The 72,089-nt window shown below is 43.0% G+C and overlaps 2 protein-coding genes across 2 annotated transcripts; one reads left to right on the forward strand and one right to left on the reverse strand.

Moving 5' to 3' along the window:
• Window positions 1–20,487: 20,487 nt before the first annotated feature.
• On the forward strand, window positions 20,488–28,827 carry LOC123099132 (uncharacterized). Its single transcript, XM_044521276.1, has 16 exons — window positions 20,488–20,817; window positions 20,915–20,998; window positions 21,540–21,613; window positions 22,290–22,323; window positions 22,398–22,456; window positions 22,691–22,805; window positions 22,899–22,936; window positions 23,059–23,156; window positions 23,276–23,331; window positions 25,125–25,413; window positions 25,636–25,751; window positions 26,270–26,326; window positions 27,685–27,750; window positions 28,045–28,119; window positions 28,327–28,398; window positions 28,523–28,827. The coding sequence occupies exons 1-15, from the start codon at window positions 20,671–20,673 to the stop codon at window positions 28,375–28,377; spliced, it is 1,359 nt and encodes a 452-aa protein (XP_044377211.1). The 5' UTR covers window positions 20,488–20,670; the 3' UTR covers window positions 28,378–28,398; window positions 28,523–28,827.
• A 1,814-nt stretch (window positions 28,828–30,641) lies between these two features.
• Window positions 30,642–49,387, reverse strand: LOC123099134 (CCR4-NOT transcription complex subunit 1). Its single transcript, XM_044521277.1, has 51 exons — window positions 49,192–49,387; window positions 47,978–48,281; window positions 47,646–47,874; window positions 47,206–47,545; window positions 47,006–47,119; window positions 46,800–46,928; window positions 46,542–46,718; window positions 46,265–46,456; window positions 45,822–45,959; window positions 45,191–45,313; window positions 44,860–45,104; window positions 44,245–44,348; window positions 43,544–43,638; window positions 43,221–43,457; window positions 42,822–43,019; window positions 42,540–42,630; window positions 42,333–42,430; window positions 42,093–42,238; window positions 41,892–42,000; window positions 41,664–41,810; window positions 41,361–41,408; window positions 41,162–41,290; window positions 40,844–41,074; window positions 40,590–40,748; window positions 40,417–40,502; window positions 40,229–40,334; window positions 40,056–40,151; window positions 39,780–39,932; window positions 39,295–39,471; window positions 38,975–39,198; window positions 38,770–38,887; window positions 38,569–38,685; window positions 37,590–37,634; window positions 37,134–37,211; window positions 36,936–37,052; window positions 36,229–36,355; window positions 35,996–36,096; window positions 35,637–35,741; window positions 35,319–35,399; window positions 34,786–34,932; window positions 34,565–34,693; window positions 33,849–33,896; window positions 33,555–33,701; window positions 33,382–33,443; window positions 32,505–32,658; window positions 32,222–32,413; window positions 32,041–32,145; window positions 31,818–31,949; window positions 31,277–31,522; window positions 31,088–31,189; window positions 30,642–30,992 (listed from the first exon to the last, which is right to left on the reverse strand). Exons 1-51 carry the CDS (start codon window positions 49,291–49,293, stop codon window positions 30,855–30,857), a joined length of 7,218 nt encoding a protein of 2,405 aa, XP_044377212.1. The 5' UTR covers window positions 49,294–49,387; the 3' UTR covers window positions 30,642–30,854.
• Window positions 49,388–72,089: the final 22,702 nt, after the last annotated feature.

A 72,089-nucleotide genomic window follows, 5' to 3' on the forward strand; every position in this document is an offset into this window, starting at 1 on the left:
TAGTAACAAATTTTTTTTATTTTATTTTTCCAAACATACTAATGGCACACCGGGGCTTAGTGCGCCATTGCTAGTTCTAACTAGTAATGGCGCACCGGGGCATAGTGCGCCATTGCTAGTTCTAACTAGTAATGGCGCACCAGCCACATAGTGCGCCACTACTATATTTTTTTTATTTTTTATTTTTTTGCAAAACTACTAATGGCGCACCGGAGAACAGTGCGCCATTACTGCGCCATTACTAGTTTAAACTAGTAATGGCGCACTGTTCCCTGCTGCGCCATTAGTGTCTTTTTTTTGCAAAACTACTAATGAATGCAACTAAAATTGCAAAAAAAAACAAATTTGATTATATTTTCAAATAATAAATTTGATGATTTTTTTCATATTCATAAATATTATTACTGTTGTTATAAAAAAAATATTACTGTTTCATATTCATATTCATTTTCTAAAAAATTATTAGATGCAACAAAAAAAATAAAAAAAATTACTAATGGCGCACCTCTGGCTGGTGCGCCATTGCTATGTAAAAAAAAACATTCTAATGGCGCACTGCTTCGTGGTGCGCCATTAGTAAGCTTCTCCCCACACTAAGCTGCCCCCGCCGCACCCGACCACCACCGCCCCCAACGCCCCCTCCCTGAGCCGAGCGCCGCCTCCCTCGCCGTCCCCCCTCCGCCCGCGCCCGCGCCCTCGACGTCCTCCCGCCCAACCGCCCCCTCCGCCCGCGCCCGCGCCCTCACCGTCCCCCTCCCCCCGCGGCCCCACCTGCGTCAACCTTGTGCTCGCCGTCCAACACCGCGCGGCCTGCCCAGGAGGACCGCCGCCATCTTCCTCTTCTTCACCCCCCCGGCGTGAGCTCGGCGGCGACAAGGAGTGGCGACCGCAACGACCCCGTCGCCTGCGTGATTCTCCCCCGCCGGACTCCACCCCGCCGCCCCCGCCCGCGCCCCCCACCACTGCAGCCGGCCGGCGCCGTGTACGCCCTCGACTGCAGGTGAGCCCCTCCCCTCCACTTCCTTCTTCTTCTTCTTCCTCTTGCCCTCAACCTCTGCTCTGAGTCTCGATCGCTGTGCAGGGCCCGTCCATCTCCGGCGAGCTCACCACACCGCGCGAGCTCAACGACCGTTGTGCAGGGCACCACCACGCAGGTGACCCTCCGAATGTCAAAATTTCAACATTTTGATAGAGTACAATTGTTACAGTACAGTCAGAATTGTGTATGATTGTGCCTAAAGTAGATAATAGTGGACTTTAGGCTTTTTTAGAGGCAATACTAGTGAATTTCAGTTAACTCCTTACAGTTCAGTTAGGTACAGAAAAATTCAGTTAGGTACAGTTACAGAAAAATCCAGTTAGGCTTTTTTAGAGGCAATACTAGTGGATTTTAGGTATCTATTTGCTTGTCCTTCAAATAGGGGCAAGACTGTTACAGAAAAATTACTAAATACAGTTAGCTACTGTCAAAAAATTCAGTTAGGTACAGTTAGCATCAGTTAGGTACAGTTAGGTACAGTTAGCTACTGTCAGGCTTGTTAGATTAATCTTCAGTTTACTTGACTTTTGAGCCGCTGTATCTGAAGGGAGGGAGACAGGGAGTGATGCAGTTGTGCAGCTGCTTGCTGCTAAACCCTAATTAGTTTGTTTGGCTTATGTATAAGACCATAGAGCACACCTCAATTGGAACCACAGCTGCACTAGAGCAATTATGTTTCAGAATGCCCAATCATGTTCTCCAAGTGCACCAAGTGCAAGTGCACTAGGATTTTAGAACCACAGCTGCACTAGGATTTGGTGGTGGTGACTGAATGCAAGTGCACCAAGTTATAAGGGTCCATAAGCAGTGTTGTCATCAGGTCCAGACATAAGCTCCTGTAGTAAGTAGCTTTTGGTTTTATCTTTGTAAGATAACTGGTTCTTGTAGTTTGCTGTTGGTTTCTCTTAATGGAAATCGGAGGGGTAAACCCTTCCTTGATAAAAATTAAAGTGTCTGGTTTGTCGATTGCAGAACTGAACTTCTCTTTGAGAATGTGTACTCTGTGCTCTTGACATTTGCGCTTAAAGTTCTGAGAAAATCCACATGGTCTTTCATTTCTGTTGCATGGTTTTATCTATATGGTCTTTCATTTCAGAGTTACACTTATATCATATTAATCATTGACAAATCCACATGCTTAATCAATCGAGTAGTAAGTTGTTTAGGCTTGGCCATTTCCACTCATTGTAGATAGATAGAGTTACACTTTTGTTACATTGCGTTATCTTTCTGTAGAGTAGTAATGCTCCACTTCCATTGGTACTCCTTGTGATGCTGACAGCAAGTCTGTAATACTGAAATTTTGTCAACTTGTGATGCTGCTGCTGTACCCCGAGAGGCCCTTGAGTTTGCTGGAATGTCGATTAACTTCCGTTCTGGCAAATTCGGGTACTCCATATGTCCTATTTTCAGCAAAGGTCATGCTGAAATTTTCCATGAATTTTAGCATGACTTTTCCATGAAATAGGACATATGGGGTACTTGTGACTAATGCATGGGCCGGGGTCTTAGTACTTAATTAAGTAGGAACCACTCATCCTAACCATTTGCTCTCAAAATTACCACTTCACTTCTTACTACTGAAAATCTTAGACCATCTCCATTCACCAATTGCTCAAACCAGTTCGAAGGGCATGTTTTCACCACACTGTGGATTATCTTATTGGACCCAACAGAGATGATGTAGTTTTGAATTATGAACATAGGAAATGTCGTCATCGGACGACGAAAGTCTCCCGGGGGAGTGCGACTGGTGCCACGACGGTCGAGGTCTGTGCAACAGGCCTCACCTGGACGATGATTGGAGCTTCAGCATTAAGCTCGAGGAGACCTTCGAAGTTGAAACGGTACGCAACGACGACAAGTGTGTTTTTCATAATTAAGCATGACTTCAACTATTTCAACGTGTAATTTCATCTTTTACAATTCGAGTATAGTTTATCCCATGCCATGCAAGACGCTATGTCTTGGAGAGGATGGATTTTGAAGATCATGAAAATTTTGAAACGAAGAAAATTCACCTAAGGACACATCATGGTGTGGATTTTGAAGTAAATCTGTATAATGCTGAGAGTGTAACCCATTTTGGTTGCAAAAATTGGGAAGCATTTTGCAAGATGTATGGTTTTGATGAGGGTATGCTTGTCACCATGGATCTTGGTGATCCTGACACCGACCATGACAATATGGACATTTGGGTCCTTGTTGATACGCCTCCAGTTCTACCGCTATGTGAGTTTCTCAAACATAGTTAATTATTAACTAATTTATATTGTTTATTTCAAAATAGTTGACAACTTATTTCCATTGACAGCTTATTTTGATTGTTCGAAAAATGTGCGGAACATGGTAGACAAAACCCACTACACCGATGGCTCCGAGTTAACTTATCAGGAGAAAAATCATCTGGTCGGATTTTGTACTGATCTTGAGAATTACAATATCTACAATCAAACTCCTCAACATTATGGTCAATACGTGCCACTAGTGCACGTGTTGAACTACGGTAACTACCATGGAGATACCCTGGTAAGATTTTTTTTACTATTACGACATCCGTGCATCTTTTGCATACTTCTAAAACTAGTACATCATTGCTAACTATGAAGTTATTACAATGTTTTTCAACAGAGAATCCCTGAGGATTGTGTGCCTCATTTGATGTATCAGAATGGCAGTCTTCGTGTTTTCAACTTATATCCAGGTCATCCTACGAATCTCAACTGTCCATACCGGATTTCTAGAAGAAGTGGAGACATGCTAATCAGAGAATGGAAAAAATGTATGGACAGTCGTAAGGAGGTTCTTGGAAGCAAAAGGAAGCGCCGCGCAAGAATTGGAGACAGGATGATCTCCATTCTCCATAATGGAGAGTCAGGGTCTATATTGTTTTATGCTATTTTACCTTAAATAGGGTATTTAGGTCCTGCCTGATATTGATGATCATGTGCTAAGAACAATTAAGTAGGGTTGGTTGGATGACTATCAGGATGATGATCGTATGACTTGTTATTAATAACGAGTAGAAGTTGTATGATGACGATTAGTAGGACTTGTTAGGATTAGTATTACTTTCGACAAACTCGCTACTCGCGGTCTCGAGACTTGTAATGTTCTATCTTTCTTTGGTCTTTTGAATTCGGAGACTAATATGATGAATTGTATTCGGAGACTAATCTTCTATTGTATTCGATGAATCTGCTGTTGCTATGTGGTGCTGCTTATATTCTGTCCAATAATATATTTTGTAATCTGTGCAAAAATTAGAAAAGAAAAAAAATAATCCCTAATATACATACTAATGGCGCATCACACCGCAGTGCGCCATTAGTATGCCAAAGGATATTAATGGCGCATCACCCCCGCAGTGCGCCATTAGTATGCCAAAGGATACTAATGGCGCATCACCACGCGGTGCGCCATTAGTATGGCTAGGCACATGGGTAAATATGGCCCCCTGGGAGGCATACTAATGGTGCACCGTGGCCTATACTAATGGCGCACTGCCTGGTGCGCCATTAGTATACCAGATACTAATGGCGCACTAGTGGTGCGCCATTAGTAAAAAATACTAGTGGCGTGGTGCTAGTGGCGCACCAGTAGTGCGCCATTAGTAGGCAAAACTGGTGCGCCACTAGTAAGCCTTTTTCTAGTAGTGGGAGATCTTGGGCATGGAGGATTGAGTGCGAAATTCTTCATGTACTTGGGAGTCACATACCTGTACTCCCTCCACTCTCTTGCCCATCTCCTCTCTATCTTCTGAATGCGCACCTTGCGCTGATTTTTATCTTCCTCAGGGGGTGTGCAGTACCCAGCATAGATGTCCTCAGGGATTTCAAATGCAGTGTTGACCTCAGGCCTCTTTCCTCCTTTCTGTGGCTTCTTTCCATTAGCCATTTTCTTCAGATGAGGAATTTGAACAATTGAATTCTCTGAAGAAGTATGCAACTTTTCTTCGAGGAACGCTGCAAATGAGTTAAGTTGATGAGAACCTAGAGATTCAGCAGCGGACATGAGTACCTATGAACAGAGTATAGTTGCGAGGAATTTGGAGAGGTCATATGCGTTCTCGGAAGAAAAGAACAAGTTTGAGGAATTTGACCAGATGAGTCTTGAAGAATTTCACTAAGCGTTCTTTGTCTTAGGTTCCAGAGTTGTATAGATCGAAGATCCACACAATTGAGGAATCTTGAAGAAAAAATTATTGCTTAGAGAAACGAATCAAGAACAGATGACATGTGAGGTGTTCAGTGTGTGAGGATTTGAAGAATAAACACCTTTGAGGATTTTGTAGAAATCATTTGAATCAAGGAGGGCAGTAAAAGTAACTTTTAATTACCCTGAACGAAGAACACGACGAACTGGAATGTGGAGATGTGAAGTTCGTCAGTGCAGATCTTCCACGCCCTAACTCGGCGGAGGAAGACAGCTACGGCGGCGGCGGAGAGAAGAAATCCGCGGCCGGCGCGAGTACGACAGCGACGAGGTCGAGGCAGTGAAGCTCTTCCTCACCGGCGACGATGAAGTAGCGGCGGCGCTAGGGTTTGAGAAGCTCGAGCTGGAGAGAGGTCGAGCGGAGTAAAGGAAGTGAGGAAGGGGAGGGGGTATTTATAGCCACGGTGAAAAACTGTTCGCCCGAAGAATTTGGACGAACGTGCCCCTGACCCTTCTCATTCGCTTGACATGTGTCACCCACGTACTGAGAAGTGGAGATCGTGTGCGATCGTGGGTGAATAGATAAGTATTTCGTGGGATGCGGAACGGTTTGAGCGGCAAAGCCAAAAATTTGGATAAGATAAGTTTTAACGTTCTGTTCGCAAATTCTTCAGCTGACAAGGACACAGTGAAGATTTTGAACGAGTTTCAAATAGAACGCACATGAAGAATTTGTGAATAGATTGGGTTGAGTTTAGCATAGAGGGGGAAGGGTCCGATCACATTCACTTAGCAGAAAAAGCAACTTGAAGAATTAGCCATAAATGAATGTTGTAGAGGACATAAACTCATATATATATATAGCCAATGAAGAAAAACGACGTAAGTGGTGAAGACAATGCAAAGTTGAAGAAAATGAACAACTGAGGAATTTCACTGAGGAAAAACTCAAATTGAAGATTTTCAACTTTTGGTGGTGGCGTGACCCACCGTATAAGAATGATGATTTCAGACACTGCGTACAATTGTCGTAGGGTTCTGAGAATCAAATTCTTCGTTAATCTCTTCACACTTAGAGTGTTATTCTTCATTGATTGAAGAAAAACGTTTCTTCATGTGTTGCACATCTAAGTCATCAATTTTGCATAAGTGTTAGGATGAGTGTCCTTTTCAAAGAACATTCGAAGATTCTAAGATATTTAGCTCACACAGCAACTTGCTAAATCTCTTCTCATCCAAGGGCTTTGTGAAGATATCGGCTAGCTGTTCTTCAGTCTTCACATGCTCAATAGAAATGTCGCCCTTCAACACATGATCACAAAGAAAATGATGACGAATCTGAATGTGCTTTGTCTTCGAGTGCTGAACTGGGTTGTGAGCAATCTTGATGGCACTCTCATTGTCACAGTAGAGAGGCACATTCTTCATGTTGACGCCGTAGTCCTTGAGAGTTTGCTTCATCCACAGCAATTGAGCACAGCAAGAACCAGCAGCAATGTACTCAGCTTCAGCAGTAGAAAGTGATACGCAGTTCTGTTTCTTCGAGGACCAACAGACCAAAGATCGTCCGAGGAAATGACATGTACCAGATGTTGACTTGCGGTCCACACGATCACCAGCATAGTCAGAGTCAGAATATCCAACGAGATCAAAAGCCGAGCCCTTGGGGTACCATAATCCAAGTGTTGGTGTGTGAGCTAGATATCGAAGAATATGCTTCACAGCCTTATGGTGTGATTCCTTCGGTGTAGCTTGAAATCGGGCACACATGCAAACACTAAGCATAATATCTGGCCTAGATGCACATAAATACAATAAGGAACCAATCATGGAGCGGTATACCTTTTGATCGAAGTCAATACCATTTTCATCAGTGCACAGATGGCCATTTGTGGGCATCGGAATTTTGACGCCTTTGCAATCTTGCATGCCGAATTTTCTCAGTACATCCTTAAGGTATTTCTCCTGAGATATGAATATGCTATTGCGCTGTTGACGAATTTGAAGACCTAAGAAGAATTTCAATTCTCCCATCATAGACATTTGATATTCTTCACTCATCATATAGGCAAATTCATCACTATAACGTTGGTCAGTACAGCCAAAGATAATATCATCAACATATATTTGGCACACAAACAATTCACCATCATAAGATTTAGTGAAAAGAGTAGGGTCGAGTGAACCGGGTTTGAAGCCTTTCTTCATGAGGAATTCCTTCAAAGTATCATACCATGCTCGAGGGGCCTGCTTGAGGCCATAGAGGGCCTTACTGAGTCTGAAGACTTTGTCATGATGCTTTGGATCTTCAAAACCTGGGGGTTGAGCAACATATACTTCTTCCTCAGGCTTACCATTGAGGAATGCACTTTTCACATCCATTTGATATAAAGTGATATCATGATGGTTAGGATAAGCAAGTAATATGCGAATAGCTTCAAGTCTAGCTACAGGTGCAAAAGTTTCATCGAAATCAATTCCTTCAACCTGTGTGTAGCCTTGAGCTACTAGTCGTGCCTTATTCCTCACCACAAGGCCATTTTCATCTTGCTTGTTGCGGTAGATCCACTTTGTGCCAATGATATTGTGCTTGCGAGGATCTGGACGTTTAACCAGTTCCCAGACGTTGTTGAGCTCGAATTGATGTAATTCTTCTTGCATGGCCTAAATCCACTCAGGCTCCAGAAATGCTTCATCTACCTTAGTGGGCTCTGTGATAGAGACAAAAGCATAGTGCCCACAAAAGTTAGATAAATGTGAAGCTTTTGAGCGTGTGAGAGGACCTTGTGCTTCAATGTCATCGATGATCTTTTCAACTTGCACTTCTTTTGCAACGCGAGGATGAGCTGGTTGTCGTCGAGGAATTTGATCAGCATTTTCTTCAGCACCATTTTCTTCAGGTGCATTAGCTCGACGTTCTTCACGTTCTGGAATGAATTCTTCAGCAGATTCTTCGGTAGGAATGGCATCCTCAGTAGCCTTGAACTTGATAGTTTCCTTAGGTGCTGGTTCATCTATCACAGAGGGTAGGTGCTCTCTTTGCGAGCCATTAGTTTCATTGAACCGCACATCTACAGTTTCAACAACATTGTGAAGAACGTTGTTGAAGACTCTGTAGGTGTGCGAGTCCTTTCCGTAACCAAGCATAAAACCTTCATGTGCTTTCGGTGCAAATTTAGCATTGTGATGAGGATCTCTAATCCAACATTTAGCACCGAAGACTTTGAAATAACTCACATTGGGCTTCTTGTCAGTGAGGAGTTCATAGGCAGTCTTCTTGAAGAATTTGTGAAGATATACCCTGTTGATGATGTGGCACGCAGTATAAATTGCCTCAATCCAGAAGTGACGAGGCGTCTTGTACTCATCAAGCATAGTGCGAGCCATCTCAACAAGAGTTCTGTTCTTGCGCTCCACGACGCCATTCTGCTGAGGAGTGTAAGGAGCAGATAACTCATGAGTAATGCCAAGTTCATCAAGATAGTCATCAAGACCAGAATTCTTGAACTCAGTTCCATTGTCACTTCTGATGTGCTTGATTTCACACCGAAGTTGGTTGAAGCCCTCGAGGAAAATCGTTTGAAGACTTCCTGCACTTCATGTTTGTAAGTGACAATATGTACCCAAGTGTAACGAGAGTAATCATCAACAATAACAAAGCCATAGAGAGATGCATCATTTGTGACTGCTGAGTAATGGTTAGGACCGAAGAGATCCATATGAAGTAATTCAAATGGTCGAGTAGTGGTCATGATAGTTTTTGTTGGATGCTTAGCCTTGGTCATCTTTCCAGCTTCATAGGCTCCGCATAAGTGATCCTTGAGGAATTTGACATTCTCAATGCCAATGACGTGCTTCTTCTTCGCAAGAGTGTGCAAATTCCTCATGCCTGCATGACCAAGTCGTCGATGCCATAGCCAGCCTTCTGAAGCTTTTGCAAGTGGGCACACGGCTGGTTGTGGTCCTGTAGAGAAATCAACAATATACAAGTCTCCTCTCCTAAAGCCTTCGAAGACTTTGGAATTGTCAGCTTCCATAACCACAACACAACGATACTTGCCAAAGACAACAACCATATCAAGATCACAAAGCATTGAGACAGACATGAGGTTGTATCCTAAGGACTCGACAAGCATGACTTTGTCCATGTGTCGATCCTTTGTGATTGCAACCTTACCTAGACCCAATACCTGACTTTTGCCTTTGTCAGCGAAGATGATATGCTTCAGATGCGATGGTGATAAGGGAGCATCCACCAATAGATTCTTGTCACCAGTCATGTGATTTGTACATCCACTATCGAGGACCCACTCAGTGGCTTTGGGTTGATCATCCTGCAGATGAATTAGTGCAGATTACGAACTTCATATACTTCATCAGTGAAGAATATGACATCACAATTCATCAGACCAATTTCATCAAGCAATGCAACAGTTAAAACAGTATGAGGACGTGAGAAATGAAAGTTCATTTCTTCATGATTAGCCTGCGTCCTTTCAGGCACTTTTCAGGTCTCCAGCAAATTCTTCAGACATTTGAGCATGTCTGGAGACCTGACCCTGCATAAGAGATTAGTCCTTTTTCTTCACCACCCACATCTGAAGGGGTGGCAAAGAGTTCATCACTCTGCGAGCTCCATACGAGAAAGGTGGCATAGAAGCCAATCCATTTCGTTTCACATAAGAGGAGTTAGGGTAAGCATATGAATAAGTAGAGAAATTCTTCGAGGACTTATGAACATAATGATTAGAAGAATAATGCTCATATTCATAGCCCTTAGCTCTTTCCTTGGCACCCTTTGCCATGAAGCAATAGGTGGGAGCGTAGTCATCATTGCCTTCATCAGCCTTGTTGGTGAAGCCATTTTCTTCAGAGTTGAAGATAGACTTGCTGACGAATGCAGTAGCGAGAGCTAGACTCGCTACTCCAGACTCGGACTCCTCAGATGCCTCCTCTTCCTCATGTTCCTCAAATTCGGCTTCAGAGTCCATTTCCTTGCCAATGAATGCCCGAGCCTTCTTGGAGCTGCTCTTCTTGTGAGATGAAGACTTTGAGGATTTTGATGATGAAGATTTTGAGGATTTCTTCTTTTTCTTCGCATCATCAGAACTGTAATCCTTGTATTTCTTCTTCTTTGATTCCTTTTCCCACTGAGGACAATCTTGAATGTAGTGTCCAGGTTTCTTGCATTTGTGACAAAGCCTCTTCTTGTAGTCACTGGATGAGGAATCATTGCTCCTTGAGGATCTACCAAAGCGACCATGTCTTGAGAACTTTTGGAATTTCTTCACGAGCAGTGCTAGCTCCTGGCTCAGTTCTTCAGGATCACCAAGGCTGCTGCCAGAGTCTTCATCTTCAGACTCAGAAACTGCCTTGGCCTTCAGTGCACGTGATCTGCCATAGCTCGAACCATAGAGGTCTCTCTTTTCAGCAAGCTGGAACTCATGAGTATTTAGCCTTTCGAGGATATCAGCGGGGTCAAGTGACTTGTAATCAGCACGTTCTTGTATCATCAATGCCAGAGTATCAAATGAGGAATCAAGCGATCTCAACAATTTCTTCACCACCTCATGGTCGGTGATGTCAGTGGCACCAAGCGCTTGAAGCTCATTTGAGATGTCAGTGAGGCGATCGAAGGTTTGTTGAACATTTTCATTGTCGAGTCTTTTGAAGCGGTTGAAGAGATTGCGAAGAACATCAACTCGAGAGTCACGCTGAGTTGAGACTCCTTCATTCACTTTGGACAGGCTATCCCAGATAAGCTTAGCAGTTTCCAAAGCACTCACTCTTCCATACTGTCCTTTGCTCAGATGGCCATATATGATATTCTTCGCTTGAGAATCGAGTTGCTTGAATCTCTTCACATCGGTAGCGTTCAGTGAGGGTGAGACAGAGGGAACACCATTTTCCACAACATACCAGAGATCGTTATCAATTGCCTCAAGATGCATTCGCATCTCATTCTTCCAGTAGGGGTAGTCCGTCCCATCAAAGGTAGGACACCCAGCAGAGACCTTGATCATACCTGCGGTCGACATAACTAAAACTCCAGGCGGTTAAACCAAAATCACACAGAACAAGGGAATACCTTGCTCTGATCCCAATTGAAAGTGCGTTATATCGACTAGAGGGGGGTGAATAGGCGATTTTTATGAATTCTTCACTGAGGAATTTGCGGGTGAGGAAATTCCTTAGCGAAGAACTACTTGCAGCGGAATAAGTACTCAAAAGTATGCATAGCAGAACACAAGCATGGTCATCATGATGAAATGAAGACAAGCACAGAGTACAGAAAGCGTAAACACAGGATAACACAGGATGAAGACAAACAGACTGAAGAAATTGAACTAAGGAAATTGAGAAAGTCTTCAGTCAAAGTCTTCAAACACAGATATGAACAAGTGCACAACACAGTTATGAGGAAATGAAAGAGTTGAGGAAATAGAACCAGTAGGCTTGGTGAAGACAATGATTTGGTAGACCAGTTCCAACTGCTGTCTCAGTTGTACATCTGGTTGGAGCGGCTAGGTATTCAAACCCGAGGACACACAGTCCCGGACACCCAGTCCTGAACACACAGTCCAGGACACTTAGTCCTCACCGTATTCTCCTTGAACTAAGGTCACACAGACCTCGTCCAATCACTCGTGGTAAGTCTTCAGGTGACTTCCGAACCTTCACAAACTCGGTCACTCGGCGATCCACAATTCCTCTTGGATGCTCTAGACCATGATGCCTAACCGTCTGGAAGAAGCACAGTCTTCAAAGGTAACAAGCATCGGATCCACGCAGGATCAATCTCTTCAGTGATGCTCAATCACTTTGGGTTTGTTTGGGTTTGGGTTTTCCTCACTTGATGATTTTCGCTCAGAGTCCTCGGAGGATGGGGTGCTCTCAAATGACAAATGTCAGTTTCTCTCGGAGCAGCCAACCAGCTAGTGGTTGTAGGGGGCGGCTATTTATAGCCTAGGGAGCAGCCCGACATGATAAGACATAAATGCCCTTCAATGATATGACCGTTAGGTGGATAAAATATTTTGGGACAACTGGCGCGTAGCACAGCAACGGTCAGAAATATGAGGCTCAAATTCCTCAGGGCTATCATGTTCCTCACTGTGTAGGCAATCCGCACTGGCGAATTCCTAACTCCTCAGTCAGAACAAATTCCTCAGAGACTAGAAGAGCTTCGTCTCTGTCACTGAAGAATATGACTGAACTGTATGAGATTTCCAATGGCTTCACTCGAAGGGATTGGTAGGTGTAGGATTTTGAGTTGAGCATCACATGGAAATTTTTCCTTAGTATTTCCTCGACCCCCTTTAACAGTACGGTGTTTCCTATGACTCAAGAAAGAGAAAATGAAACTACGAAAACAAAAGTCTTCACGCTTCATGTTCCTCAAATGAATACCAAGTCTTCAAGGTCACACCAATTTCTTCACTTTCAAAGTCTTCAGAAAGTCTTCAGAAATCCAAAGTCTTCAGTCGAAGAACTTCATTTTTAGGGGTCGACTTTCTCTGTAAATATCAAACTCCTCATAGACTTATAGACATGTGTACAGTCATAAACACATTAGTCCATTAACCTATAAGTCTTCAATACACCAAAATCACTAAGGGGCACTAGATGCACTTACAGGACCCCTACTACGAGATACGCCGGATATTGAACCGACAACCATTGCTGTAGTTGTTGCTGCCGCCACCATTGTGTTGGTTGAAGAAGCCGCTACCAAAGTGGCCGCCGCCTCCACCATAGTGGTCGCCGCTGCTGCCACCATAGTAGCCGCCACCACCTTGGTCGTGGCCACCATTGTAATGGCTACCACCATAGCTGTCATTGTTGCCGCCTCCATGTTGTCCGCCTCCTCCTCTGGAAGGGCCACGCGAAGCAGATCGGGAAGCACCACGGCGCCCTCGAGAGGCTGCCATGGCGGTGGATTTGAAGGACTCAGCGTCGGTACCATGGAACATCTCCATGCGCTGATCGAAGTTGGAGACCATACTGAAGAGGTCGTCGGTGGTGAGGGGATCGGAGCGAACATCTAAGGCAGAAACTATGGGTTGATATTCCATGTTTAGTCCTCCAATAATGAAGGAGATGAGCTCATCCTCATCGATGGGTTTTCCTGCAGCGGCAAGTTCATCGGCCAAGGATCGCATATAGCCAAAATATGTGCCGACCGATTGAGTGCCTTTCTGGGCATTGGTGAGATTGGTTCTGATGTTGTTGATGTTAGAGTTATAATATAAGTCACGTATACCCCTTTGTATTTATCCCGTTGTATAAGGGGTTTCCTGCATATGTACCACACCTGTACATGTATATATATATCGGCCTATGGCCTCATGGGAATACAAGTTGCTTATTCCTAACATGGTATTAGAGCTTTAGGTCTTTTTTTCGCATGCGCAACTCGTGCTTCGATCCACTCCTGCCGTCGCCGCGTTCTCCCTTTGCCCGGCGTCGCTGCTACCTCTCCTCCCGCCAGGCGCCTCTCCTCCTCGATTGCCGCAGGGAGGCCCCCGATCGATCTCCAGGCGCCCAGCTGGTCCCGCTCGGTGGTCGTCTGCCTCTCCCGCCAGGACTCCGGGCCGCTCCTGCCGCTCCCACGCTCAGGCGCTCCCGCCGCTCCCGCGCTCAGGCGCCGTTCCCGCCCGCCAGCTCCCGCCGCCCCCGCGCTCAGGCGCCGCTCCCGCCGCCCGCCAGGTGCCCGCTGCTCCCGCCGCTCCCGCGCTTAGGTGCCTGGACTCCGCCCCTCAGGCCTGGACTTCGCATCCCCTTCCCGCGGCCGCCGTTCGCTCGTGGTCTTCTGCCTGCCGTCCGGTGTTCTACTGCTTTCGGATCTCTTTCCAAAAAAAATGTCTGCTGCATCGGGCTATGTTGCTGTCCCTCGCTGTCCGGTGATCTTCGATGGTACTAACTACACCGAGTTCGCTGGCTTCATGCGCATTCACATGCGTGGCATCCGTCTCTGGGGTGTTCTTTCTGGCGAGGTCTGCTGTCCGCCACGTCCGGTTCCTCCGGTGGCCCCTACTCCGCCGACTTCACTGGTTCTTCCTCCGGATGCTAATCAGGCCGCCAAGGATGCGGCTAAGGTTGCTGATGAGGCTGCTGATCGTGCCTATGATGAGAGGGCTTTGGCTTATGAGGAGGCTCTTCAGACGTATCATGGTGCTTTGTCTGTTTACACCCAGTGGCTTGATGATGATGCTCGTGCTGCAGCTGTTCTCACTGCTAGTGTTCTGCCTCAGTTTGCTTCTGAGTTTCTGGGTCTTCCTACTGTCTTCCAGATGAGGACCTGTCTTCTTCAGCGCTATGAGCCCTCTGGTGATGCCTTATACCTTTCTGTGGTTCGTCAGGAGCATGCTCTTCAGCAGGGTGACTCTACTGTTGATGACTTTTATGCACATAGTTCTGCTATCTGGCGCCAGCTTGATTCTCTCCGCAGTGCTGGTTGTCGTACTTGCCCCTGCTGCCAGGCTGTCCAGGCCGATTTGGAGTTTCATCGCGTCTACGAGTTCCTGTCTCGGCTTCGTAAGGAGTTTGAGCCCCGGCGTGCTCAGTTGCTTGCTCGTGGCCGTATTTCTCTCATGGAGGCGCTTTCAGAGATTCGTGCTGAGGAGACTCGCCTACGTGGTGCTGGTTTGCTGGAGGTTCCCTCTGTGCTCGCTACTCGGGTTTCTTCCACTCCGCCGGCTGCACCGCCCCATTCTCGCTCGAGTGCTCCGCCGCTCTTGCCCACTCCTTCTGGAGGCTCAGGTCGCCCCCGTTCACATTGTGACTACTGCAACAATGATGGTCATATTGAGTCCCAGTGCTACACCAAGCGGAAACACCTGCGCAAGGCGCGACCATCCTCCTCAGGGACTTCGTCATCTCCCTCGCCAGCTTCAGCCATTGCTTTGACTGAACAGGATATTCTGAGACTTAAGCGTCTGCTCGCGGCTTCAGGTTCTTCCTCGACGGGTACTGCTGGTTCTGTGACTGATGCTTCCCGCACTGAGCACCCGCCCTCTACACAGTCAGGTACATTCCCATGGGTTCTGGACTCTGGAGCTTCTTTTCATATGTCTTCTCATTCTTCCGCTTTGTCCTCTCTTCGCTCGCTGGATTCTCCTGTTCATGTCTTCACTGCTGATGGTACTCCACTTTCTGTTGCTAGTAGAGGCCATCTTTCCACTCCTTCTTATTCTGTTCCTGATGTTGCTCATGTTCCCCGACTTACCATGAATCTGTTTTCTGCCGGTCAACTTACTGATTCTGGTTGTCGTGTCATCCTTGATGTTGACTCTTGTTCTGTCCAGGATCGTCGCACGCACACTCTAGTTGGGGCTGGCCCTCGCCGCCGTGATTCTCAGGGTCTTTGGGAGTTGGACTGGCTTCATGTTCCTTCCGCTGCCACTACCATCGCCAGTCCCTCCGCTGCTGTCGCCTCTGCTACTGGTTCCTCCAAGCAGTGGCATCATCGACTTGGTCATCTGTGTGGTTCTCGGTTATCGTCTTTAGTTCGTCGAGGTCTTCTGGGGTCTGTCTCAGGAGATGTCTCTTTAGAGTGTCAGGGTTGTCGTCTTGGCAAGCAGATTCAGTTACCATATTCTCATAGTGAGTCAGTGTCTAAGCGTCCTTTCGATTTAGTCCATTCTGATGTATGGGGTCCGGCTCCTTTCGCTTTGAAAGGTGGTCATAAATACTATATTATTTTCATCGATGATTTTTCTCGTTACACATGGCTTTATTTCATGACTTCACGTAGTGAGGTGTTGTCTATTTATAAGCGTTTTGCTGCCATGGTTCATACTCAGTTCTCTTCACCCATTCGTGTTTTTCGTGCTGCCTCCGCTGGTGAGTATATCTCTAAGATGTTGCGTGGTGTCCTTGCTGAGCAGGGTACTCTTGCCCAGTTCTCTTGTCCTGGTGCTCATGCTCAGAATGGCGTGTCTGAGCGCAAGCATCGTCACCTTCTTGAGACGGCTCGTGCCATGATGATCGCCGCCTCTCTTTCGCCTCATTTTTGGGCCGAGGCTATCTCCACTTCCGTCTATCTCATCAACCTTCAGCCATCTGCTGCTTTGCAGGGTGGTGTTCCTTTTGAGCGTCTGTTTGATCGTTCTCCCGATTATTCGATGCTTCGCTTGTTTGGTTGTGTTTGCTATGTTCTTGTTGCCCCTCGCGAACGCACCAAACTGACCGCTCAGTCTGTTGAGTGTGTCTTCTTAGGCTACAGTGATGAGCATAAGGGCTATCGTTGTTGGGATCCTGTCGGTCGTCGGATGCGTATCTCTCGAGACGTGACTTTTGATGAGTCTCGTCCTTTTTACCCACGCCCATCTTCCTCGTTTTTTTCAGTGGAGGATATCTCTTTCCTCACTTTTCCTGACTCCCCTATCACTCCCGTCGCGCCTGTGCCTATTCGTTCCACTCCCTCTGCTTCTCCACCCCTCGTCGATGCGCCGCCACCATCTTCCCCGGTCTCCTCACCTAGCATGTCACCGGATTCTACACCTTCATCTCCGGTGACTTCTTCGTCGCCACCCCCTGATTCTACCTTGGTGATTCCTCCTTCTCTTGTTCCATCTCTTCCTCAGCATTACACTCGTCGTTCACGACCTGTGGATGCTTCCTTGGATGAGTCGTCCTCTTCCTCTCAGCCTACTTATGGCTTGCGTTCTCGTCCTCGTCCGCCTATTGATCGCTTTGGATTTCCCACCGCTGGTGCTGCTGTTCTTGAGCCAACTTCTTACCGTCAGGCTGTTGTTCATCCTGAATGGCAGTTTGCGATGGCAGAGGAGATTGCTGCTCTTGAACGCACTGGTACCTGGGATCTTGTTTCTCTTCCTCCCGGAGTCCGTCCCATCACTTGTAAGTGGGTCTACAAGGTTAAGACTCGCTCCGATGGTTCTCTTGAGCGTCACAAAGCTCGTCTCGTGGCTCGTGGTTTTCAGCAGGAGCATGGTCGTGATTATGACGAGACTTTTGCTCCTGTGGCCCATATGACCACTATTCGTACACTTCTTGCTGTTGCCTCTGCACGCCACTGGTCTATATCTCAGCTTGATGTTAAGAATGCATTTCTTAATGGTGAGCTGCGTGAGGAGGTGTACATGCAGCCACCACCTGGGTATTCTGTTCCTGATGGCATGGTGTGTCGTCTTCGTCGCTCTCTCTATGGCCTTAAGCAAGCCCCTCGCGCCTGGTTTGAGCGTTTTGCTTCTGTGGTCACTACTGCTGGTTTTTCAGCAAGTGCTCATGATCCCGCATTGTTTATTCACCTTTCTCCTCGTGGCCGGACTCTTCTTCTTCTCTATGTTGATGATATGGTCATCACTGGGGATGACCCCGAGTATATTGCCTTTGTAAAGGCTCGTCTTAGTGAGCAGTTTCTTATGTCTGATCTTGGACCTCTTCGCTACTTTCTTGGGATTGAAGTCTCTTCTACCTCTGATGGCTTTTTTATATCCCAGGAAAAGTATATCTAGGATCTTCTTGCTCGTGCTGCTCTTTCCGACGAGCGCACTGTTGAGACTCCTATGGAGCTCAATGTTCACCTCCGTGCTACTGATGGTGATCCTCTCCCTGACCCGACGCGTTATCGTCATCTCGTTGGCAGTCTAGTCTATCTAGCTGTCACTCGTCCGGACATCTCTTATCCGGTTCATATTCTGAGTCAGTTTGTCTCTGCTCCCACATCGGTTCATTATAGTCAACTCCTTCGTGTTCTCCGATATCTTCGGGGCACGATCTCTCACCGTCTCTTCTTTCCTAGCTCCAGTTCTTTACAGCTTCAGGCCTATGCGAATGCTACGTGGGCTAGTGATCCTTCTGATTGCCGTTCGCTTTCTGCTTACTGTGTTTTTCTTGGCGGTTCTCTCATTGCCTGGAAGACGAAGAAACAGATTGCAGTTTCCCGTTCGAGTGCTGAGGCTGAGTTGCGAGCTATGGCTCTTTTGACGGCAGAGGTGACTTGGTTACGGTGGTTACTTCAGGATTTTGGTGTTTCTGTCACTACACCAACTATGCTCTTATCTGACAGTACAGGTGCTATTAGCATTGCGCGCGATCCTGTGAAGCATGAGCTCACCAAGCATATTGGTGTTGATGCTTTCTATGTGCGCGCTGCTGTGCAGGATCAGGTCATTGCTCTTCAGTATGTGCCTTCCGAGTTACAGTTGGCGGATTTCCTGACGAAGGCCCGGACTAGAGCACAACATGGCTTTTATCTCTCCAAACTCAGTGTTGTTCCTCCACCATGAGTTTGAGGGGGGGTGTTAGAGTTATAATATAAGTCATGTATACCCCTTTGTATTTATCCCGTTATATAAGGGGTTTCCTGCATATGTACCACACCTGTACATGTATATATATCGGCCTATGGCCTCATGGGAATACAAGTTGCTTATTCCTAACAGTTGACTCGTGATCTGGATTGGGCGGAAAACATGCGAACAATGTCTGCCCACAGCGCATGAGATTCCTCATGAAAGGCTACTTGGATAAGGACTTCACGAGAGAGATTGTTAAGGAGGAATGCAAGAACTTGCTGATCCTCCCGATGCCAGGCTGCATATGCGGGATTGATGATGGTTTGGTCTTTGCCATCGGCGTTTTTTGTGGTGATGGTTTGGGATGGCTTGGGGGTGGTTTGATCAAGGTACCCGTACATGCACGAAGTTCGTGCGGGTGAGTTTTTCCGAAACCTGCAAGCTGAGGGCAGGGGAGGAAGATGAGGAGGACGCCATGGAAAGGGAAGGTGGATAGCTAGATGAGGTGGAGAGGAAGGGCTCTATATACCATATAAGAATTGGTGAAGCGTCTCAATCTCTAATATGGAGACCCGCATGTGTATATATTGATTGCGGTGCCTCGTACAACCGTGCCACACACGTCAGGGAATACATCGAGGGAAAGGGGAGAGAGAGATCCTTACGCTAGGGAGTTATAGGAGGTTGAGGAGATAAGATACAACTTAAAGGAATAAACCTCTTGGCTCCTAACAACCCAGCCGTGACTAGAAATAGCTATAATTAACAGTGAGGGGGGCTCCTTCCCAGTCAGGCTTCCCTCCTTCAAAGCCTCCTCAAGTAGAAGTTATGTGAAACATTGGCATTTGAGTGTCATCAAGACCTATTACTCTCTCGGCATGAGGTGCATGCCCCTCGTCGACTAAGAGATGTGTATAATGACTTCTTCGATCTTAAAACCCTACAACCCTGGTGCGCTATGTGTGGATGCTCGTATGCTGGTGTGCATGTGTGGGTGATGTTTATCTTTTAATGGGTTTTTTTAAAGCATGTCAAAATTATTGTGTTTGAAACAAAGTGCATCAAAGTCATTTCGAACTATCTAACTGAATGAATGACAGTTGCATAGTTTGGGAATGTGGACACGAGAATAGTTTTGTTAAGCATCTCCTTCTCCAGAAACCCTAGCCACCAACTCTCCATGGCTCCCCACCGGCGAGGCCACGCGCCCCCTCCTACTCCTCCTTTTGTCGCTCCGACGACTGAAGGGGTGGGGACCCCAATTTTGCATGTGGCGTTGCAGTTAGGTCTCTTAGGATCTCTTGTTCCTCGGCAACAGCGTTGTTGTGGCGATGACGGGGTTTTGCGGATCAAGCATAAGGGTTCCCCTGAATCCTGGTCCACCTGGTTAGCGGCAGCATCATCGATGATGTAGAGGATGGGGGGGGGGGGGCATCTGGTCGCTGCTCTTTCGGAATGGTGGATATGGTTGTGTCTTCGTGTTATCTCGGTGGTCTTCGAAGGCGTCTCCCGGCGGTGTGGATAGTTCCACTTCATGTCTTGGTCCTATTGCTTCTTCTCCGACCGACAACATTCAGACTGTGTTGTTGGAGGGGCTTGTGAAGTTACGTCTCCCCGGGTATATTTGTCTAGATCTAGGGTGTTCGTCCAACCCTCTTCATCACCTTCTTTTCCGAGACAGTGATATGTTTTCAGATTGTTGCGGCCCTCATCTTCTGGCTTTGACCGACAACTTCCTTGCTGCTTGCGTCAGCAACGTTTTCCTGCTCCATTGAGAGTTCTAGAGGCGGCATCGAGCTTCTTCTTCTTTTTCATGAGGGGGCGGCATCGAGCTTCTTCTTCTTCTTCTTCTTCTCCTTCTTCTTCTTTATGAGGGGGCGGCATCGAGCTTCGCTCCCGGCGCGTCACGGGTGAATGCAGAAATCGATTTACCCACCTTCGACCTTTTATTCTGAACTTAAGGGTTGGTCGACTTTAATACACACTACATGACCTTTGGCCTTTTTTGTATTGAAGGAAGAAAAAAAGGTGCCAATACCAAGACCGTGTCCGATTCTGCAAAGCAAAGAGGAAGAAGAAACGGACGCGCACGACGCCACGCGACACCACCCGCCGACCACCGCACCGTCGGTCGAACCAAGGAGAAGCATCCACCCCCGGCACGCACTTCCCCGTCCAGATCGATCAGGCCGCCGTCGCGCTCTCCTCCCCCCGATGCAGGACCAGGCCGGGGCCGCCTCCGGCTCCGGGGATCCGGACCCTCCGCCGGAGCACGCCGGCGGCGAGGGCGGCTCCTCCTCCGCCGCGGCCGCCGCCAGGCTCCCCTCCCGCAACGCCTCCTCCAAGTACGACTTCGTCAAGGTCAGTCCCCCCCGTCGCCCTCCCCTTCTCCCCCATCCCTCGCTCTCCGCCGTTCGGGCTCATTTCGTTTGCTTCTCTGCCGTGGTTGCGTCGTCAGGTCAAGGTCTGGCTCGGGGAGAACGCCGACCACTACTACGTCCTCTCCAGGTTCCTCCTCAGCAGGATGCTCACCGTCACCAAGGTCTCTGCTTTTACTGAATTTTTTCCCCTCTGTTTAATCCGCTGTGTCGACTCAAGGTTGCCTATTACTCCCTCTGTAAACTAATATAAGATCGTTTAGATTACTAAAGTAGTGATGATCTAAATGATCTTATTTTAGTTTACAGAGGGAGTACCTTAAAAACATCGATCCTCCAGCAAGTCACTTATAACCGTCAGCTGTATGTCTTGTGCTATTCCAATTTGGTCCAAGAACTCGAGATTTAACACCAACTACCGGCAATGCCAAGTTATTTATTTTTCTACAAAAACAATGCCGAGCTATTTCCCTTGCCATTATCGAATACTACAAACGAATAGTGAAAAATATGCTACGCTTCCAACAACTTACACTTCTAGTTTCGATATCAACTACTCCCTCCGTAAACTAATATAAGAGCATTTAGATCACTATTTTAGTATTCTAAACGCTCTTATATTAGTTTACGGAGGGAGTACCAAGAAAAGACTGTGACAAAGTGTAAGCTAACAACTTTGGCCTTCTTTCGCGCCTCCTTCTTCAGATTCCGAACCACGTTGCCATTAAGATTGCCCTTGAGCTCAAGAAGTTGCTCGTCGACAACAGCCTTCTTGATGTGTATGTTTGTTTGCCCTTCACTCTATATTTCCCCCCTGTGTTCTATATTGCTTACACTGTTCATCATGCTCTTTCCTTCGGTTCTTTTTTGTGGTGTACGTACTTAGTCATGCATGAATTCGAACAATCTGCTACTTCTTTCTCTTGATTCTCTTGTTAATCATATCAAAAATTTGCCTTAGGCTCATCAAGCTATACTAATTGTGTTCTTCTGCATATATGTCGCCGTCTCAATTTCACCTATTATTTTAGATAGCCCACTGTTCAAATTTTAGTATATCCCGAGGTGCAGAGCGCCTGTTGCTTGTAGCATGAAAATTTGTCACTTTAGCCAGAAAGTGTCAGTCAAGTCGCATGAATTGTGATATGTGAGTCACTGAAACATTTATTTAAGTTAGTAAAAACACTTTGTTATTATACTAGCCAACGCAACCAAAAGTCCGAACTGATGGAAAGGGCTAGACAATTCACATATACACTTCAACAGTTTCCCACATGTTTTTCTTTTGTTTTCAAATGATGAAAGTGTCGCATACATAATATTTTCGAATCATTATTGTTGTCATGATAGCAAATTGAAAACCTTACTGATAAGGTTTACACTTAACTAATTTGTGTATCACCATTCATCAATTCCTGATTTTTAGACTTATATGCTAGCAAATGTTTTGGGCAGTTCACAGAGTGACTTAGAGGCCAACCTTTTCAAGGTGACTACCTTTAACTTCATTTAAATAGACATGTTTGTTATTTTGTTAACTTAAAAGTACTAGTTTATTTACAGCTAATGGAGAAAAGGGGATATGGAGAGGACTACATTAATCGATATAAGATGATGACAAGGTGTGTTTTTGGAGGAAAGGCTGCTCTATTTTGAATAATATAATGTTTGGGACCTTACTAGAGTAGGCTCCCTCGGACTTCTTTTCAATTGTACCTTATTAATGATAATGAATTCCATAGTTTAAGGTGGTAACCTTATATTATTGTTGTCTTCATGTCAAGTCTACTTTGCAGAAGCTTTACTTCAGTGTCATTTTGATAACATGTTTATGCTCTATTTATCCTTAACTGCAGATTCCATCATCAAAGAGTACCACTAGTAATTTTGGTGTGTGGAACTGCTTGCACTGGAAAATCAACAATTGCTACACAGCTAGCTCAAAGGCTCAACCTACCAAATGTTTTACAGGTTTATTTTCTCTTCCCATTGTATGTGCCATATATAAGAGTCCTGTTTGCTACCATTGTCACCTTGACTTCATTTCTTGATTATAACATGTAGACAGACATGGTATATGAGTTGTTGCGGACATCAACAGAGTGAGTTTCTTTTCCTGGTCTTGGTTATTCTCTGCCATATGAGTTGTTTGATGTGCCCATGGTTCCCCATTTCCAAAACCTGTAGTCTGTGAATAGATTACTGATCTCAACAACACATGCAGTGCCCCGCTAACTTCAGTACCTGTGTGGGCTCGGGATTTTAATTCACCTGAAGAACTTATCACCGAATTTTGCAGAGAATGCAGAGTTGTTCGCAAAGGTATTTAATTTTTGTGTGGAAAGAAGGGTTTTGTATTGCACACATAAAAGCTGCTTACTTTGGATATAATTAGTTGCAGGCACTCATTTTTTTTTTTGCTTGCTGTTCACATTTACCAGGTTTGGCTGGTGATTTGAAGAAAGCAATGAAAGATGGGAAGCCAATTATAATAGAGGTATGTTGTTATGCCTTACATGTTTCTCCTGAAAACAAAAAACCATATTTATGGGTTGCACTGTGAAATAATTTTGTGAAAATACCTCAGCTCTATATTGTTTTGTCATTTTAATTCCTACAGCATGGTGTTCAAATGCCTGTTCGATTGGATATTATTGAGCGGAGGGCCCAGCAGTAGGGTTGGATACTATAGAGGACTTTTTCTGCACATTGAATACTAACTGACAGAAAGTCTTCAGTTCTACTGTTTCTTAATTGTACAGTGCCAATTAGTATGTGTAGACATGTCATATGATGTTACAGCGGTCATTTTACATTGATCATTACCTTCTATTGCAAAACGAGACATAATTTGGGATGGTTATCAAAAACTTCTACCAGCCATTTTGCTTGCATTTCCCATCATCCAACTTCAATCACAACACTATCTGGCCTTTTGGATTTCCTTCTAGAAGGATGTACATTTGTCCTTGTTAGTGTTCCGTGGGTATATTGTGCAAACATGAGCAGAGGATGCAACAATGAAGGGAGGCGTCAGTAGCTGATATGATATTTTCCCAAACATGCCAACACAGCAACATCTTTATGTTAAAATGGAAATTTTTGTTCACATACATGTGGTATCCTCTCTCCTGTGGCTTTTGGCTTTCGTGCCCAACCGCACCATCCATCACCCTCAATGTCTCGCTCTCTGTCAACCATGTTGCCGTTGCTAGCTTTCGAATGAATCAGAGGCTCAGAGCAGATCATTACTTTCTACTCCCTCCGTCCCAACTTTAACATCCGTATCTAGACAAATCTAAGACAAGGATTTTGGGACGGAGGTAATATAATTGTGTTCGTGTGTATGTTAGCTATTCACTCTTCCGTCATTTTGTCTTGAGAGTATTTGTTCAATTGCATGGCATGCATACGAGTACCGTCGGCGGGTGAGAGCATGAATGGCGCGGGGGATTCGTGGATCACTTTTCTTTCTCCCCCTTCTGTGTGAGACAGAAAAATATTTGGCTGATAGTGGGGCCCAATCTGACAGGGCCATTGGGCACCCGCATCCTTTTTGGAAAAAAATGATATGGAAATACCAGCTAACTAGTCTGGAGACAGGCAAACTGGCATATGTCAATGTCATCCATAAAAACCTATGGAACCGAAAACGTTTGGAAAGTCGCAACTTTTTAATGGAGGAAACAAGAACAGAAAAAAGTTTAAAAGCGGAAAAGCCCAAATTACCCTTCTTTCCAAACCTGTAAAGACTCGGAGGCAGATCTGTGCTGCATTGGTTTAAGCTGTCTATGTTTGCTTCATGCGTCACAGATCTTCATGGACCAAAGTGGAGTGCACATACATATATGTGTGAACATTACATAACATGTGTACAGAAATTGCTCGTTGACAGCATAGCCCACTCCTGCTTTTGCGGCATGGCAGAACTTCACTGGCAGTTAAAATTATTTTCTTTTGGATGTGAATAATCTGACAGTCCACACATTTCTGCTGTTGCTCAACATGGTTAGAAGCTTTAAAAAATAGTTCCTGCATAGCTCTACACTACCACATTTACTTTCTAGCACTTGTTGCATTTGAGATTAGCTAGTGATGTCTGACCAGTAGTACAAAGCAGAAGATGGATTTTGTTGGGGATGGTGGGGTGACCAGTAATACAAAGCAGAAGATGGATTTTGTTTGGGATGGTGGGTGGGAGCTAGCCAAAAGATCTGTAGCATCTGTATTTAGTTAGTGGGCCCCACATGTGTAAATTATGTCTAATTTTGGCTGATATTTTGACTTCAGGGAATTCATTTGGATCCAAGCATTTACCTGATGGACGAGGAGAATGCAGATGACAATTCCAGAATTGAGAAAAAGGTTGAATCTGGAAATTCATCCATCTCTGCAGAAAAGAAAACAGAACAGCAATCAGAAAATGGTCAACCTGAGAACATTGTAAGTGTTCTAAAGGAAGATATCATACAAAGCCAGGACTGCCTGCCTGAGAGTAGGACCAGTGAAGGGCTGTCTGGTGCTGACAGCCATGAGATTACCTCTTCTGATTCTGAAGAGAAAATTCTCAAAGCTGAAGGTAAGTCAAATTACTCTGATAAATGTGACCCGTGTTACTGTTGTGTGGTCAGTATGACAACATGGCTGGTGTGTGCCAAAGTAAATCTCTATTTCTTGTTCTAGTTGGTGGAAAAATATAGTATCTGGGGAAGTAAAGGATCAAATCCTGTATGGTTCTTGCAGAATACTGTACTGTGCCATGTTCTAGTTGGTGGCCAGTCACTGTCTTTATACTTTGTAGGCAATGGACAAAAGGATTTGGACCAACAGAAGAACAACAGTGCCAAGAAAGACAAGCCTGCTGCTGAACCGATAGTTGTTCCAATTGTGTTGAGGATGTCTGATTTTGATCACAAGGTGTGTTGTCTACCTGGTTTATAAATTTAAATGTGTTTCCATATATTTAATTTCTTGTTTCATACATCAAACCAACAAACCTACTTCCATGAAAAGTTTGTTTTGCGTTTCTGACCTCTCCAAATAACCAAGTTGAAGGCCTACCTTTCTTCTCTTTCAAACTGGTTCTTTCTCTGAAATTGCTCTTGCCTGGAATAGGTGCAGCGTCCCAGCTATAATTTCTAAAATATATCCAGAACACATATCTGGCTTCCATATTTAATATTTTCTGTTTTGCGTTTCTGACCTCTCCAAATAACCAAGTTGAAGGCCTACCTTTCTTCTGTTTCAAACTGATTCCTTCTCTGAAGTTGTGCTTGCCGGAAATAGGCGCATCGTCCCAGCTAGAAATTCTAAAGTATACCCAGAACACGTATCTGGCTTTCATATTTGATATTTTCTGTATTTTACACACTCATATTATTTGGTTTGTTAGCCCATTTCATTCTCGTTCAGATTTGCTTTGTTTGTCTGTTCAGGCATTGTTAGAGGAATGGATAGCCACTAGAGCTATCAGAGATAATTGCCTTCCTCAGGTATTCCTGAAAAGCTTGAGTACACAAGTAAATTATTGTTTTGTCTTGGTACTATCCTGTAAAATCATGTGGTATAAGCATAGTTTCTTCTTTTTTTTTTGCATGTAAGCATGGTTATCATAAGTGACATTAAATGATTAGTCTCATGAAAACTTGGAAGGAAAGCTCCATGATGTCTACCATCTGACTAGCAACTGTGCTTTGTTTTTATTATCCTCGTTTTAAGGCTATAGCGGCAAGCATGCTGAGTCGTTATTAAATGTCAATCTAATTTTTTAGGGGTATTAAATGTCAATCTATTGGTCTATATCTTTTACAGAAACCATGAATTGGTATTAGGTGATAAGAATTATCCGTATCATTGATACAATTAATACCAATAACCATCTAGCTCTGTGATGCAATTATTACTAACAACCATCTAGCTCTTTGCTCTGTTTTTGAGTCGCCGACTAATCGCCGATTAGTTGCCGACTAATTGCCAAGTCGTCGCGGCGTGGCTGGCTCGCGCAGGCGACTTGACTCAGGGAGCAAGTCGCGCGACTCGCGTGGCTCGCCGGTGACTTGGGGCGATTAGTCGCACGACTCGCTGGCTCGCTGGCTCGCGTGGCTTGCTGCTGTTGTATATGTGATCATGTGGGGACTGGGGAAGGAGGAGGACCGAAGGAAAGAGAGCGCAGGGTGGGCCATATATGTGCTCTGCTTAGATATAGTATATGAAAGAGAGCGCAGGGTGGGCTCTACATGTGCTCTGCTTAGATGTAGTATATTTTCTCTGTTGTATATGTGCTCTTCTGCTGCTGTATATCTATGTGCTCTGCTGCTCTATGTACTGTTGTGCCATGGCGACTTGGGGCGACTAATCAAGCCAAGTCGCTGACTCAAGCCAGCAAGCCACTAGCCGCAGCCTCGGCGACTTGGCTTGACTTGGCGACTCAAAAACCTTGGCTCTTTGATGCAGTTACTAGTAACAACCATCTAACTCTGTTATAGTCCTGATATCAGAATATACTCCCTCCGTCCCAAAATAAGCGCCGTGGCTTTAGTTCAAGTTTGAACAAATTTGAAGTAAAGCCACGACACTTATTTTGGGACGGAGGCGGTATATGCGAAGTGGTGCAGCATACTTTCCCTATGTGACTTTAAGTAGCCTTGTTTAATGAAATATGAGCATGAGATAATTGTAACTCCTTGAAATTCCCCATTTTATCTTTTACCATATTTTTTATGCTTAACATCAATGTTTGAATTTTGAAGTGACATTACCCAGTACCGAGTATCGTGTTTCCTTTTTTCTTCTTTCTCTTAGAAAAAAAAAACTGCAGGTTAGCATCTGACTTTTAGTTGATGTTGTTCAGGATCATCGAAAGCTTATAAACAACCTCAAACTTATTCAGGATTATCTTTGCTCTTTTGAGGCACAGGTAATTTTTCCTTCATCGGTCAAAAGTGTGAAATTTGTTCCTTGGCGATGACCCATTTGTCAAATTTGTCATGTTTAAACTGCTAGAAAGCCCCCCCCCCCCCCCAACAGGGTATTTGCCCATGAAAAGCTTGAAATCGGCTAGTCATGTTTTACTTCAAGATGTCATTTTTTTTACAAGAGCTATTTACCCAAGGAGTCAAGGATCATGTTGTTTCTTGTATTGAATCACCATCTTTTCTAGTTTAGTGTTTCATTGTTTGTTTTCTCTAACCTACTGTCTAAATCCGATCAGGGGTTGACTGTTGTTGACATCTCAGCAAACTCGTTTCCTCAAACGTTAGATTGGCTCCATGGCTATCTTCTTCAGGTACCTAAGAAAAATAAGCAGATTTGGCTTCAATCTTTTGCAATTACTAAAATAATGCACTTCATAAATGTTGTCATGTCCAAAGAAGTGCTATGTAGTGTAACGTACTCAATTTTGCTAACACATATAGAGTCCTGTCATCAGAAAGACCCAGCTACTTTCGATCGGTTAAAACACCATTTCTTAACCTTATATCTTTTTTGACAGTGCATTGAGCGCGGCCTTCTGGCTGCATGTTCAGAAGGCCCCAAGCAATAGGAAAACCAATTAACATGACAGGTATCTGCTGTTTCACTTTATTAGAAGGCATATTTCTTTAAAAACTGGTTATGGGAAAAGCTTTTTTTTAATCAGACTTACCTTTACCGTGTGAACTAATTTTTTCCGAGACTGTTACTTACAGTTCTCGTAAGCACACAAGGCGATGTGAGAGAGACTCGACAGAATTGCTCGGCATGGAATCTGTTAGCATACATAATCTTTTCTCACTTTGCTGGTTATATGTAATGTGTATGATCTCTAGTCATGGGTTGTTTGCGTTGGGCATAATAGAGTATAATCGTCTTCCTTTAAGTTTGGTGTGTTTCATTTGTGTTGTAATAGTAAGTGCTAGCAACTTGTGCAAATTATGAATCCATGACTGGGCTAATCATGGCCACATGACCACATTATAACTTAATTGAGAAATGGAGTGCAACTCAGAAGGTATGTTTTCGTTCTCAGGCAATGCTACTCCATATCCTAAGTTCTTTCAGATGAGCGTCACAAGTGCTATAGTACATGACAACAGCAACAACAGAAAAAGGTTGTCGCGTGGAAGAAATTGGCCGCCTCCCGTGCCGTTAGATACTCGCCTTTGCCTTGTGCACCCCCCTTCCAACCAAAAACTGTGAACAACACCAGCACTGCTTTGCAACATCATCGTAGCCTTGTCGACCACCAACATTGCCGGCCTTCCCCCTAACTAGCTGCAGCTCGTGCTCTTGCAGTATCGCTGATGTTCCCTTGAAGCATTGGTGACACTCCCATAATGGTTGCAGCATCGAAAATGTTGCACCGACATGAAGGAGGCCGTCGACGACTTGTTCGCAACAGTGAGTGCCTCCTTGTACTAGACGGCATGTCGCTTTTGCAACATACGATGCTCATCGGAGAACCTTGGTGATGGGAGTGTCTGCACCAACAACACCAACCCTTGCGGCTTCTCCTCCTACAAAAAATCTATCAAATCCAATCACTACTGTAAACCTAATAACTTTATTGATGACAACATTTCATACTCATACTTCTGCACTTGCCTTTATCAAGTTTGAAACAAAAAAAATTGGCTTCTCCCAGTGGACGCATCGGCTGCCGTTAGATGTGCCGCACAGATCTTAATGTATCAACTTTTGAAACTCGTTGGCTAGGATACAGAAGCCGTGCAAATGCATCATATTCAAACATAACCCACCTACTGCATTGGATCAATTCTCACTTCCTCTTTATGTCATGGCAAATTTAAACATTTTTTTATGTTCACATGTCAAGTTGTTTGGCAAATTTTAACATGCTCCCTCTTACCCTCTCTTTTTACATGTGAGGTAAAAAGTTAGACCACTAACTAATGAGATCAACGGCTTAGATCTACTCCCTCCGTTTTTAAATATAAGTCTTTTTAGAGATTTTCACTATGGCTACATACAGATGTATATAGACATAGTTTAGAGTGTAGATTCACTCATTTTGCTCTGTATGCGGTCCATATTGAAATCTCTAGAAAGACTCGTATTTAGGAACAGAGGGAGTATTATATAGTCTTACCTCTCATGTAAAAAGAGGGGGTAAGAGGGAGCATGTTAAAACTGCTTGTTTTATACACACGGCAAATGCACAACATTTTTTCGTCTTTCAAACATGGCAATTTCATTTTCCCTGTCTTTCTTGTAAGCGTTTACTCCCTCCATTTCTAAACATTTGTCTTTCTAGAAATTTTAACAAGACTACATACGAAGCAAAATGAGTGAATCTATACTTTAAAATATGTCTATGCATCCGTACGTTGTAATCCATTTGAAATGTCTAGAAAGACAAATATTTGGGAACAGAGGGAGTAGATCACTGTAGTAATCTAATGTTTTTATATTTCTTTATGGAGGGAATATAAGAAAATATTTGTACACTTATTGCTCCCCAACAAAAACTATCACCAGATATTATAGGGTCCAAACTTTACTGATGGCAATGTTTCCTATTCATAGATCTGCAGTTTGCTTTTATAAGTCAGGTTTAAGCGACGTGAAGGGAAAATATGACTGATAAAACAAAACAGTACCAGCCATGGAATTAATCAATAATTCTGCTGGGAGGCGGAAGAAACGTGGTGCCATGCGCGAAACGTACAAATAGTCGTGAGACACTACAACATACGAGTATTATTGTTTTCCGTCAAAAAATAAACTGTTTTTCAATTGTTGCATGATATGTTTATTGCTCAGGGATTGAAAGACACTTTTCAACAAACAACAAAGTCCAGACGCGGCTACCACAAACACCTGATTCTGATTTTTATACAGATATAATATGAATAGTACCCCTAAGGGCTAATATTTGCTGATGGTTCGAGGGTTCACCACAATCTTCACAGCACAATATCCAGTATGATACAAAACAAATATCTGTCAGCAAGTCAACCGCACGTCAACCCATCAGACCATGACAAGCAGCCATATACCATTTACAAGAAACTAACTACATTAGTGGCCGCCATCAGAGCCATCGTCCACTGCCTTTCCAGCGCCTCCACCGCATGACTTTGCGACCGACTCAAACAGCTGCTTAATCTCAGGTGCGCAGTGTGTGAAGGCTCGGTTCCAAAAGTTGTAGCGTGGGTTCTAACAGAGCGCAACAATGCCGCATACATTAGTCACCATTGTGGTGATGGATTTCGCCAAACATGAATAAAAATGCAAATTTTTTTACAAAATACCTTTATCAGCTCGATGAAGGTGATGAGTAATCCCCAGGGGTGAGGACGGTTCACTATCAGCCGTTCTAAGAGAACCCTGGTTACCTGCTCCTGGATATGTTCCTGCAAATTCCAGTTCCAACTCCATTGTTAGTTAGGAGAAAGGAAACAAACTAGATTCATGCTCGCTTTGCACCAACTGAAAAATACCTGGGCAGCTTCAGCAAATAGATACAGAATGATGAAGGAGAAGTAGTGTGTGTGGCTATTCGGGTAGCGCAGTTGGTTAGCAATCGCATTCAAAAACAGGTAGCGCCCCTCTGTATCCAAGTTCGTTACAAGATATCTGAAAAATTCAGTCGCTGTTTCGATCTGAAAAATATCCATTGTATTATGGTTAATCTGCTGTGCTGACGCAGATGCATTTGCCTTGTTCGCTTGCAATTGTTGCACCGCCTGAAATTTTATTTCCAAATAGCAGCTTAGAATATGACATATAACAAATAAAAGAAGCAGAACGGCAAACTCACAACAAACTAATAAAACAAAAACGAGGCAGAAGATTACTGTTATCCTATATTAAAGAAAAATAAGACAACATCCCAGACAAGACAAGAGGACAACCTCAAGTGTGCGGAAGAAATTTGTGGTGATTTTTTCTTAAGAAAGAAGAATTGGTCTATGAACAAGTACTCAGAAGTAGCAAGTCCCTACTGGTAATTCCACCACATGAGATGAAAAATATACTCACTTGGATGCCAATGTAGAGAACAAGCGAATTCATCAGAGGCACATTGTAGCGTGTCCCAGCAACATTAGCTTCATTCTGAGGCAGCAGCAATTTTTGCTTCAGATCATTCAAAAAGGATGAGCCTTCTGGTCTCTGCACAATACAAGTGAAGATTCAACAACGCTGTAAAATGAGGGTCCCAGACAACACAAGCAATTCATTCAGCATATATAAATGCCATCACCTTAAGATACTCATCGACATCAACCTTCATATGCTTTAACTTGAGGGCACCATCGACATCTGACATGATTCGTGGAGGTAATGAAATTTCAGCTAGCAGATCAATCTGCCACAGAAACAAGAGTCAGATATTGTCTGAAATTAGGAGAATGGAAGGAACTTTTATGTCTCTTTAGATAGACCTTCAAGTTAGGAGTAGATGGGTCTGGAAGTCTCATGTTGCGCGGAAAAGCACTAAGAATGACATTGCGCATTTGAATGCAACTGGAAGGGATCACGTCACAAAAACTGAAGTGATAATCACACAGAAATTCAGGAAAGTCATGGAGTAGTACAAGCAGCACTCTCATAGTTCCTTTGTACATAAGGTGCACCTAAGTAAAACAAACACAACAGATATAAGAGGTGGCTCATAATTACTTGAACAAGACAAATGCGAAAAGTGATTGGAAAGGGGGGATTAACTGGTTCTAAAAGGTCGGCAGTTCTCAAATACGGTTCCATGAATTTGAACAGATCAATAAGTAGTCGTTGGAAAAAAGGCCACCCTTTTTGTGAATTGCCCGTCAGCAGTCTTGCCATAAAGGTTCTATGACTCACCAACTCAAGCCAAGCAAAGCTGCAACAGAACAATGTATCAGATTACCAAAATATTACCAATACAGATTTCAAACATAGTACAAATCTATAAGTGAACATTTGAGGTTTAGCTGCAGTAAAAAACCAGAAACTATCAACCACTATTACAGGATTTTGGTCTGACGACAACAAGGAGAAGCAGGCATGTGCACATAATCCAGAGAGGCTGGAGGCTGCACCAAGACCAAGGGGCAGCAGCAGTATCATCTATATAGTTACCCTAGTGTAATTTTCTTTATTTTTGTCAAGTCATCACTACTAGGTGAGGCCTGCTTTATTAAAAGGCATTGGGCTGGTCATCTTGACGCAAGGTCTTATATCCAAATTAAGAGCCATGCTGTTTTGCTGGCTGCTACTTGAAAGTGAGCGCCCTAACCAATCCTGATAGCTAACCAACCTTGTGCATAACAGCCGCACAGCAAGTAGAGTACAAGGACAATTGAGTTGACCTTTTGATGTGGGACTGTGAGTTAACATTATTACATAATCAGTGCTGTACAAAAGAAAAATGTAACGAAGCACTTAGAGAAGGAAAATCTTCAAAGATACGCGGGGGGGCGGGGACTAGGATATAAAGCACATTGAACTAACAATCTTTTATGGTGCCTAAACTACAATGATTCAGAAACATCAGATGACATAGCATGTAGATATTGACATAGGATGAGCAGATTAATAAGTGAGCCAAAAGTGATGGACAAACCTCATGCTAGGAATTCTCGAGGGTTGCAGTACATGGAATGCATTTGCAAATGCAGCCAAAACCTGATATATACCAAAAAAGATTGTTATATTCCTCCTGGTACAATAAATAATAAACTAAAATAGTTCCTGGTACAAAAAGAATAAACTATACATAGTTAAAAACATGTGTACCTGGAAATTAGCTCCATCATGATGGAGTTCAGAAGTACTAAGGTCATTCAGCCAATTGATAAACAGCCGAAAGTATGGTCGGGGGTTAAATGAAGCTTTCTTCTCTTCAGCATCTTTCTGAATGACCCTAATTGTCACTGACAATATCTGGACACATTGAAAACAATTTAACTTCAGTAGTTCAAGTAATTTGCATGACAGATTTTTGAAGTCCAACTTCTCAATCCAGAATTTGATTCTACATTCTTTAACTAGTATAGGGCAAAAGGTTATCACTGGTTTCTAGATACTGACCTTGGGAAGAAGGCTGCCTTTATTTGGTCCTATTTCCACTGAACAATTCTGAAGACAAATAATAAGAGGAATTAGTATCCAGGATAATAGAGATTAGAGAGCATAATCTTCTGTGCATGCCGTCAAAAAATTGTGACTTCAACTATCTTTTTGACAAACATAACTTTCCACGTTTGAAGTTATCCCCTGTGGCTAGCTATAAGTGAACTTTTTAACATAAAAGGGAGTGGATAAATTTGCTATAAGAAACAGTGATAGTAAAGCCCTGTGAGTGATCTGACCAAATAATCCATACTGAAAAACAACATCCGACAGTATCCAGGGCAAACAACAATTCAACTGTACTAACGAAACAGAATGCTACATAACTCGCAGAATACATACATAAAATAAATCATTATGAACTCAACTCCATTTCTTGAGGTATGTATAGTTATACGACATGTCACTGGAAAAAAATAAACGAGGGAAGAATACATGATAGGCAAATAAATCGACCACTGCATTCTGCTCCTATAAAAAGCCTGTTTATTTTCTGTTTCATTAGCAGAGACATTATTCACGTGCCAGTTCTTGCTCATAAACATAACAAGTTGACAGCTACAAAAAGAACGAACCTTTAAAAATTCCATATTCATCCTACAACAATCCTAAACCATACACAGCAGACTCCAAAGTAATACAGAAGCATGTGTACAAAATAATTTTATAGATACCTTTATCACCACAGACACAAGCTTCGAATATGAATCAATGGGGAAATATGATATATGTGATGACTGCTGAGACAATCCACCAGGAGCATTAATTTGCTCAGAGACTACAGAGTGTGCAACAGCAAGTTCCTGATTGATTCAAAAATTAGCATGAAAGTAAAAAAAAAAAGCAACACACACACACAGACAGACAGAGTATAATCTACGAGTAGAATAATCACCGTGAGAATTCGGAAGAAACGTTCAGTGAATTCGTCTCCCTTCAGCAGGCCAATATGTTGCAACTGCATAACATAACGACTATAGGCCGCATCACTAGCATTTGGATGATCACATATTTGGCACCACTCAGAAAATAGGTGTGCAACCTGTGAATCAACCAATATAATGCATCAAAAATCCTAGCATATACAATTCATTCTGATGTGTAAAAATGGACCTTTAAAATAATATGTTACACTGCTGATATTTTTCTACACTGTAAGAATAAAATTATGGCAACAAAGCCAGATGACCGATTTAAACCAAAACTTGTACTATGGTTAGGCAATACTTAAGTTAACTTGCATGTACAAAGTATTGAATGTAGAAATAAGGGGGTATCAGAAACACAAATAAGCATCTAAAAAGCCTACATATAGCAAAGAAAAATCTTACTGTTATATCCTCAAGATTCACGTGAATCAAAACAAAGTTCTAGTAAATATTGCAGAATTCATAGTTTATGCTACTGAACGAGTTCCACAAAAGATACCTGGTCTTGAAAAGCAACAGAATCAGCTACAGTGGCGTCGTTAACACTGTTTTCCTCTTTGTTTGCCCGGTTAGGTAGAACCTACAAATTTGAAAGACATGTTTAGATACAATCGAATCACCAACTGCGTTTACCTACGAGACACATTGTGAACAAAAGACAGTTGATAGTTGAGATCATTTTTAAATGTGAACAAAAGACACTTGATAGTTGAGATCATTTTTAAATGTGAACAAACGACACTTGATAGTTGAGATCATTTTTAAATGTGAACAAACGACACTTGATAGTTGAGATCGTTTTTAAATGTGGCCTAACCTTTTTATCCTTCCCAAAAGCAAAACCAGGAGCATTGTTGGCATTATTCCTTGCAATCTCATTCACCTGTTGCATCAACTCAGGTGAACCTGACCTCCTTGAAATCTGAAAACCAAATGTATAAGAGTGAGCCAGATTTTGACATGTACTGAATCTGATCTCCATTTGAGTAACTACTTCAATATCTAGCTCTTGTCCACCATTTGTAATTTGTTTGGCAAAAAGAAATATTTTTTGGATAGAAATATTCAATCAGAAAATACAAAGATTGTCCTTGGTTGCCACAGAGCATGCTCCTTGGGGGCAAGACCAACGGGGCAACAACTGAATATATACAGCAGCTCAGAGAATCAGTGCACCTTTGATAGCACATCAACAACATCCTGGAGTTCTGAGATACTAGCGGAGTCCTGAGTAATCAATGTCTGGACAAGTGACATGGCAAATTCTGTTGCAATCTCTGAGGAGAGAAGAAACATTTGGCAACCCAATTAATAGACGAAAATAATACAAGAGGCACAGGTCCAGTGTTTGTGAGGACTATGAAACAGAGGAAGTACTATATACTACAAAACAAAACAATTCAACGTACTGTTTCTTCCACCGTCAATTAGCTTTGCTAACTGAACATTGTACTCCCTGACATCCAGCAAATCAGAACGAATAAGGGCAAAAATGATTTCACTATTAAACTTCTTCTCATCGTCCGAATAGATTACCTGCGCACAAAAGTTGACAAGACAATTAAAAAACTTGTGTGTGAAGTCCCCAACCTGAGAACTGTGGAACAAATCACAGCAAACCAAGAGCCCAATTGATAAACTCCGTTCCTGAGAATTAAATATCAATAGGTGATCTCTGTCGCACAAGGGTTCAAATATGCTGCATAAACCTCTGTGCCAAGTGCTAATTCCAAAACGGAACTAACGGTTGTAATTTGTATCGTTAGTACGTTGTTTATTAACTGAATATTGTTTGGCAGCCCGCTCGCTCTTATGCACAACTGCATTACACTAAATTATCTCACAAGACACGAAAAGGTCAATTCACACTCATAAAAGGTAGTCTAACATACCAGACATATTGCACACTAATGCAAGTATATAAATAGAAGCATAACAAATTTAAACACGGCATTCAAATGAAATTAAGGCTCCTTGATGGATATACGAGTTATATAGACCTTTGGATCAATAACAACAAACTACATTGACGTAGCACAACAAGATGAATTATGGAAAATCAGGAAAGCGAAAAAAGGCAACTAAAACAAAGGGTATATGCCATAAAGAAACATACCCAATTTGTTAGCTCCTTGACAACAAGCTTGCATACATCTCTTATCGCAACTAAGGTTGCTAGAAACCACATGACAGAACCGCTATTTGATGTGTTGTCATACAAACTTTTGAAAACCTGAGACCAAAGACACCAAGAAAAATATGTTAGAAGAACAATTGACAGAGTATTGTGAATAACAAAATGACCATGATTTACCTTTTGTGCAACAGCTAATGCAGCCTCATCCCGATTAACACATTTGAGTAAGATATCAGGAACTTCCGCTACAACAGACTGAACAAGAGAACACAATGAAGAAGACATGTTAGTAGCAATTAGATAAAGTATATGAGTTTTTAATATACTAAACAATGAAACCATGCACGGTGTGATTAACTTCACAAAATGTTACAGCAATAGATCAATGAGCTGTTTGGTTCACAGCTAATATTGCCTAAAAACACAGTGGTGCACCACACTCGTTAGTTCCTACACTTCTTAGTTGCTAAACGGGATGATGACATATTGTTTCTCTTGCCACAGTATTCACACCTATTGTTTTGGTTCACAACACAGGACTACAGGAGCAGTGGCAGAGGCCACACTTTGCCTAAAGTGGAAGCACTAAATTCCTACAGAGTAGAAGTAATGAGGGAAGTAATGAGGGTTAACCTGGATTTCCACATCTTTACCATCCTTGGCAATCAAGACTTCCAGCTGGAGGGTAACAACAAATCAGTTAAGCAAAACAGATATATGTGATTATGTAGAAATTTTAAAACTACTGGAGTTGCCTTAATATACATGGAATTGAGATTTTTAATCAGAAAGTACAGAAGGTCGGAATTTATAGTAAAGTTCATATTATTTACAGTATGAGATATATAAACATAAGAAACAAAATGAATGCAGATCGCTCTGCACCATCACAAAGACATATCAACAATGTGCCACTGACATGTGGGCCCACTTGACAACCCCACATGTACGTGATGGCATCTTCAAAATGAAACTAACCTAAATATTTCTATCTACTGTTAAATAAATAAATGGGTGTTGGAGGTGGCTCATCAATCCCCCCCCCCCCCCCCAAACCTTGTAAAAAAAATCTTAACAAGAAATAAGTGTTACTAACCTAAAACACAGTGGATACCCAACCAACTACTAAAGAGTCTCCAACAAAAATGAAGCATGGCACAGGTGACAAAGAAGCACGACTAGGTGTGGTGTGGGCAGTCTGTAGGCGAAGCACAAAGTGGAGGCATATACATTCCTAGGCAGAACCAGACTAGTGAGCCAGTTTATATACTTGTATCCGAAGCAAAGAACAGGGCTGCTTTGGTTAGAAACTAAGATAAATTATCAGATGCATTCAACAAAAACTCCACATGATAATAATAAATTAATAGAACATATGATAACAAGTCCTAAGTAAAAGACAATAGAGTTACTAACTCACATGGCTAATACATTAACATATAAGGTGTTTTCTGTTATTACCCAGACCTGTCTGTTATATGTTGGCCTTTGGATCATAGAATATAAATTTAGGTATTCATTCTGATAGAAAGCAGCCATTAAATCATGACAAAATTGAATGGAAGTTCATGTGTTGCTGATTATCAGTTCACATATATCTCTCCAAATTTACCTTTTGTGAAACCTGTTCGTATCTCTCCATAGCATCACCAGTGCTCAAAGTATCAGGTAAACCAGATCCTAGATTGTCAGGAAATGTAGCTGGAGGTGGCGTCATAACATTTAAATCCTGGTACATGATTGAAACAGGTTTCAGAAGTCTCATATATCATGTACACATGAAGTGAACAAGAAATGTTATGTTGGTCGTGACCATTATTCCTCCCGCAGGTAGGTCATTAGACATCAAGGGTGGAGATGTGGATGCATCGCCAATGGTTCCACCAAGCCAGCCAGAAGAGTCGCTGGTCCCAACTTGAGCAGGAGAATCACTACGAGGCACAAGGTGTTCATCAATCTAGGGATAGCAGTTCGAGCAAACCACATTTCAAAACCAAAAGGTACCAAAGTATGTGTACCTAGAAAGTTGTGAAGCGCCAGGAATCAATTCCTCATACACCAGCTCTGTAGGCTGAGTTAATGTAAGTGGAGCTGTTTGAGCAGACAAGAAACCACTGGAAGCTTGTGCTAAACTTGGGCTGTAAGCTCGAGGTACACCAAAATTGCTCGATACAGCAGCTGTACCAGAACTTGCAGCACCAACACTTTGGCCATGACTACTCTGCCATACATGAACAAACTCCTGAAATCAACAACACAAGATGCGGTTAGTCACATGTACAGTACAGAAACATCACGTGTTAATTCTAATTGACAATTTGAAGTCCTGGTGCTACACCTCATATACTCGTTGTTGGGCAGGAGACTCTGCCTTGGTATGGAATACTTCAGGTACAGGGGCAAATGGACCTTGAGCATAAGCAAAAGAGTCATAATATGTAGGACCAGCTGCCTCTCTTTTCTTCCTTTGTTGTGAAAAGGATTGAGTTATTTCACCCTCAATCGAATCAACAGCCTGCAAAATGGCGTACATGTCATGAGGCAGTGAACTTCACCAACTTCACCATTGTAGCTCATTGTTGGCAAAATGCTAATGGGGACATGCTCAGGGTGATCAGAAAAGGAGAGGAGGCAAGTTCCACAGTATGAAAGTAAATCACTGGTAGATATTGGCACTCAAATTGCTGAACTAGACTATAGAAGATCACATAATGCATGGGAACTCAAGAAAATGTGTCTAGACTTTAAAGAAACAGCAAATAAAGTATATGTTACTGTCTTGTTGAGTAGGACAAGGGACACGATAGCATGTCAAAGAGCTACCTTGCGCGCCGCTACAGACTCAATACTTGCACAGCCAAGATCCAAATTGTCGTTGATCAGAATCTGTACTATTTGCTCAAGAGTTTCGCTGTTGCTAGCAAGGTTTTGAGTAAGGCTTCGGAGATGAGACAGTAGCGCAACACGAAGCGGTTCCTACACGAGGGAAAAGGAAATAATATAATAGGTTGCACAAAAGATTAAAAACAATAAAAACAACCACAAGACAAAACAGAAGAACGTTACTGCTTATAGGGCTTAAAAACAAGCAAGAGGTACCTTGCAAGTAACATGGGCTAGACTTCCAGCTAACGTTCCGACCATCAAACGAGCCGAGCGATTTGCAGCACTGTAATCAGATTCCGTTGCATAATCCTTCAGGAATTAAAATATCAGTAACATAACAACAATTTCACTATGACAAAAAACTTTCAGAAAGAATACAAGGAAACCTTTAGAATAATTTCTTTTGTAGTTTTGCTTGCTATTGAGACACTTCTTTCAATGACAGGGAGTATTATCTCTTTGATAGCCTTATCCAAAGCCACACCCATGATTCTATGGAATAACAGGAGTTTATCAGCTAGTCAGTCAAATCCAAATTGTGTCAGATATTTATGTTTAGAAGCATCAAACATACTTGCTGAACTGCAACTGTGAGCCAAAAGGCAAAAGTTTTGAGCTTATTTTGAAGCGTATCTCATCATGTGGAATCAGCGACAAAAGCTGCAAACAACAGATGAGAAATTGCACAATAACATATAAAATCTAGTAACCCAGCAAAAGATGGGTGAAAATGGTAGCATGGCAAACCTGAGTTAGAGAGAGTGGCGATGGCGATAGTGATACTAATGGTGTTTGTGAAGATGAGACCTGGGTCAAGGTGTGAGAGGGGACTTGCTCAGGCATCATTAGAGCAATTTTATCATCCTCCACCATACTGTTAGGAGGGAGACGAACAGGAGCAGTATACTGCATGCATAAAAAATGTGTAAATATAATAGAACAAGAATGCATCCCCTAACATGATTGAATTAATAACGCATGCCCAAGCCATTTTGACTCACTATAGTTGGAAGGCTCAGGGTACGGGAAGTGCTATTGACCTCAGGCTGCAGGTCTACATGTTTTATTGGGGGGTTGACACCTGAAGAGACTTCTGCAGCCACTGGGGTTTGGGACGAAGCAACATCTTTGTTTGAAAAATCTGGGTTTCCCTCAACTTCACGTCCTCGATCTTTAAGAAGGGAAGTCGGTTTCACATCTTTCATGTCCACACTGAGGTTCTTAAACAGGACCTAAAATCCCACATAATAAGAGTTATAGGGTGTAACAATAGAACAAAAGATAGTCAACAAGACAGTCTAACCAAAAAAGTTGACAACCTCAATGTCAAATTTTAGATTCATCTTCAGGTTTGGTAGATTATAGATCTCAGAAAGTAGACTAAGAATTCCCATTGTCCACGGATTTGGAGGACGATATGCTATACTTGAATGGCAAGGTTCGAGAATCTGCAGAGCAAGCACTGGTCAGATACCAGGCAGCATGTTTTATACAAATGAGAATGCTGCAAATACACACCTTTGAAGTGAATGGAATTACAGCAATCATAAGTCCTCTCTCATAAGCCTGAAATGATAATTTCAAAAGATTGTCAAGCATAATTGCTTAATACCACTTGGCAGAATCACCCTACCGATACATGCACGCAAATATAGGTAAAATGCAAGTTTTAGAAATAAATAAGACCCAAAACAAGTCAGGCATGGCCGAACGGTCTGTAGAAGGGAGGGAGAACTCAGAAACTAAACTCAGCAAAGAATATTTGGCAGACGAATGCAGTCAAACAAATCTAAAATGCAGAATCTGGTACAAAACAAGTACCTCCACAATAAGAGATTTCGGGTCAATTTCCTTGGCTCTTAATGTCTGGTTTCTTCCAATGGTAAATTTTCCCAACCAACTGCCCAAATTTTTTAGCAAGGAACGTTCCTCGGAACTAGATTTGATAAGATCTGATCTTAACAAAACCTGCACAGGAAAATCTTAAGGTTCAACAAACTTGTTTTATGGTCAAGGCAGAAAAAGTAGACAAGTTAGAGTGACCGCAACCTTGCAGTTCTCATATGTAGCTTTCAGCATCTCCTTACTCAAGGATCTTGAGTTAAGTTTGTCAAAGAATTTCAGGTATAAATCATGAAAATTTGGCTCGATGCTTGCCCTGCAAAGATGGACATGAAATTAGTGCGTCAACGTTAGAAAAACTGGTGCAAAACTGGTGCAAAAAAGAGAGGAAATGAATGGGTATTGTACCTTTTCATGACCATGTACTGTGCAAACCAAGGATAATATTGTTCCTGAAGCACTTCATTAAATTCTTTCGCCTTGGCTTCCATATTAGAGGTGGATATATTGTTAATCATAAACAAGATCTTGTCCTGAACTTCAGACGGGGGAGTCTAGATGGAGAGGAAAATCAATTAGCCCAACCACATTGTGTATTCTCCCACGAGAGCACACCATGGAAAACAATAGCAATACGCCAATACCAACCTCAATTGTATTATCTCTTTGCTCCGCTGCTGCTACAAGTGTCTCAATATTTAAAGCATTTCCAAATCCCGTAGTGTAGGAATGTTGCCGGGGCAAAACTATAAAAAGGGACCAGAAAATAATTCATGGAGCGGTAGCATAGAGATTATAGAACAAATAAAATGTAATCACAACTCTTCTTGTGAAAATAACAAGTAATCAAGTCACCTGTCGAGGTATTCCGGGGGCGCAGAAAACTAGTGGAATGAGCACTATTTGACATGCTCGTAGAGTGAGCTAATGAAGGTGGAACAGTAGTCTGCAATTGAATATTTTCACAGTAAGAGAGACAGTTACTGGTGGATAAGTTACACAAATAACATTAAAGAAAAAAAAAGATCAGAAACCAGCACTGCATCCAAGCATCTCACTTTTGGAAATATGAACAGGCAAGGTAACAGGAAAGCATCTAGAAAATCTGTAATACCTCCAGATGCCTTAGAAAAGTACCTTTAAATTAAAGGCTGAATCAGCAGATGCCGAAGGAACTGAAGGCTGACTAGGTAAAATGCTCTTATTCTGAGAGGTGCCGACGGAGATCTTGGACCTGTCTCCAAGGACACTTGCTTGCCTTTGCTGCAACGGGTAAGGTGTCCTTCCTAGCTGAGTTGGAGATGTACCCATTAACTGCCATGATGGTTCAGATGCCTAAAGAAATCCAAACATGTCAATGATGAAAAGGGATTAGGTCGCAGCACAACATATTAAAACAGTAGGAAAGTGGCAGGATCTTATTATCCTGAAAATTGCCAAACAATATATTCCTGGTGGCCAATCCACCTTCAGTTCCAATTCAACAGTTGCCCCCAAAGATTATTTACCCTCATTTAAGTTTTTGTGATGAGTTACCTCCATGGCTTCAATAGATGACGATCCAGAAACAAGCTGCTCCGTGGAAAGCAAGTTGCCAGCGTTGGGCTCATTTTGACTTGATGAAATCCTGGCAAGTGCTCGCTCAATTGCAGAGACCATTTCAGCATGAGTAGCTCGAAGATGTGAAATCTGCAATATGTGATTGCAGTACTGTGGCCACTCTATTACACGATCCATGAACTGTTCCAATGCTGTCGTACCAAACATAAACATCTGCATCCAAATAACACGATCAGGACTACGGATTGCACAGATCAGTGAACATATGTGGACACCAAAATAAAACAGATTTGAGCTACCTTTGAATCAACAGACTTGCGTAAGGCATCAAGAACAGCGCGTAGAGCAATCCCAAGTCCGAGGTGGGCCACAAGTTCATGTTTGATAAGGGATCCTGTTTCAAAAAATGGAATTGGATTAGACAACAGCACAATTGAGTGGAGCAGATGATGACTTTTGCACGAGCATGTTCCAGGCATATAGACTACTAATGGACTACTATAACCTTAATTCAAATCTTGATGTAGCAGAAATGAACAGAGTGTGGAACACTACTGCTGTGACAAATTGTATGTTACAGGCAACTAAACATGGATCCATAATGAAATAACGTAGAACATGTGGGCATTTTGCAGTCAGAGAGTTATCATAACCCCCATAAAAATACAATTCAACCTAAGCTTGTGTTGTTTGGATAGCATCAAATAGCAAAGTAATATAAGGTCTTGATGGAAGCATGTCTGAATTGTTCTAACAAAATCTAACACGGTGAAAGCCTAAAACACAGCAACAATTTCAAGCTGTAATTTTCAAGACTGGGTAGTAGATCTGTACTTGTGTGGAAAAAGATTATGTATATCAAGTCCAGCTAAGTCACGAGCAGTTTAAGCAAAAAGATAGAGAACCAGAAAACACTGCTTTAATGAGAAAGGTAACCTCAGGTCACAATTCAATATAATAAGTGGCTTATGAAGGTGTAGCAAAGTGAAGATATACTTACCAAATAGCACAGCAGCTAGTTTAAGCTGCTTATCCGGATACTTCGTAAAGAACTTGTATTCCTCAAACAGATTTGAGATCATACAATTAAAAATTGATTGCTCCCTGGAATCCATAACATTCATGTAATCCATTTGTCAACAATCAGTGCAGGAAAAACTATGCTAGACGAGGTTGGAGAACAAACAGAGCATACTAGTTAGTGGCTTGTGTTTATTATCTCATACAACTTGGCAAACAAACTTTGGAGGAAATAAATGCAGTCAGTGATTCAATCAGAAAAGTTCTCAAAACAATCAATGTTGCGCGGGCAGTCTATCCAAAACTGAACTAAACAAGTTAACATAACAATAATTTCTAGAAAGCCAGATAACTAAAAGACAGGATGGTATAATTAAATCATGTCCTACACTGTAAAAGAGACCAATAATATTGTATTTCCGTGCTTAGGTCAGCTATAATCTTGAATATCCAACACTTCAGCTTATTACCATCAGTTGCTTATAAATTCCTTGTGCATACAGTTTTTTGCAGTGTTTCTATGTGACTATATAAACCACAAGTTGAGTTAAACAGGCAATAAGAAGTCATTTTCAAATTGATCTCAGAAATGCACCTCTTATCTGGAGATTCTTTGAAGCGAGTGAGCATTTGTATCATCACATCAATGTTTATCTGTCCAGAAAACATCTGGTGAAAATACGCATTTGCTTCTACTTCAACATCATCTGAACCTCCCTCCGAGGTAGGTATGTCCCTTGCTACAGGACCCTGATTTCTCGATTCATACAGAGCACACAACTCCCTTAGTTCATCCGAGAGTTGGTTGGATAAGAGCTGTCCCAAGTGAGACTGGAGAACCTGCAAATGCGCGTGACAATATTTACGAGTCGAGGAAAGAGCTACTAACAAATTGCAGAAGCACAATAACCAAGAATCGGGCAAACCTTTATAAAGGGAGGACAAGCTTCCCAATACGTGTCCACAACACTAGCTTGAGGTTGTTCCGTGGTACCCTCTACCACATAAGATGCGGCGTTCATAGCTTCTTTCAGGAAATTAACGCATTCCTGGGAGTCAGAGCTCAGAGTGTAAATAGGGGAAACTAAAACTTTGAGATGGCAATGAAAAGACTAAATTCATTCTTTTTTACTTGTCACTTTGGACATCAACAGTCTCAATATACTCAAGTTAAAAGAAAACAGTCTCAATATACACATTTGACCACAACTCTTTGAATCACACTTTAACAATACATATAAAGTATAAACATTATCTATACACATCTGAACACAACTCTTTGAATCACAGTTTGGAAAGCATGAATACTGTACTGATTCAAAAGAGATTTTTATGAGAAACCTAATAATAGCATTTGCAAATGAAAAATAAAGAAATTAGCCATCAAAGTGAAAAAAAAACATTGACTGCACGCGTACTAGAACGAGATCTAATAAAAATGGGGGCAAGTATTGAAGAATACAATAGCAGATTTAAAACTCTACAACGAGTATGGAAAATGGCCAAGCATGCATCATTAAGAGATAGTAATTTAGGGCATATAATCATGCATATTACCTCGACAAAACCGTCCTTGTATACAGTTAACTTCTCAGTGAGCCATTTCTCAAGATGGCTATGATCTTTCCTACAAGCAGCAGCCGCCAATCTAATGCTAAATGCGAATGGAGTGGACTCGAGGACAGCAGATAGGATCTGTTTCAAATGGAAATAAAATTTGGATGAATGACTCACAAGATGACAAAATATTGAGATAACATTACAACATTACAGTTTCAAATGGTGCCAATAACCAAATATTCTATATCAGAAGTGTATGGGATGACCCTCGTGCAAGGTACACCAGCAACATTAATGGTTTCTTTCTTCAGGAAAAGCTTACTATTTGTTGTAGTTGTAAAGAACCCAATGTTGCCACTAACTTCCAGAAATAAAATTAACACTGACGAAGTTGCAACAATAACTTTGACAACTGTCAATGTTACTGTGTCTATACAAACCTTAAGGTCGTGACACACATCCACAATTCTCAGGAGACAGCTTGGATCAGAATGAGCATCAACAAATCCTCGAAGGGTGAGGCATGGGTTAATATGCCAGAGATAGTTCACCACATTTCTCTTTGTGGCGTCCTTCAGAATAGCAGGAAATGCACAGGACAGCACTTCAAATTGGAGGAGATTATAGGCAGTCTGCATAGCAGAGCATGGGAATTAACAATAGTAAAATGATTGAACTGAATGTAGCTTGTTAAGCAGGACTAGAAGAATGTCATACGTTGATGTGTCCAAGACCAACAAGTAGGAGTTCAGGGCAATGTCCCAAAGGATAATCAAGCATGGACCGCACCGACACAGTGTGTCCAACTTCAGCAAGCTGGCATAAAACCTCTAGAAGGTCAAGGCAAAACCAAGCATGATTACCTGGACCAAGACTTGCAAAGTCCGGAAGTGCCTATAAGAAATTACAACTGTTAGATGTATGAATTGTACGTGATCTTGTCATGAGTAAAGCCACATGTTACGAAAATAGTACCAGCAGCCTCGAACTATGTGCAAATGTAAAAATAGTAGCAGGGGCAGAAATTGCATGCTTTAAAAATGATATCTGGCCTTCTGTATTTGTCCACATTGACCCACAAACAGCATGAAGCGGAAAGGGATCCTGTATTATTCAAGAAATTTGTCAGCCAAGCATGTGTGTCTGTTGAAATGCCTGAAAATGAGCACATATATGTTTACCTTGCAAGCGCGGCCATATATATTCATCAGTAAACAGAAAGCTGCTTCATCAGGAATACTGAAACCCTCATGATCAAGGCTTTCCATAACGTGCACCCAATTAGTACTTGGGGCCTACATGGGAAAGAACAACCAAAGTTAAAATGCAAAAGCGTGAGGCAAAGGAAAAGAATACAGCATGACGATGAGCAAGGCCTCACCAATTCGTTGATTGAATCCACAAGAACATCTGTGTTCCATGTAGTCAATTGAGGTGACTCACTCAAGTGGGTATTTCGAATAGCAGATACAAAGGTTGCATAAGTGTTATGGGCCTCTGCAAGACTATTTTGAGTGCCAATAACTGCCCCGAGCAACTTAGATATTGCCACATCATCAAGAGGCTGAAAAGTGGAAAGTATTTCCTTACACTGTGTGCTGTCAACAGTGCATCCATAACCCAACTCAGTTACTATGTCCGCCATACTTATTTCTTTCCCAATTTCAGAAAGAAGTGACTCAAAGTCATCATTTGTGCTATCCAAGTACATCTCCAAATGTCTGCACGACACAGAAAATAAGGGGGCAATATGTAAGTAATCAAATGGACATGAGGTGAACCGAAACGTATAGGTTTTGGCTAGTTATAAAGATTAAACACCTTGAATGATTTATTGACTGAACATCATGCTGCTCTTTGGGGATGGGAGCAAAAAAAGGACTCTGTCCAACTTCTAGAAGAGAAGCAATGTTACTAAAAGTATCCATATGCTTTGCCAGGCCATCGGTCTGGTGAAGGAAGACGACGATTTCATGAATTTGATCATTTGGTACCGATTGATTAGGATTCAAACACAACTCCTCAATTTGAGCAATTGCAAATTGTTGCCCTGGAACGATGAAAATGAAGTAGATGTCAACGAACAACTGAAACCAGAAGAAGCAACCCTGATACACTCAACACAGAGTTCAACTTCACCACCTACTGTTTACCTTTCAGCTTCATGCCTGAATTATCAGAATCTGACAGCGCAAGACCAATACCGACTTTCTCGGCTGCTGAGAGTTCCAGTGCACTCGACAGAGTCTCAAGGAGGCCATCAGTACCAGTTTTTATCCGCATCAGTGCCTCACAGAAACAAGTGCTAAAATACGTTTTATCCAGACAATATCTGAAAGTGGCGGATAGAAGATCATGCTTCAACTGCAAGTTTTTGGCCTCCCTGTCATTCAGCAGCACTTCATCCAAACAGACTTGGAGCAGCAAAAGACATCCATCGTGACCATAGTCAACTAACTGCAAAGGTGGAAAGATAAATATATCAGAAAACCTGCACCGAACTTTAGAGTTAATTTTGTACTTTGCTTGGACGCAGAAATGGTTGGAGCAATAAATTTCTCTCGTAAACTGCCGGGTTGTTCACAAAGGCTGTGAGTTGCTTGTGGGCATGCCTATACTGCCCGCCAACAAGACCACGCCTTGTCTGCAATTAAGAACGTTCGGCAACTGATGCGGAGACGGAATCCCACATGCCAGCAGCGGCACGTGCTGCACTCTCAGCCCAGGTGCTGCATGGGCACATCTCGTTCCCTATCCCCAAATCCTTCTACATACGTCAAATGGACAGATGGGCCGACCTCAATTTGTATAGCGAGCATTGACATGACGAGTTCAACTATAACTAGCTCAATTAGGAACATCCAAGTGTGGGAAATGAATTCCCATTCTATTCTGCTTACTAATTACAGTAGAAACGTATCTTGTCGTCTTGCGGTGCGCAAACGGTAGTGATAATATCAGAATTCCGCGAAACGGCCTCTCGGAATCAGCAGCACGCCGCGTACAAGGCGGACTCCTGGGCTTACGTGCTGACCGATTGCCAGGAATTGTAAGCTCGGGCAAACATGCCCTAGCACAAGTGCTCTGGCTTGCAGGCAGGCCCTACGCCTGCATACAGAGATCAATCGCGACTGGACAGCCGACCAATTCATGGTCCACGGGACGCTGTGCACACCACCGATTCGGAATCTAGGTCACCCAACCCGATAATGTAGCAACGATCCTACCTAGGGACGCACCGCCACAGTGGCGAGTGAGATTAGCTGATACGGACCGCGGCGGAACAGATCCGGGCGGGCGAGGGGCGAATCGGGCGCGCCGAACCGGTGGGCGGGCAGCGGGGGAGCGGGTCTAGGGTTTTATATACCTGGCAGAGCTCGCGGCGGACGGACTCGCGGTCGGCGTCGGTGGCGCCCTGCAGCACCAGCCGCACCTCGGCGGCGACGCCGGGGTGGCTCAGCGGGACCATCTCGCCGGCGGGCAGCGCCGCGGCGGGCGGGGGCGGGGGCGAGAGCGGGGCTGGGGCGGGGGCTGGGGGTCGGCTGATGGCCTTCGCTGTTGGGTCTCCGAGGGCGAGCGAGGGCGAGGGGAGCGTTCGCGTTCTGCGCAGATGGCGGAGGGGCGGGTGGCCCTCGTGTTGTTTATAGCCGGGATCGCACCCGAACGATCGATCGAAGCCGACCGGCGTGTGTCACGCCGGGTTTGCGTCGATCCATCTTTTCCTGGCCGTCCGTCGGGGGATCGACGGCTCCGCCGGTCGCTGCGGCCCAACCGATTTTGGGCTCGTCTGCAGATATGGGTGGATAGATAGGTTCGAGGGCATTCTTTGGCCTTGTGTGTGTTTTTGTGTGCATTTATTGTGTAGGAAAGAGTTTGGTGTGTTTGTCTTTGATGAGTAGTACAACTTCCAAATGAACGGGGTTTTATACATACACGTTTGTCGTGTTGAGTTTTCTTGCTCCTCGTGAACCCGCAACCACCCCCTTCCCTACCCCCTATGCCGACAGAGGTACGATGGGCGGCGGTGGGTGGGAAGTCAGAGGTTGGGTAGAAGTTAGGTTACACTACGTGGCAATTCATGGACAAACGATGCAACATTGGCGGTGAGCTACCTTCGAGAGTGGTGTAGTGGTCGAGGCTTCGCGAGAACATCGGCTCGTCAGAGAAGCGAGCCGACGGATGCGGGATGAATAGGGGATGTATACACCCTCTTTATACAAATTGGTGAAGCGGTGTCTGCTGTAATATACACTTAAGCTTGAAGTATACCAACATTAGGCTAGGGTTTATGGGTTAGTGGCCCTCGTGGCAAGCCATGTCGTGCCCAACTGGGTAGCTAGTGGTGGCCATCCCGCTAGTTTAGTTTAGTTTGCCATCACTGGTATAGATGTCTTTGAAGACAATGCTCATAATTGGTTCGGTTTCCATATTGATCGAATGTCTAAGCCTTAAATGTAGTTTTCTTGCTCCATGTGACACCCCTGACGTTGATAGGCAATGGCGATGGCATCAAGTACAAGGCAAGGGCTCAGGGAAAGTACATGTTAGGTTGGAGCAATGGTTGTAGGATGGCTACGATCTCCCCTACCGAAAGACATGGCAGTGAGTAAAATGTCACGGTGGTGGCTGTTTCAAATGAGAAGTGAGCGGACAAATGTGAAGGGTAGTCGTCGGTCCTTTTTTTGCATTGTATGTGCTTAGATATAAATTATACGTGTTTTTAGAGTTTGCCGGTCGGTGCTCGGTAGCGACTCCTTTTTTATTCTTTTTCTTCAAACAAAAACTTCAACACTCTTTATTGAAACAGCTAAAACAAAACAAACTTACTCTTCATCTACCTTATCTATATGGGTTGCCTCCCATAAGCGTTTCATTTTTGGTCGATAAGCTCGACCGTAGTGACGATTACTTCTCCTTCGACGTGATAATGCCAAGCCCGTAGATTCTAGCCTCTATGATGATACCATCTCCTGCATACATCTCCATCTACTTTTTCCTAGGGAAATTTCTGACAAAAGGTCCTTCATGGAAAGGTCAAATCTCACATTTCCTTCAAAGACACTGATGGTAGCTTTTATAGTTATTAGAAATGGCCTGCCTAGTATACTAGGTGCAATGGGATCTTCTGGCATATCAACGATAACAAGATCAATCATAACATGGCGATCATTAATTTGAACGACTACACCATCTTTAATCTCTACTGTTTGTGTAAAGGTAGAACTGGTCATGTTCAATTTAATTTCGCTATTAACAAAATGACCAAGATTGAGATTGTCATAACAGTCCTAGTGATAGTAGAAACACTAGCACCTAGATCTCACAAAGCATTGAACTTATTCAATCCAATCTCAGTTGCAATAAAGGGTTCAAATATATCCTTTTGCTTAGCGAACAGCTTACCATACAACTTATTTTCTTTGGCATCTAATTCATGTACCTTAAGTGCAACTTGATCAACGAAACGTTTATACGCCTCATCATTTGATACCTCGCGTAGTGGATGCTTAAATGTCAACATCTTCATGGAAATCTGCAACATCCAACATGGTAAGATTGCTCGGGTATATGCCTCCTATCGAGCTCCTCTTGAGCTTCTTCGCTACTTATCATCAACTTGACACTTTCAACTGGATTAGGTTTCGGCTTTACAGTGAACTTTGTTAGGATCATTATTTGACTCTTAAAAATTTTAGTAACTTGTGCATCCATGCTTCAAAGATCCTCCTTCTAAAGTATGCACATCGTCAGTGAGTCCAGCAACCTTTAGAAAATTGCCATAGAGCAACAATACTGCCTTGAAAAAAATGAGAAATCTATCAGGAAGTCCAAAGAGTTATTGGTCGAGGAGATGGAGTCTGAAGAGTATGTTGCTCTTGAATCGCAAAAGGATGAAGTGTCGATGCATCATGAGATCCTCTCAACTGAGCACGAGGGACTTACTTATGATTACCTAAAAAGGAAACAGGAAGTCGAGTCGCTGAGATTTCCTCACACTACAAAACGAGCGCTAATCTACGACGTTTCACTTGTGCCGCGTAAAATTGTTTTTCGTCACCAAATATGGATTGGTGACGTTTTCCGTCCATCACCCCCACTGTCACTGTAGTGCCGTCACAGAAAATAAATTCTTCACCGTACCAATTTTTCCTTCATGCAAGATCGCATTTTGTCACTGACAGCCATTTTTGGTGACGCCCAGACTGTCACCTACGATAGGCCAATTTGTTACCTAAGATCGGTTTCGGTGACGATAATTCGTCACGAGTAATCATTCCGTTGGTTTGACTGGTCAAAGATTCTGACAAATGGGGCCAGCAGTTACTGATGGGGCAGCTTCCAAGTGGGTCCGACGTAGGTTTTATCACCGACGGTGCTCGTTAGTAATAAGTCGAGCGTTAGTTGACAAGTCAACACTGTTGACATATGGGTCCATAATATGCCGACGTGGTTGCTTACATGTGGGACCGGCCATCATTTTTTCTACGACAGTGAACGTCGCCAACAGTTATGATGTTGTCGTTTGACCAGTCAACAGTTCTGACATGTGGGCCCAATGTAGTGCTGACGTGGATGCTGGCAAGCGGGTCCATATGTGAGTGACGTGGCTTCTTACATGTGGGACCATACGCTTGTGACGATGTATTGGTACGTCTCCAACATATCTATAATTTTTAATTGTTTCATGCTATTATATTATCAATCTTGTATGCTTTATACACCATTTTTGTATCATTTTGGGGAACTAACCTATTAACTCAGTGACCAGTACTAGTTGTTGTTTCTACATGTTTTTGGTTTTATAGAAAATCCATACAAAACGTAGTCCAAACACGATGAAATATTTTCACGATTTTTTCTGGACCAAAGAGACACAGGAAGCTTCGGGGGAGGTCCAGAAGCTAGACGAGGAGACGGCAAAGCAGCATGGCGCGCCCTGGGAGTAGGCGCGCCGTGCACCCTTGTGGGCCCCTCGTAACTCCGTTTGACCTAATTCCAACGCAATAAATTCCCAAATATTCCGAAACCCCCAAGGCGAGACCCGAAACAATTATTCTGCGGCTGCAAGCCTCTATTCTTCCGCGATTCCGTCTGGAGGCCTTTTCCGGTACTCTGCCGAAGGGGGAACCGATCATGGAGGGCTTCTACATCAACCTTGCTGCCTCTCCAAAGATGTGTGAGTAGTTCCCCACAGGACCTACGGGTCCATAGCAGTAGCTAGATGTCTCTCTCTCTCTCACTCTCTCTCTCCCTCTCTAATCTTCAATACAATGTTCTCTTCGAAGATCGATTTGATGTAATCTTTTGTGGTGCATTTGTTAGGATGCCTCAAATTGTGGGTTTATGATCAGATTATTCGTTGAAAGTAATTGAGTCATTTCTGAACTTTATTATGTGTGATTGTTATAGACTTATAGCTATGTAATGCTTTCTGATCTATGAGTTATCTTTGGCCAAGTTGGTGAGTAGATCTTCAGTGGAAGTGGTGCATAGTAGTAGGTTCAATCTTGCGGTGTCCTCACCTCGTGACAAAAGGGGTAGCGAGGCACGTATTTGTATTGTTGCTACTAAGAATAAAACGACGGGGTTCGATCATATTAGTTGGTCTTATTTTTTCTATATTATGTCATCATACTTAAAGTATTTAGTCTGTTTGTTATGAACTTAATACCTAGAGAGGCAAGCATAGAATCGCTCTCGAAGTGGAGTAGTAGTAGTAGATGCAGAATCATTTCGGTCTACTTGTCACAGACGTAATACCTATGTACTCATCATGCCATGAATAACATCATAACTATGCACTTTTCTATCAATTTCCCAACAGTAATTTGTGTATACACTGTTGCTGTGTTTCTTGAGATAGATGCCTCTAGTGAAAGCTATGGCCCTCGGGTCCATTCAAATCACATTGCTAAAACTCTAATGAACCTGTTGCAATTTGATTACTTTTATTTAGTTGTACAATTTATATATTGACTACTATCAGAAATAATCCTTACAATTAACAAGCACAAGTGAATTGACAACCCTCTTGCCTGCATTGGGTGCAAGTATTTATTTGTGTATGTGCAGGTACTGTTGAAGATCATTTGCGTTGATCTCCTATGTTGGGGAACGTAGCAATAATTCAAAATTTTCCTACGTGTCACCAAGATCAATCTAGGAGATGCTAGCAACGAGAGAGAGGGAGTGCATCTTCATACCCTTGAAGATCGCTAAGCAGAAGCGTTACAAGAACGCGGTTGATGGAGTCGTACTCGCGGCGATTCAAATCGCGGAAGATCCGATCTAGCGCCGAACGGACGGCGCCTCCGCGTTCAACACACGTACAGCCCGTGGACGTCTCCTCCTTCTTGATCCAGCAAGGGGAGAGGAGAAGTTGAGGGAGAACTCCAGCAGCACGACGGCGTGGTGGCGATGGAGCTCGTGGTTCTCCGGCAGAGCTTCGCTAAGCACTACGGAGGAGGAGGAGGAGGAGGAGTTGGAGGAGGAGAGGGCTGCGCCAGGGATGTGGTGCGGCTGCCCTCCCACCCCCCTCTATTTATAGGGGCAAGGGAGAGGGGGGTCGGCCCCCTCCAGATGGATCTAGAGGGGGGCGGCGGCCAAGGGGGGGAGGCTTGCCCCCCAAGCCAAGGGGGGCGCCCCCTTTAGGGTTTCCCCCCAACCCTAGGCGCATGGGCCCTAGGGGGGTTTGGCGCCCAGCCCACCTAGGGGCTGGTTCCCCTCTATATTTGGCCCATAGGGCCCTCCGGGGCAGGTGGATCCTCCCGGTGGACCCCCGGAACCCTTTCGGTGGTCCCGGTACAATACCGATATACCCCCGAACACTTCCGGCGACCGAATAAGGACTTCCCACATATAAATCTTCGTCTCCGGACCATTCCGGAACTCCTCGTGACGTCTGGGATCTCATCTGGGACTCCGAACAACCTTCGGTAACCACATACTATTTCCCATAACAACTCTAGCGTCACCGAACCTTAAGTGTGTAGACCCTACGGGTTCGGGAACCATGCAGACATGACCGAGACACCTCTCCTGCCAATAACCAATAGCGGGATCTGGATACCCATATTGGCTCCCACATGTTCCACGATGATCTCATCGAATGAACCACGATGTCGGGGATTCAATCAATCCCGTATACAATTCCCTTTGTCCATCGGTATGTTACTTGCCCGAGATTCGATCGTCGGTATCCCAATACCTCGTTCAATCTCGTTACCGGCAAGTCTCTTTACTCGTTCCGTAACGCATGATCCCGTGGCTAACTCCTTAGTCACATTGAGCTCATTATGATGATGCATTACCGAGTGGGCCCAGAGATACCTCTCCGTCATACGGAGTGACAAATCCCAGTCTCGATTCGTGCCAACCCAACAGACACTTTCGGAGATACCTGTAGTGCACCTTTATAGCCACCCAGTTACGTTGTGACGTTTGGTACACCCAAAGCATTCTTACGGTATCCGGGAGTTGCACAATCTCATGGTCTAAGGAAACGATACTTGACATTAGAAAAGCTCTTAGCAAACGAACTACACGATCTTGTGCTATGCTTAGGATTGGGTCTTGTCCATCACATCATTCTCCTAATGATGTGATCCCGTTATCAATGACATCCAATGTCCATGGTCAGGAAACCATAACCATCTATTGATCAACGAGCTAGTCAACTAGAGGCTTACTAGGGACATGTTGTGGTCTATGTATTCACACATGTATTACGGTTTCCAGTTAATACAATTATAGCATGAACAATAGACAATTATCATGAACAAGGAAATACAATAATAACCATTTTATTATTGCCTCTAGGGCATATTTCCAACATCCTATTGGTTCGATAAGACTTGGTTCTCTACTAAGGGAAATAATATCTGTTACTATCCTACATCACCCTTCCTCTTCGGAGAAATCTCAAAGCCTATCACAGATAGCACGTGCATAACCGTCACAGTTTGTAGGCACGGTCAATTTGTTTGATATTGCAATTAGCTGGCGTATCTCGTACAAAATTGATTTTTTTCAACATTTTCAATATGAATTTGTGCAAAAATATAATTTTAATGCAGATTCAGCCCTCACAACAGTGACTACATCACAAACTTAATAATTGTCTCCTAGAATGTGTGAGATATTACAATAGGCAATCACGACAAAGTCGCAAAAAAATTAGACACTTGACGCAATTTCATCACCTTCAAATAATGCACCAACATGTTGGTGGTGTTTTTTTAGCTGTGGTCAATGAATTGTTGCGACACTATCCTGATGATGTAGTGAATAGCCCCCTCAATCTTTTCAAGTCTTTTCGAGAGCCATAATTTTCTCTTCCTTTGCATTGTTGACTACTTGAAGTTCCTTGGCGTAGACTCTGCGTGCAATCTTCGTAGACTGAAACTGTTGATGAAGCGTTGCGAAGGAAAATTTTAGAGCCTCGGTTTCATCCAGCTTGTGTGGCAAGGTCTTCTCGAAAGCTTCAAGTAATTCCTGTTGGTGTACAAGTATATTCTTCACAAATTTAAGATCACAAGGGATACGTTCATAAACAATAGTGTCACATAGCCAGTAAGATACTATAAAATAAAATACATTGGAGATGTAGGTTTTGGGTCTTGTACAGACGGTGTAACCTCTGCGGCCACATCTCCAACCTTTGAACTATTGTCACTGTCCCCATCTTCAGCTTCCTCGTCCGAAGAGATATTCCCTTTTTTCTGCAACATTGTACTCTCCCCATCCAATTTCCCATGCTTTAGAATGATAAGATCTAAGGCCTCCTTTGGTTCATAGGGTAGGAAAATCATAGGAAATGAAATGACATGTATGTTAAATCCTATGAGTAGGAATAGGAAAAGAGATGCCCTTTGATTCACATCATATGATTTTTTTCCCATTGAGTTTAGGCTAATGTTTATTTTCCTATGGAATGTGGAGGATAGGAAGAATTCCTCCGTAGGAATAGGATTCCATTCCTACAAACCAAAGGGTTCTAAAGGAATTTTTCCTATAGAAATACTATCCTATGAAATTCCTACAAGATTCCTCTAAACCAAAGGAGGCCTAAGCCAACGGGTTGTAGACCTTTTTCCTTCAATAGTTGCTACAGATGAGCTGCATTCTCCTTGACATTTTGATTCCTAGACTTCTCATTCTCCTGAACGGTAGCAAGCTTGACAACATATTCAAACATGGCATGCAGTAGTATGGGTGCTTTTTTCAGGTTTTCTTTAGGGAGGCTTTGTGTTTGGTTTGGGGCGGCACACTGCTATCTTACTATAGGAGTAATGTTCTGCCCGCCCTTTTCCCATTTTGTTGGAGTGCTTATCACCGGTGAAGGGCGTGTAGAGTCACGTCTGAAAGAACATGTGGTGCCCCCATGTTTGGTTTTGGTAATTGACGACAATCTCTATGGACTAATGGTTGCCTTGAGTTATATTTGAAGGTTTTGTCCATAGGCTTTTCTTGGAGTACATGTGTTGGTTTCAAGGAGAGTTTGTGTTGACCAAGGTGCTATTAAGGAATTATCCAAAGATTGGTCATGTGAGAGTTGAGCTTATTGCAAGCATGTCTTGAAGAAGAAGATTGTGTGATCATTCATGTTTACCTTCAAGACATCATCCAAATGAAGAGAGTTGGAAAGATTCTAGGTTGATCAAGACTAAGTCAAGAGTGAATCAAGTTGATCAACTCACAAAGCGTAGAAGATGTACCGAGAGGGATCAAGTGATCCCATGGTATGGTAAGCATTGTCCACTGTGCTTTGTGTACTAACCCATGGTCTATGTGAGACTTCTATGTGGGGTTAGGTACGTGTTCATGGGCTTGCGTCAAGAGGAAGATATCACTCAACCCATGGAGAGGATGACATCAAGTGGTGATCGTCATCAAGATTGCCGTGTGCAAGTTCAAGTGGAGCATCGCGAAGAGATCAAGTGCTTGAAGCTTGCCGTCCATTGTGGTGACAATGGACTTGTGAAGATGTGCCGAAGAGTGGCTTACCCATAGTGGACTATGGGGGAGTAATCATCTAGTCTTCATCGAGCCAACGCAATCAAGAAAGGTGGTCCAACTTGAGGGAGTCAAGATCGTCATCATCTAGCTCAAGTGGACCATGTGCAAGGCAAAGGTTTGCCCTTGATAGGTTTTCTATTTTACCGGTCTCATGGTGGTAGTTGGGAGACCGGGTTATAGGATCGATAGCCGTACTATCAAGGGGGGCTCTCAAGTGAGTAGCTTGATCGTATCGTTCGTCGAGAGCTCAAACCATTGCATCCTTGCATCATGTTTCTTGGTTCTTGTTTGGTTCTCTTTGTGAGTCTTAGAGCTTATGTTCATCTTGATGACAAGCTTGAGTTCATCGAAAACGGAGTTTGCATGCGTCTTCTATGATGTTTTCGATGTTGGAAGTTTTACCGATCTTATCCGAGGAAGGGTTCTCACCATTTTCTTTTGGGCCTTTTCTCATTTGCTTCTTATTGGTATTTCTATCAAGATTGTGTTAGCCCTTGTCGCTAGCTTTCCAACAAACTTGGTTTCGTCGAATTCGGAGTCCGTTTGCAGAAGTTGTGTCAGTTTTGGTGTCCTTTAAAGGGGTTGCTGCGGATGTAATTTTTTAGTACCGCTCTTGGGAGCGGTACTACCGCGGCTCCTGAGCGGTAGTACCGCTCCAGAGCTGTACTACCGCGGCTCCTGAGCGATAGTACCACTCCGGACCAAAATCTCGTGTTTTGCTCAGCGGAAGTAGGCACGGAAGTATTTTTTTGTACCGCTCGCAAGCAGTAGTACCGCTACCACTTGCGGTAGTACCGTGAGGTCGAGTGGTAGTACCGTGGGGACGAGCGGTAGTACCGCTCCGGCGGTTCTACTGGCCTTTTGCCTCCTCGCTGTTGTTTTTCAAAGGGGTACTACCGCCCTAGCGGTAGTACCGCTCTGTGCGGGCTGTGAGCATAACGGTTGGATTTTTCCCCACCTATAAAAGGAGGTCTTCTTCCCCATTGAACCTTATCCTTTTATCTCATGTTCTTCCCCCATTGTTGACCTTCTTCGAGCTTGCTAACTCTCAATCCCTCCATGGATGGTTGCTAGTTTTTGAGGGAAAAGAGAGAGGAGATCTAGATCCACATTTCCACCAATCACTTTCTCCTCTATGTGAGGGGAACCCCTTGGATCTAGATCTTGGAGTTCTTGGTGTTCTCCTTCTTGTTCTTCCTCTCATTTTCTTCCCTAGCATTAGTTGCTTCGGTGGGATTTGAGAGAGAAGTACTTGGGCACTCCGTGTGCCCTTGCCATTGCATTTGGTGCATCGGTTTGAGTTCTCCACGGTGATACGTGGAAGTTACAAGTTGAGAAGCTTATTACTCTTGGGTGCTTGGTACCCTTGAGCTTGTTCCTCTTGGGTGCTTGGGCGCCCTAGACGGTTGGTGGTGTTCGGAGCTCAATCATTGTGGTGTAAAGCTCCGGGCAAGCGTCGGGGTCTCCAATTAGGTTGTGGAGATCGCCCCGAGCAATTTGACGGGTTCCGGTGACCGCCCCCAAGGGTTGCCAAAGTGTACCGGTTCGGTGACCGCCCCCAAGGGTTGCCATTTGTACGGGTTCGGTGACCGCCCTCAAGGGTCCCTTAGTGGAATCACGGCATCTTGCATTGTGCGAGGGCGTGAGGAAATTACGGTGGCCCTAGTGGCTTCTTGGGGAGCATTGTGCCTCCACACCGCTCCAAACGGAGATTAGCATCCGCAAGGGTGTGAACTTCGGGATACATCGTCGTCTCCGCGTGCCTCGATTATCTCTTACCCGAGCCCTTTACTTATGCACTTTACTTTGTGATAGCCATATTGTTTCTTGTCATATATCTTGCTATCACCTAAGTAGTTTTTCTTGCTTAGCATAAGATGTTGGTGCACATAGGTGAGCCTAGTTGTTGTAGGTTTTGTGCTTGACAAATTAACCGCTAGGTTTATTCCGCATTTGTTCAAGCCTCAACCGTAATTATTTTAAAGCGCCTATTCACCCCCCCTCTAGGCGACATCCACGATCTTTCAGCGTCTTCGATGGGTCTTTCGGGATCCGGTCGATTTAGGTTTTCGGTGGATTCGTCTGGATTCAACGTGCTTTCGTTGTCTTCGGAGTTTTTACAGGCCCTTATCGGTTTTTTCTTCTCTATGGTGACGATTTGCTTCACAGATCGCAACCACTGGCGTCTCTTGGTATGCAATGACAACTTCCCGTTCGCTGCTTCCACAAGCTTCTAGGTTTATAAAAGTTTTCTCCGCCGAGGCGGATGCCCAGAGATGGCTCGAGCTATGCTCGTGGCACGTCGTGGTTCGATGCAGGAGGAAGAAGACTTCGTCACTCCCAAGAATTTGATTGTAATTTATCTTTTGTTTGAGTGTATTTGTAAGGACATCTGATACTTAATATATGACCTTCAGACTTTTCACAAGAAAGTAATGTATGATAGAAATAGAAAGGCCAACTGAAATTATTGAAACACTACTTTGGAAATTTCAATTGTAGGAGTAGTTTAATTGTCCTTTTTCTTTGTTCTGCTTCTTCGGAAAAAAATATACACATGCGGGAACTTTTTTTGAAGGTATACTTATACGGATGGCACTGGTTTAAAATTGTTATTTAACATTGGTTTTAACCTTATCGAACATTCAGATTCCCAAGATACTGAAGGAAATATGCCCTAGAGACAATAATAAAGTTGTTATTTATATTTCCTTATATCATGATAAATGTTTATTATTCATGCTAGAATTGTATTAACCGGAAACTTGATACATGTGTGGATACATAGACAAAACACAGTGTCCCTAGTATGCCTCTACTAGACTAGCTCGTTAATCAAAGATGGTTAAGTTTCCTAACCATAGACATGTGTTGTCATTTGATGAATGGGATCACATCATTAGGAGAATGATGTGATGGATGATGACCCACAAGTATAGGGGATCTATCGTAGTCCTTTCGATAAGTGAGAGTGTCGAACCCAACAAGGAGCAGAAGGAAATGACAAGCGGTTTTCAGTAAGGTATTCTCTGCAAGCACTGAAATTATCGGTAACAGATAGTTTTGTGATAAGGTAATTTGTAATGGGTGACGAGTAATGAAAGTAAATAAGGTGCAGCAAGATGGCCCAATCCTTTTTGTAGCAAAGGACAAGCCTAGACAAACTCTTATATAGAGAAAAGCGCTCCTGAGGACACATGGGAATTATCATCAAGCTAGTTTTCGTCATGCTCATATGATTCGTGTTCGTTACTTTGATAATTTGATATGTGGGTGGACCGGTGCTTGGGTACTGCCTGATACGTCTCCGTCGTATCTATAATTGTTGATTGTTCCATGCAAATATTATGCAACTTTCATATACTTTTTGGCAACTTTTTATACTATTTTTGGGACTAACATATTGATCCAGTGCCCAGTGCCAGTTCCTGTTTGTTGCATGTTTTTGGTTTCGCAGAATATCCATATCAAACGGAATCCAAACGGGATAAAAATGGACGGAGCTTATTTTTGGAATATTTGGAAAATCTGGGAGAAAGATCAACGCGAAACGGTGCCCGAGGTGGCCACGAGGCAGGGGGGCGCGCCTGCCCCCCTGGGCGCGCCCCTGACCCTCGTGGGCCACCCGTAAGGCGGTTGATGCCCTTCTTCGGCCGCAAGAAAGCTAATTTTTGGTAAAAAATCACGGCGAAGGTTTCATTCCAATCGGAGTTACGGATCTCAATATATATACACGAAACGGTGAAAGGGCAGCAGAAGGGAACGCAGAAACAGAGAGAGACAGAGAGATAGATCCAATCTCGGAGGGGCTCTCGCCCCTCCCACGCCATGGGAGCCAAGGACCAGAGGGGAAACCCTTCTCCCATCTAGGGAGGAGGTCAAGGAAGAAGAAGAAGAAGGGGGGCCCTCTCCCCCTTGCTTCCGGTGGCGCCGGAACGCTGCCGGGGGCCATCATCATCACCGCAATCTTCACCAACAACTTCACCGCCATCATCACCAACTCTCCCCCCCTCTATGCAGCGGTGTAACCTCTCTCTTACCCGCTGTAATCTCTACTTAAACATGGTGCTCAATGCTATATATTATTTCCCAATGATGTATGGCTATCCTATGATGTTTGAGTAGATCTGTTTTGTCCTATGGGCTATTTGATGATCAAGATTGGTTTGAGTTGCATGTTTTATTATTGGTGCTGTCCTATGGTGCTCTCCGTGTCGCGCAAGCGTGAGGGATTCCCGCTGTAGGGTTTGCAATATGTTCATGATTTGCTTATGGTGGGTGGCGTGAGTGACAGAAGCACAGACCCGAGTAAGTAGGTTGTTTGCGTATGGGATAAAGGGGACTTGATGCTTTAATGCTATGGTTGGGTTTTACCTTAATGATCTTTAGTAGTTGCGGATGCTTGCTAGAGTTCCAATCATAAGTGCATATGATCCAAGTAGAGAAAGTATGTTAGCTTATGCCTCTCCCTCAAATAAAATTGCAATAATGATTACCGGTCTAGTTATCGATTGCCTAGGGACAAATAACTTTCTCGTGACAAAAAGCTCTCTACTAAAACTAACTTAGTTGTGTCTTCATCTAAACAGCCCCTAGCTTTTATTTACGTGCTCTTTATTTTCTTGCAAACCTATCCAAAAACACCTACAAAGTACTTCTAGTTTCATACTTGTTCTAGGTAAAGCGAACGTCAAGCGTGCGTAGAGTTGTATCGGTGGTCGATAGAACTTGAGGGAATATTTGTTCTACCTTTAGCTCATCGTTGGGTTCGACACTCTTACTTATCAAAAGAGGCTACAATTGATCCCCTATACTTGTGGGTTATCAAGACCTTTTTCTGGCGCGGTTGCCGGGGAGTCATAGCATGGGGTGAATATTCTCGTGTGTGCTTGTTTGCTTTATCACTAAGTAATTTTTATTTGCTGTTCTTAGTTGTTCTTTATCTTTAGTTATGGATATGGAACACGAAATACCAAAAAAATTAGGTGTACTTTCTGCTCATGGAGATGGGGAACCTCCTAAAACCCTCGATGCTGGTTATGTGAAAGATATTACGTACTACTTTAATAATCCTGAGAAAACCCCATTCAATTATGTAATGGGAGTAACGTTGGATCAACGTGAATACTTTAGGGATTACCGCTTGACACAAAAAGGGAAACTATTATGGGATCAAATTCATATATTGAAGTGGTATGCTAGGCAACTATGCTTGAGTTACGATTATACTTGTTGCTCTAGGATGAAGGCTCCACACCTTCCCTTTTCATGCAAATTTAATGATAATAAAACCTTAGCTTCTTATGCTAATGGTATCTATGGTTACTATGATGTGGAACAAATAGAAGAATTTGTTCCTTTTATGGGTGCATATGAAATTGAGTCTATGTTTAAAGAGTTTGAAGATTTTGATGATTCGGTTTATAGACCTGAAAATTTAGCTATCCTTAAATATTGTTATGAGAATTATGAATACAATTACGATATTAATGCACTTATTAAGAAAGTCTCCGCTGTCCAAGAAGAGACTAATATTTTGCAGGAGTCTATGGAAGAAGAAATTGATGAAACTATGAGCTCATTGGATGAAAAAGATGAGGAGGAGAGTGAAGAACAAAAGGAGGAAGAGCGGATTAGCTACCCGTGCCCACCTTCTAATGAGAGTAACTCTTCAACTCAATACATTGTTTAATTTCCCTTCGTGCTTACCGAAGGATGATTGCTATGATGACTATTATGATCCCGTTGAGTCTCTTGAAATATCCCTTTTTGATGATGCTTGCTATGCTTGTGGCCAAGATGCCAATATGAATTATGCTTATGGAGATGAACTTGCTATAGTTCCTTATGTTAAACATGAAATTGTTGCTATTGCACCCACGCATGATAGTCCTATTATCTTTTTAAATTCTCCCAACTACACTATGTCGGAGAAGTTTGCACTTATTAAGGATTATATTGATGGGTTGCGTCTTACTTCTACACATGATGTTTTTGATAGATATAATATGCATGTGCTTGCTGCTCCTACTTGCAATTATTATGAGAGAGGAACTATATCTCCACCTCTCTATGTTTCCAATATGATAAAATTGCAAGAAACTGTTTATACTATGCATTGGCCTTTACTATGTGTGCATGAATTGTTCTTTTATGACATGCCGATGCATAGGAAAAGAGTTAGACTTCGTTGTTGCATGATATATGTTACTTTGTGCTCACTACTAATTTACAAAACATTGCTAATTAAAATTGGCTTTGATATACCTTGGGATCCGTGTGGATTCATTACTTGAGCACTATATGCCTAGCTTAATGGCTTTAAAGAAAGCGCTGCCAGGGAGACAACCCGGAAGTTTTAGAGAGTCATTTATTTCTGTTGAGTGCTTTCATTTAGTTTAAAAACAACAAAAATAAAGAGGGGAACCCAAAACTTTTCAAAAAGGAAAGTGAAAGTGAGAAAGACAAGCATTGTTGAAGTGGGAGAGCTCCTTGAACTTTGTTCATGCTCACGGCAACTTTGTGAATCTTGATTACAGAAACTTTTCAATAAAAATAATTATCCCCTTGTACAATTCCATTGTATTATAAAAATAATGTGCCAAGGTTTGCCTTTAGGATGTTTACAATACTTGTTGGTTTGTACGGTGCAGGACAGAAACTTTGGCTGTAGTGCGCGATTTTTAGTTTTTTACTGGAACGTAAAATGGTTCTGATTCTTTTTGCACTGTCTTTCTATACAAATTGTTTATTTTTCCTAATTTTGGCAGAATGTTTCAAGTATCAGAAGTATGGTTAATGTTCAGATTATTACAGACTGTTCTGTTTTAGACAGATTCTGTTTTTGATGCATAGTTTGCTTGTTTTGATGGAACTATCAATTTATATCAGTGGATTAAGCCATGAAAAAGTTATATTACAGTAGACACAATGCAAAAACAAAATATGAATTGGTTTGCAACAGTACTTAGAGTAGTGATTTACTTTATTATACTAGCGGATCTTACCGAGTTTTCTGTTGAAGTTTTGTGTGGATGAAGTGTTCGATGATCGAGAAGGTTTCGATGTGAGAAGAAGGAAGAGAGGCAAGAGCTCAAGCTTGGGGATGCCCGAGGCACCCCAAGTAAATATTCAAGGAGACTCAAGCGTCTAAGCTTGGGGATGCCCCGGAAGGCATCCCCTCTTTTTCAACAAATATCGGTATGTTTTCGGATTCGTTTCATTCATGTGATATGTGCAAATCTTGGAGCGTCTTTTGCATTTAGTTTTCACTTTTCTTTTATGCACCATGATGGTATGAGATAGTCCTTGGTTGATTTATAGAATGCTCATTGCACTTCACTTATATCTTTTGAGTATGGCTTTATAGAATGCTTCAGGTGCTTCACTTATATCATTTGAAGTTTGGATTGCCTGTTTCTCTTCACTTAGACAACCGCCATTTGTACAATGCTCTTTTGCTTCACTTATATTTGTTAGAGAGTGGGCATATCTTTTGTAGAAAGAATTAAACTCTCTTGCTTCACTTATATCTATTTAGAGAGATGACAGGAACTGGTCATTCACATGGTTAGTCATAAAACCCTACATAAAACTTGTAGATCACTGAATATGATATATTTGATTCCTTGCAATAGTTTTGCGATATAAAGATGGTGATATTAGAGTCATGCTAGTGGGTAGTTGTGGATTAGTAGAAATACTTGTGTTGAGGTTTGTGATTCCCGTAGCATGCACGTATGGTGAACCGTTATGTGATGAAGTCGGAGCATGATTTATTTATTGATTGTCTTCCTTATGAGTGGCGGTCGGGGACGAGCGATGGTCTTTTCCTACCAATCTATCCCCCTAGGAGCAGGCGCGTAGTACTTTCTTTTGATGACTAATAGATTTTTGCAATATGTATGTGAGTTCTTTATGACGAATGTTGAGTCCATGGATTATACGCACTCTCACCCTTCCATCATTGCTAGCCTCTTCGGTACCGTGCATTGCCCTTTCTCACCTCGAGAGTTGGTGCAAACTTCGCCGGTGCAGCCAAACCCCGTGATACGATACACTCTATCACACATAAGCCTCATTATATCTTCCTCAAAACAGCCACCATACCTACCTATCATGGCATTTCCATAGCCATTACGAGATATATTGCCATGCAACTTCCATCATCATCATATACATGACTTGAGCATTCATTGTCACATTGCTTTGCATGATCGTAAGATAGCTAGCATGATGTTTTCATGGCTTGTCCGTTTTTTGATGTCATTGCTACGCTAGATCATTGCACATCCCGGTACACCGCCGGAGGCATTCATATAGAGTCATACCTTTATATCGAGTTGTAATATTGAGTTGTAAGTAAATAAAAGTGTGATGATCATCATTATTAGAACATTGTCCCATGTGAGGTTATCAAAATAAAAGAGGCCAAAGAAGCCCACCAAAAAAATAAAAAAGGAGAGAAAATAAAAAAATGAGAGAAAAAGAGAGAAGGGGCAATGTTACTATTCTTTTACCACACTTGTGCTTCAAAGTAGCACCATGTTCTTCATATAGAGAGTCTCTTGAGTTATCACTTTCATATACTAGTGGGAATTTTCATTATAGAACTTGGCTTGTATATTCCAACGATGGGCTTCCTCAAATGCCCTAGGTCTTCATGAGCAAGCAAGTTGGATGCACACCCACTTAGTTTCAGTTTGAGCTTTCATACACTTATAGCTCTTAGTGCATCCGTTGCATGGCAATCCCTACTCCTCACATTGATATCTATTAATGGGCATCTCCATAGCCCATTGATACGCCTAGTTGATGTGAGACTTTCTCCTTTTTTGTCTTCTCCACATAACCCCCATCATCATATTCTATTCCACCTATAGTGCTATGTCCATGCTCACGCTCATGTATTGCGTGAAAGTTGAAAAGGTTTGAGAAACGTCAAAAGTATGAAACAATTGCTTGGCTTGTCATCGGGGTTGTGCATGATGTGAATATTTTGTGTGGTGAAGATGGAGCATAGCCAGACTATATGATTTTGTAGGGATGAGCTTTCTTTGGCTATGTTATTTCAATAAGACATAATTGCTTGGTTGGTATGCTTGAAGTATTATTGTTTTTATGTCAAAGGATAGACTATTGCTTTGAATCACTCGTGTCTTAATATTCATGCCATGATTAGACATATGATCAAGATTATGCTAGGTAGCATTCCACATCAAAAATTATCTTTTTTATCATTTACCTACTCGAGGACGAGCAGGAATTAAGCTTGGGGATGCTGATACGTCTCCGTCGTATCTATAATTTTTGATTGTTCCATGCCAATATTATGCAACTTTCATATACTTTTTGGCAACTTTTTATACTATTTTTGGGACTAACATTGATCCAGTGCCCAGTGCCAGTTCCTGTTTGTTGCATGTTTTTGGTTTCGCAGAATATCCATATCAAACAGAACCCAAACGGGATTAAAACGGACGGAGCTTATTTTTGGAATATTTGGAAAATCTGGGAGAAAGATCAACGCGAAACAGTGCCCGAGGTGGCCACGAGGCAGGGGGGCGCGCCCCTGACCCTCGTGGGCCACCCGTAAGGCGGTTGATGCCCTTCTTCGGCCGCAAGAAAGCTAATTTTTGGTAAAAAAATCACGGCGAAGGTTTCAGTCCAATCGGAGTTACGGATCTCCATATATATACGAAACGGTGAAAGGGCATATTTACTTTTATATTATTTTTGGGACTAACCTATTAATCGGAGGCCTAGCCCAGAATTGCTGTTTTTTGCCTATTTCAGAGTTTCGCAGAAAAGGAATATCAAACGAAGTCCAAACGGAATGAAACCTTTGGGAACGTGATTTTCAGAATGAATAAGATCCAGGAGACTTGGACCCTACGTCAAGAAATAAAGGAGGAGGCCACGAGGTAGGGGGTGCGCCTACCCCCCAGGGCGCGCCCTCCACCCTCGTGGGCCCCCTGTGTAGGGTAACGCAGCAGAAAACAAAAAATTTCCGACCTACGCACCAGCCCAGGACCACTATGGAGACTGCATACATGGTTTGATCTTTTTCGTTACCGACTCGTAGCGCAGCGGGAAGTAGAGTCGATGACGATCGGCGGTGCAGATCCCCGCAGCTAGGATTTACAACCTCCCAACCGCGAGGATGTATACCCTTATCTGCTCCTCAGACAGCCCTCCGGGAGGCGGTCGAACAGCCCCCCGGACGGTGTCGCGGACAGCCCTTCGGGAGGACCTTCGAAACTCGAACGGTCACTCGGACAGCCCTTCGGGAGGACCTTCAAAACTCGGACGGTCACATGGACAGCCCTTCGGGAGGCACTCACGAACTAAGACCGAAACTACGATCTCTCTACAGAGTTGCACACATACGGTGTCATCTATCCGGCAGGGCTTCGCCGTCCAGAACTAGTTCCTGCCGGAACCCAGACAGCCTTACGGCTCTACGAAACTCTTTTCGTGGGAGGGAGAGAAGAAGCCAGATAATGCATGGCATGTGTATGAGAGCAAGGGATGAGTGTGGAGGGCTGCCCCTCCACCTCTATTTATAGGAAATCCCAAGGGGGTAGGGTAGTTTCACAAAAAACCCAAAATGCACATGAATGAAGTCCTTCCACAAGGACCTAGGAGTGAAACCAAGGAACAAGAGGGTCCCCAAGGGGGGATACCCCATGTGGCCGGCCACACCCTCATGAGGGGCCCAAAAAATGGCTCCTATCCATCCATGTCATCCCCAAGATCTTTTGGAGCAAAGCCCCAAAAAGGTGGCTTTCCATAAAGTAAGCATAAAGCTGATTTTCACTATTCACGACGACATTTTTCAGCGTCTGATCGAACTGAAAATATTTATGTGGGCTAAGAACATTTCCAGTACCCACTAAAATGATTTTCAACGCGTTCCGAAACAATTCCGGTTTTAGTGATTTTCATCTGCGAAACGCATCTGATGTGGCTCCGGCAGCTCCAGAACATTTCCGGTTTTTATCTCAGAAAATTCCAAAAAGCTTCCAGAATGATTCTGGCATCCTCCAAGAATTATCAGGCATGTGCCGAAACCAATTTGACTTAATGGTGTATCCCGAAACAACTTTTCGGTATCATCGAAACTTATCCGATGACCTCTCTCTGCGGTACGATTCCGCTGTCCGAAACTTTTCGGTGTCCGAAACTTTTTCGGTGATTTTCTCTCAGACTCCCTGTCTAGTATTCAGCAGATAGATGACCCTTAAGCATGTGACCCTATAGGTTCGGTGAAGTATAGACATGACCCGGAACCCCTTCCGATCAATGATCAACATCGGAGCCGTGGACACCCATATTGACCCCTATACCCACACGAATAAATATTCGAGTGAACCTCCAGTTGCCGTGTGCTATTCCTGTTGCTTCGCGATATGTTACAAATACCCGAGGTGAGACGTGTTGGCATTCCCGTGGATCAACAACTTGTCCACTATGCTAGTTACCTCGCTACCGGTATTGTTCTCTTTTCTCGTTATCGTGTTCCGGCATCCCCGTGATCAAATCACAAAGTGTCTGGCCAGACGATGATGGATACCGTAACACCGAGAGGGCCCAGAGATATCTCTCCATCGTCGGAGGAGCAAATCCCAATCTTGAGCTATCAAGTTACTTGACACACTTTTCCATGAACCCGTAAGCCGCCGTAATAGCCACCCATTTACGGATGACGTTTAACAAACCCCAAAGTTCATGAAGCAAGCATGAAGAAACTCGATACTCTCATGGTCTAAGGAATCATGCAAACGTTAACCATCTCTGTGTTATGTACCAATAAACTTGTGACGAATGAATCTCATAGCATAACATCATGTCGGGTCGATTCAACACAAATGTTCTCTTAACATTATGCCCTCAAGGTTGCTGACATAGACATGCCCATGATCAGGAAAACATAACCATCATGCAACACTTGAGCTAGTCTTAGAGGCCAGACTAGGAATACATTTTACCGTTTATTATTCCACACGTGCATATGAGTCTTCCTCCGAGCCTCGTGGTTATTGCAGACTCGAGAACCATAGCAGTTATAGCATGGAACATAAACATAATTATGAACTCGGAGATAAATAATATCATTTATTATTGCCTCTAGGGCATATCTCCTAAAGACTCCCACTTGCACTAGAGTCAATAATCTAGTTAATGCTAATGCACTTTACACCTGTGCCACACCGGTGTAAATATGCTTCGCTTGTGGTATAGCCTGATGTCCAACGGATCTGACGACTTCAGTTCCTTGTGTATCTTTGCATGTCCTCGTGTTTTCACGTTTTCACAAAATTCATATTTTGTGTGGACTTGGCTTTGTATGTATGTGAATCACAGGTCGAACCTGGATTCCTCAGACTGAGTTTTGGAGCAACTACCTGCAGTAGTGTCCCATTGTCAAAAGACATCTTGGAACTATACTAAGTTCATGAATGAACTATATGATTCAACATCTTCTTTGTCGCTTCTAAAGCGTCAACATACTTAGCCCTTGTTATAGAATTCGCCACAGTAACTAGTTTAAACAAATTCCAACTAACTGTGCCACCACATTGTGTGTTACACAAAACCCTTAACTTAAATCGAAAATCGCACGGTGAAAAGATGAAGACTATCGATGTAACATTTTACAACGAACTCTTCATGATCTCCGCTTGCAAGAAAACATATCATCAGTACTTACTCTAGTACTCAATGACATCTTTCACTGTTGTCCCACGGTCAGTACTTTGATCACTTTAGTATCCATACTCGCAACACCATGGGAGTATCGGACATATCTGGTTGTTTTACATACCATGGAATACATGATTAATCCAAACACAAAAGTGTGTGGAATCTGCATCATGTATTTTACTCATCAGTGTTTTGGGACACCGAGTCTTGCAAAAACTCTTTCCATGTGACTTTGGCAAGAATCACTCCTTGGCGTTTTAAATGCTAAAAGGTTTTAGCATCTTGTCAATATGTATTCATTGCTTAGCCCCATTAGGTAAATCTATCTCAATAGATCATCATGCCTAATATTGAGGCTATTTAGCCTAAGCACTTCATCGAAAAACTATTTTCAAATGAAGTCCTAATTTGTGTCAAGAAATTTATTTCCAATTACCAATGTGCCAAGCACATAAGGTTTTTAGAAATATTAGTACGCTCCCACTTACTTTCTTGAATTACAAGCATCTTCGTTACCCATTGATGAAGTCAAAACCCCTTTGACCATTTCATCAAAACCCGAAGATTCCAACTCCATTTTGCTCTCTTCTGTCCATTGCTGGAACTCTGAAGTTTGCATACCTACTAGCATCCTCTGGATCGACAAATTACTTTGGACTATATCATATACAAGTCCTAGCTTTCATTTCCATCAGATGGAAATCCTTTTATCATCCATGTTTCATATCTCATGATTGAAATATGTATTAATTACTAGTTCAACCCGAACCGACTTTAAGCATCGCTACGATGAAAACAACCTCATCGTAGTCAACTCTTGAACTTGTTATTTCAACAAGTCGAGCTTTATGGATAAAACATTTTATCCGTATCAGTTTTAAGTTCCATAAATATTCGTTAGACTCTAAGTCTTCCAAAAGGTGTATCAAGGTTTTAATCTTGAATCACTTATATGGAAACTAACTCGGGTTGTATTGGCATTTAGCCAATTCCGGAGTCAGGGCCCATCAACGCTTCCTTGTGTATCGTAGGCATAATGTTGTCTAACAACAATATCTCGTTTGCGCACCTGAGAGGTTTGCACGAGCCTTGCCTACGTGGTTCAGCTGCAAGTTCGACCGAAGTTCATACATTTTATTGTAGAGACTTCCGTATCAGTCGCAGTAGGAAACTCTGGAATTACTTCCAAGGTCTCTTTCCTTTGATCTGATGACGTAGATACTGTTTATCTCGTCGAGTTGCACTATTCTCCCACTCACCTTTTTGAAAGAACCATTCTCTTTAAAAGCACACCGTTTCGCGGCAAAACTATTTGCCTCAGTATAGTGAGGGAGGAATACCCAACATTTTGGTATAACCTACAAAGTAGCACTTGTCTGATTTGGAATAGGTTTGTAACCTTTTACACAAGCCCCATATTCCAAATGTTAAGAAAAGATATAACATGGTTGGGCGTACCATACCATGGCTTCATTTCAACAGACCCGATGTAGCTCTTTTCAGTGTAAAAGCCGCAGTCTCTAAAGCATCACTTTAAAAGGG

This window comes from Triticum aestivum, chromosome 4D, assembly GCF_018294505.1.
Source record: "Triticum aestivum cultivar Chinese Spring chromosome 4D, IWGSC CS RefSeq v2.1, whole genome shotgun sequence".
Classification (NCBI taxonomy): Eukaryota; Viridiplantae; Streptophyta; class Magnoliopsida; order Poales; family Poaceae; genus Triticum; species Triticum aestivum.

Bases quoted from the DNA above. Each gene is read 5' to 3' on its own strand.
- LOC123099132 (XM_044521276.1), top strand. From the start codon at position 20,671: ATGCAGGACCAGGCCGGGGCCGCCTCCGGCTCCGGGGATCCGGACCCT. The intron at 22,937-23,058 runs GTGAGTTTCTTT...CAACACATGCAG, and splicing joins TTGTTGCGGACATCAACAGA to TGCCCCGCTAACTTCAGTAC. The intron at 27,751-28,044 runs GTAATTTTTCCT...AAATCCGATCAG, and splicing joins TTTGCTCTTTTGAGGCACAG to GGGTTGACTGTTGTTGACAT.
- LOC123099134 (XM_044521277.1), bottom strand. From the start codon at position 49,293: ATGGTCCCGCTGAGCCACCCCGGCGTCGCCGCCGAGGTGCGGCTGGTG. The intron at 45,105-45,190 runs GTTTGCCCGATT...GCGCATTTGCAG, and splicing joins CTTGTCCTCCCTTTATAAAG to GTTCTCCAGTCTCACTTGGG. The intron at 40,152-40,228 runs GTTTCCTTGTAT...TAATTCCTGAAG, and splicing joins CAAAAGAAATTATTCTAAAG to GATTATGCAACGGAATCTGA.